This window comes from Leucoraja erinacea, chromosome 8 (assembly GCF_028641065.1).
Source record: "Leucoraja erinacea ecotype New England chromosome 8, Leri_hhj_1, whole genome shotgun sequence".
NCBI lineage: Eukaryota > Metazoa > Chordata > Chondrichthyes > Rajiformes > Rajidae > Leucoraja > Leucoraja erinaceus.
Window position 1 is genome coordinate 49,214,284 of NC_073384.1, and position 72,089 is coordinate 49,286,372.

The 72,089-nt window shown below is 43.0% G+C and overlaps 1 pseudogene; it reads left to right on the forward strand.

The window, feature by feature from the left end:
• The first annotated feature begins 16,279 nt into the window (after positions 1 to 16,279).
• LOC129699878 (U5 small nuclear ribonucleoprotein 40 kDa protein-like) lies at positions 16,280 to 54,059 on the forward strand (annotated as a pseudogene).
• The last annotated feature ends 18,030 nt before the right edge of the window (positions 54,060 to 72,089 follow it).

The window sequence follows — 72,089 nt, forward strand, 5'->3', positions numbered from 1 at the left end:
CATTAGCAACATGTTCCAGGCACCGACCACCATCTGCAGACTAAACTTTGCCCCATACATCTCTTTTAAACTTTGCCTTTCATGTTACCCATAACATGCGTCAAGAGCTTGAAATGCTCAGGATATTCATTGGACCTTGGAGGCCATACGCTGGGTAGGATCCAGGAGTATGATGTGTTCAGTCTAATTTAAACAATTAACCATATAACCATATAACCATATAACAATTACAGCACGGAAACAGGCCATCTCGGCCCTACAAGTCCATGCCGAACAAATTTTTTTCCCCTTAGTCCCACCTGCCTGCACTCGTACCATAACCCTCCATTCCCTTCTCATCCATATGCCTATCCAATTTATTTTTAAATTATACCAATGAACCTGCCTCCACCACTTCCACTGGGAGCTCATTCCACACCGCCACCACTCTCTGCGTAAAGAAGTTCCCCCTCATATTACCCCTAAACTTCTGTCCCTTAATTCTGAAGTCATGTCCAATTAAAATCTGAAAATTGATATTGAAGTTGGATGTGTCATTCCTTGTAAAATTTGTGCAATTTGAATGAAGGTTCCCATTTAATAATGGGTTTAGTTTAGTTTAGTTTCATTTAGGTTAGGTTAGATTAGAAATTCAGCATTGAAATAGGCCTTTCAGCCCACTGAGTCCCTGCTGAATAGCAATCACCCGTACACTAGTTCAATCCGACACTCACAGGTCATTTTACAGAGGCCAATTCACCTACAAACCCGCATACCTTTAGAATGTGGGAGGAAGTCGGAGCACTTGTGGAAAGTCACCTGGAGAATGTACAAACTTCGTACAGACAGCAATCGTAGTCAGGATCAAACCCGGGTTTCTGGCGCTGTAAGGCAGCATATTGGGATATGCTGCTGTTATAAATATTTAGACTGAATTGTCCCCCTTGTCCTAGTTCCTTCAGGTAAGAGCGAGAACTTGTCGAGGATTGGATTGCACTCTGTGTAGGCTGATTGTTGTTAAGCCCCAAGGAGCAGAACCACAGTACCAGTAGCTGAGGAGATCTCTCTCCCCCCCCCCCCCCCCCCCCCCCCCCCCCCACCACAGAACCAGGAAAATGTCACACAGTTATTTGACACCTTTCAGCTCAAATTTCAGACAGAGTTGATTGAGCCCTGAGCACTTATGTCCTTGGATTATTCCCAGTGGAATAGATGCCCAATCAGTCAATCAGCTGTTCGCTAACACACGGAGCAGATGACAGATGCATTGTCACCCAAACAAACTCTTTCATCAGTTCCACTTGCAAACCAGCACCTGCCTAAATCATTGCATTTCTTATTCTATGTGGCCAATTCACTGGATATAGATTGGACATATATGTCTAGTTTCATTGTTTGGAGAGACAGCATGAAATCAGGCCCTTCGGCCCACCGAGTCAATCCCCGCACACTAACACTAACGATTTACAATTTAATCGAAGCCAATTACCCTACAAACCTGTACGCCTTTGGAGTGTGGGAGGACACCGGAGCAGCCAGAGAAAACCCACGGGGAGAACGTATAAATTCCATACAGACGGCACCTGGATCGAACCTGGGTCTTTGGCGCTGTAAGGCAGCAACTCTACCGCTGTGCCACTGTGCCGCCCCAGAAATCATGTCCTACCCTGAAATCAATAGTCTTCATGGATATAGTAATAATGAACAATTTGGTTGGCAGCATATTAAAAAAATGAGGCGGGAGATCAGATTAAATTTCAACTCTGATATTTTAGGCAATTCATGGTTCCACCACCATTTGAAAATAAGGGAAAACTAATATATTGGCTCCCAGCTGATTGGGAAGATTGTTCACATCATTCCCAAACATTACAGTGAATGGGATGATCATGAGACACCCTTTTCCAACTTTCATCACCCCATCATCCTTTGGTCACTCTGAAGAAGAGTTTCGAACTGAAATGTCACCTATCCATGTTCTCCAGAGATGCTGCCTGACCTGTTGAGTTGCATCAGCAGTTTGTGTCCTTTTTTGATATCTCTGCCTTTAGCGACCTCTGGGATCATGCAGAAATATGCCATTGGTTCCAATTCTTGGACAAATCTTGGAACATTTCCAAAGCCCCACACTATCAAAAGCAGCAAAGATTCAAACAAGTTTATTGCAAGGGGAAAGAAACAATCACCTCTTTCACTAAGTCCATCACATTCACCAATGGTACAGCCTCACTCAGCAAATGTACAACATCAAACAGCAACCGTGCACTCTCATACACACTCACCCAATGCTTGTGAAAGGCAAGAAAGAAAGGTTTGGACAATTTTGCTCCATAAAGTGCAAGTGAAAAGAATTTGCCAGCAGCGATACAATGAAAAAGGAACACACAAAAACACAATATAAATTTAACACAAACATCCACCACAGCATTCATCACTGTGGTGGAAGGCACAAAATTTGGCCAGTCCTCCTCCATTTTTTGGGAAAGGCCGCACCAATCCTCGATGTTAGGCCACGGGGTTGGCGACATGGAAAAAGTCTCCTCTCCATGGAGGAGGTGACCAAAACGGTTTCCCCCTTACCCCCCCCACACAAGACACACAGAGAAACACCAAAAACACACATCAGGACAATTGAGCAGGCATGTCCAATGGGCCAGTTACAGTCATTAGCAGGTGAAACACTGCTGAACCCTGAAGTTTGACCCCGATTGCTATCAGAAAGAATCACTAAGCAAACAGAAATAAACAGCATATTCAACAAAATGCCAACCTCAATTTTCATGGAGTTTTAGCCACAATTCACAGTCCTTTGTGTCGATTCATCTTTGATCTTTAAACTTTAGAGAAACAGGCCATTTGGCCCACTGAGTCTGCGCCGCCCAGCAATCACCTCATACTCTGTCTAGAACTAGGGACAATTTATAATTTTACCAAAGCCAATTAACCTACAAACCTATTAGTCTTTGGTGGGAGGAAACCGGAGCACCCAGAGAAAACCTACATGGTCACAGGGAGAACGTACAAACTCCATACAGTCAGCACCCATTGTCAGGATGAAACCCGGGTCTCTGGGACTGTAAGGCAGCAACTGTACTGCTGTGCCACTGTGCCACTGTGCCACTGTGCCACTGTGCCACTGTGCAACTGTACTGCTGTGCCACTGTGCCACTGTGCCACTGTGCCGCCTACTGAAATAATTTGCATCATATTTTGACAGGCAAAATATGTCAGAATACAATGACATTAACCATGGTGTCCCTTCAACTTAGATTCACATCCTAAACACTAGGGACAATTTACTGAAGCCAATTAACCTACAAACCTGCACGTATTTGGAGTGTGGGAGGAAACCAGAGTTGCCGGAGAAAACCCATGCGGTCACAGGGAGAACGTGCAAACTCCGTACAGACAGCACTCCTAAGGATCAAACCAGGTTGCCCGAGTTGCGGGGTTGAAGAGCACCTGGAGCGGGGACACTTACCATCGCCCCGCGCGGCTTGGAATGGCTGCGGGACTTTGCGAGCGCTCGCCGGGGCTCCAACACCAAGACCCGGTGCGCGACCTTGCATCACCTGGCGTGGCTTTAATGGCCGCGGGACAATCACCATCGCCCGTCGGGGGCTTTGACTTTGACTCTGACATCGGGGGGGAGTGCAGGGGAGAGATAAGTTTTTTTGCCTTCCATCACAGCGCTGTGATGGATGTTTGTGTAAACTGTGTTGTGTCTCGGGTCTTTTTCGTTTTGTAATGTATGGCTGCAGAAACGACATTTCGTTTGGACCTCAACGGGGTCCAAATGACAAATAAATTGTATTGTATTGTATTGTATTGTAAGTTCTCTGGTCACCCCCTATCTCTTTAAGCTGAGTCATGAGCTGAATCTGCAACGGTATCATCTCATCTTGATCGTGTTTCTTACTTTCTGATGGATCTAAGTTCAGAGGGAATAGTTATTTAGCGCTTTAGAGATGCAGCGCAGAAACAAGCCCTTCGAGCCACCGTGTGCACACCGACCAGCGATCAATATGTACACTAGCGCTATCCTACACATTAGGAGCAATTTTATTAAAGCCAATTAATCTGCAAACCTATAGTCTTCGGAGTGTGGGAGGAAACCGGAGCACCGGGAAAAAACCCACGCGGTCACAGGATGAATGTACAAACTCTGTACAGACAGCACCCGGAGTCAGGATCGAACTCGGGTCTCTAATACTGTAAGGTAGCAACTGTACCCCTGCCCTACTGTGCAGCCCGCCCTTAATACCAGGGATTTCTTCAAATTGACACCCAGTTTATCTCTGTTTTTGCTTTATCTCTTCCACAGATAATGCCACTCAAAATACATTGGCTGATACGTGGTTGCACCATTAACAGTCTCGTGCCTGTTACTAGTGAAAATGCAAACCTTGGGGATATTGACAGATCCAGAGTGTAAACTATTTACCCTGATTATTCCATCCATGCAGACAGCAGCCTTATATGTGCTTGTCCTGCTAATAATCTTGTCTCTTACTAGCCATTTATATGAATGAGGGAACTATCTGATTAGTGATAGTCAGCAAAGGGCTGAATAATTGTGCTCTCTATCTGATCCCTTAACCAAAAGAGACCAATGCAGATTGCTAGAATCGGGAGTAAAACACAAAGTGCTGGAGTAACATAGCAGGACAGGCAGAAACTATAGGAATGGATAGGGTCATGTTTTGGGTCAGGATCCTCAGATGCAGATTGGCATCTCCAGAAACAAGTGTAGGAAGGAAGTGCAGATGCTGGTTTAAATCGAAGATAGACACAAAACGCTGGAGTAACTCAGCGGGACAGGTAGCATCTATGGAGAAAATTGATAAGTGATGTTTCTGGTCGAGACCCTTCTTCAGGCTGCCACCGAGATGGAAGTCATTGCTAACTTCATCTGCACGGCAGACTTCCCAATGAATCTGTGCTCCCTTATGTAACCTTCTACAGTAACATTCATGGCTAAACCGAGATGGAAGCAGTCTTTCAAAAGATGCTCCAAATGTCTCCGCCACGATGCTGTGACGCAAATGCAAAATATGAAAGTCTCCTCCATCTTCAGATCTTATCTTCAGTCTTTCTCATCCCATTATGCCAATCACAATTATTCAGATCATACCTCTTAAGATCACACCTACCCTAGCCAATAACTGGCCTTCAAGGGAACCACCCTGCCTGCGGTTAACTGTGCTGGTCCTGATTTGTCCTGGTCTTTTTCTCTCCTCTAGTCCCTCCCTCCCCCCCTCCCCCTCACTCCCACCCCATCTTCTTTCAGTCTGCAGAAGGGTCCTGACATGAAACGTCACCTATCCCTTTTCTCCAGAGATGCTGCCTGACCCGCTGAGTTACTCCAGCACTTTGTGTCTATCTTTGGTATAAACCAGCATCTTCATGTCCTTCCTATTACAATTTATTCCTACTCCATTATACCAAATGTTTCCTGATCAGACATATTGCCTTGATGCTCCAGGCATTTGCAACCGGAGAAGTAAGAGACTTAATTGCTGGCTTCATTGACAATGTTGGCTCTGGAATCATTGCTATGAACTGCTGCCTGCACAGATTACCTTTCAGTTGAGCTCACAGTGCAACAGTACAATGTATTGTATGTTGTGTTGCGCTGTTGCTGTGAGTAAGAAAACAAAAGAGAAGGTCAATAGCCCCGAGCTTGGGGCAGACTCCTGGCTTCAGCTTTCTTCTTCAGTCTTCACCCTTCCTCACCCCATCCCCGTAATTTGGTTCTTTCAATGGTTCTTTTTATTGTCACGTGTATCTAAGATACAGTGAAATACATTTTTTGCATATAGATCGGTGATTATGGTCATACATAAAGACAATCTCCAATCAAGCACTCCATGCATGGAAACAGCCCATTGAGTCCACATGCTTACTTATAGACATCATCGAGTAACTTTTAACAAACTGAAACTGAAGAAAATGTAGATGGAATTACCAATTCAAATCCAATACTAGAGTGATACGGACAAAGCATGGTTCAATGTAGAAACAAGGAAAGGTTTCCGATTTCATTTATAACTAAATATGATTTTGACCCATGGAATGACTTCATCTGCACATCAGACTTCCGAATGAATCTGTGCTCCCTTATGTAATCTTCTTCAGTAACATTCATGGAAAAACGTGCCAGAATGGTTTCATAAAGCAATTCAAGCCATTTACATGGTCATCTCCACCCACACTCCCAATGCCCTCCCCTCAGCTTCAATGCATTAGCAGCTTTGGCACCATTCCCTTGACCTTTAGGCGCAGCAGCTGATAGTTGACAAGAAATCGCCTCTTTGAACGAGTTTTAATGAGACTTTCTGAGCAGAAAATAACAAGCTGAGGGAATAAGTTGTTGAAGGTGGTTGCTTTTGTTCTACCCGATCTTCTCAACCATATTCAGACGGTCTTTGCTGGCGAGAACTGGTGAGAACGTTTAGAAAATTTGCCTCCCCCTTGTAATGAAAGTCAAATGTTTCCACGTACCAGTTTCCCAGACTTGATTTATCACCAAAAGATAAATCGAGTCTGCACATTGAGTCACAAACTACTTACAGCCAAGGTTATGATTTAATCCATAATGAGAATATTATGGGGCACAAATCATTATGAGAAAGATTCTTATTAATTAACTGTAGTATATTTTAATCAAGAAAATCTCTACAGAAATGCCTGTGCAGTGGCTAAACACACTGGGAAATACAAAGCATTTTGCATGCTTTCTAATGAGCCTGAATATGCACATGGCTTGTAAACAAATGGAGTTACAGCCAGTGCAAATATTTACCAAGGATTGGGGCAGCATAAGGAACAAAATCACATTTGTCTGATTAACCTGTGTATGTACTTCACTGAAAATGAACCCAAATGTTTGTAAGTAAGCACTTATCAAAATGTCCTTAGTGCCTGTTGTTTCTGTAATGCGGCAGAATGTGTTCCAATTAATGTTATCAGTTGCTAAATTTGGAATGAATCATTTCTCAAATACGAGAAAAATCCAAAGCACGGACTATTCTCTGGAACCAAAAGCAGCTACTTTACTGTTTTAACTCTGTTGCCTAAGATTATTAGCTCTGCACATAGAGAGAGTGCAGAGAAGATTTACCAGGATGTTGCCAGGATTTGAGGGTGTGAGCTATAGGGAGAGGTTGGGCAGGCTGGGACTCTACTCCTTGGGGTACAGGAGGTTGATCTTAAAGAGATATATAAAATCATAAGGGGAATAGATTAGGTGAATGCACAGAGTCCCTTTACCCATAGTAGAGGAAATCAAAAACAAGAGGACATATTTTTACGGTGAGAGGAGCTAGATTTAATAGGAACCTGAGGGACAACATCTTCATTCAGATGGTGCTGGGTGTATGGAATGAGTTGCCTGATGAGGTAGTTGAGGCAGATCCTCAAACAGCAATTTGAAAGACACTTGGACAGATACATGGATAGGATAGTTTTAGAGAGACAGGAGCAAATGGGACTAGCTTAGAAGGGGCATCTTGGTCAGCGAATTGGGCCAAAGGGCCTGTTTCCACGCTGTATGACTCATGACTCTTTATCATCATAACACCACGCCTCCATGTCTAGTTTTTTTAATGATTAAATATACATTAACTCATGTTGCAAAGCCTTCCACTTCTCATGGGCACTTTTGAGGAGGGTGATTTATTTGTACCCTGTATCCATCTCTACACAAGCTCAATGATTGTGTATTGTGTGAGAGTAGGGGGGAGAGGATATAGGAAGAAACCAGAATATTGAACCCTGATGAGTCAGCAATGGACCAGCATTTTGAACGAGCCCCTTTATTAAATTATAGCTGTGCTGAAGTCTGAAGAAGGGTCTCAATCTGAAATGTCAACCATTCCTTCTCTCCAGAGATGCTGCCTGACTCGCTGAGTTGACACTTTGTGTCTATTTTAGTTTAGTTTAATTTAGTTTAGTTTAGTTTAGTTCAGTTTAGAGATACAGCGTGGAAATAGGCCGTTCAGCTCACCGGGTCCACACCAACCAATGATCACCCATACACTACTTCTATCCTACCCACTAGGGACAATTTACAGAAGGCAATTAACCTACAAAGCTGCACATCTTTGGGATGTGGGAGGTAACATGAGCACCCAGAGAAATCCGACACTGTCACAGGGAGAACGTACAAACTCCACACAGACAGCACCCGTAGTTTGGGTCAAATCCAGGTCTCTGGTGCTGTAAGGCAGCAACTCTACTGCTACATCACAGTACTGTCCAAAATTGACTGGACAATCCAGATTTTTGTCTGGAACTGCGACACATCCATATGTTTCCATTGCTCCACTGCTATGTCTCCTGTTAACCAGAAGTAAAACAATAAAAGTGGGAATTAAAAAAAGAGAGAAGCAAACAAAGTAAAAATGAGCAGCAAGCTGCTATGGTCTGCTAGAGAGGCTGACACAAAATATTCAACAACAACTAAGGGAAAAATTAGGAAATGTTGTAGGCGGGGAAACACTGCTGCTATGGGAAAAAAAAATGTTTAGTCAATTGCTCTTTCAAGCAGGAACTGTCGTGTTGGGCTAAATAGCCTTATTCAATGGTCTGATATTTTACCCGAGCTCTCTGTTTCCACTATCATAATTCAATACAATACCAATACAGCATTTTATCTCCTGACATATAATTGAACTCTGGAAGGTATACGTAAGATGTAAAATTGGGAGGAAGCATTGTTCATGTTTAAGTTAGAATAAGTGGAATGAAATGTCATTATTCTGTCTATCACAGTGTGGAAACCTGAGAAGGCATCAATGAGTTAAATATGGAGTTGCTCCAGGTTCTTGTGACAGCAGTGCAGTTAAGAAAGAAACTTGAGGAAGGCAGTAAGAATACTGCAAAGAATGGATAACCACAGCCTGAGCATGTGAATGTGATGGAAAGGAATGCTGTTGAGAGCATTATAATCTGGGAGTAAATGCTTTGGTGGTTTCTAATTTAACAATTTTCATACAAATGCTGGTCAGAACGGTCAGAATGTGGGTGTTCAATTTGTTAATTTGGATAATGGATTTTATCTTGGCCTTTAGACACAAAATGCTGGAGTAACTCAGACGGACAGGCAGCTTCTCTGGAGAGAAGGAATGGGTGACATTTCGGGTCAAAACCCTTCTTCAGACTTATCTTGGCCTTTATTCCTTGCAGGGACATCTGCTTACTTATATTGATATCTGCATATGTAACAATCCAAGTTAAACCCTCGATTAATATTCTCATTATTTTCTCACGTTGAATATGCAACTTGTAGCATGGAACATTACCAGGCCTGTCATTTCTCATTTGTTTGCTATGAACTACTTATATATATATATATATATATATATATATGTATATATATATTTTTTTTAAATAAACACAGTTCTGGATAGGTTTATGAGCTGTCCCACTCCTTTTGATCATAAATCTCATCCTTACTATTTCCCTCATGTCAGCAGCTTTGCAAACGTTGCATTTTGTCATCAAAAGTTGAGTTATAACTGCTCTGATGGGAGTGAAATTCTATATTTATCTGTGCTTGCAAGCAGAGCAATGGAATTTATAACAAAAATGAAAACCAGATTTGGTGAAGACAATCTTGTGGCCTTGGGATTTGCAAAATGTGTTGACTGCACTCCATGGTACGATGAGCAGTTACCTAATACCTTCTTTCAAAATTTACTCATTTTAGATGGAATGCCATTTTAAGTTGTCTGCGGGTGAAACAAACTGCAAAGTTTAGGCTAATGAATGAGTTCTAAACCAGTGGGCTGCTGCTGATAGTCACACAATGTTCTGTGTTTATCATCAGTAACCACATCAGAGTCAGTGGAGAGCAGTCTTTGCTCAATAGTTCTCAGACACAGTGCCAGGTTATTAATAAAAGAGAAGTCTTCATATTTAAGTTGGACAAAAAAAACAATGTCCTGGCTCTCGATCATATGAAAAAAATAGGAAGATCAGCTCAATCCACTACTGCTTAAGCACCCACCACTGCTTAAGAATTTGGAAACGCAATTGAAAATGTTTGTTTATATTTAGAAATGTTTTGACAGTTTTATCATACTGGAAACATTCTGCAGAGTTAAAATTAATCCAAAGTGATCAATGTGACTAACATTCAATTTTATGTGCCAATAATTCATGACAACTAAATCTGGATATGCAACAATATTTGTTTAATGTTGCACAGTTCACTTGTTATAATAGTTCAAAAGGTACATGCAATACCAAGTCAAATAGACCAAATTCCTGGGTTGATTGCTACTATTCTGGGCTAACTGATCCGCTGAGCCAGCACACATGATACTAGGACTGCCCATCGGTGTATGTGGTTAAAGAATGAAGAAATGAACAATTCAGCCTTCGTTGCGGCTCTGGGTTGCAAATTAGAGACTTGGATGAAGTGAGATACTGACCAAGCTGTATCCACTCATTGTGTAGGAAGGAAGAACAGATGCTGGTTTATATCGAAGAAAGACACAAAATGCTGGTGTAATTCAGCGGGTCAGGCAGCAACTCTGGAGAAAAAGAACAGGTGACATTTCGGGTTAGAACGCTTCCTCAGATTGAAATTACTGATGGGTGGTGGGTGGGGGGTGGGAGGTGGAGGGCGGAAAGCCCGCACAAATCAGGGCCGGCAACAGATGACCTCAGGAAGGGTGGAGTCCACAATGGACCGTTGTTGGCTCATTGTTATATGCACAAGAACACAAAGAAATAGGAGCAGAAATAGATCAGCCCCTTAAGTCTGCCCCACCATTCAGTATGAAAGTGGTTGATCTATGGTGGCTTCAACTCCTCTTAATTGGAACTTTTTAAAAATTTCAAAATAGTCTTTATTCGAGAAATAAATATATACAGTACATGATCCTTGCAAAACTCCATCCGACATTCTCGGAGGCTATACTTACATACTATACAGTTTCCCCAAATCACAAATTTATCCCCCCACCCTTGCCACTCATGTGGCCCTCTGGCGTGGAATCCCTTCCCTTATTTTGAGGGGCGTCTCCACCATACCGTGCCCCCCCATGTCCAGCAGCGGAAGGACTCTAGACTGTGGTCCTCCCCCACTGAGCCTTGGCGTTGGCTGCACCGAGCTTCAGTGCTTCCCTCAGCACATACTCCTGCAGTCTGCAGCGGGCCAGTCGGCAACATTCACCGACAGACATCTCGCTCTGCTGGGTGGTCAACAACGCTCGGGCAGACCAAAGGGCGTCTTTCACCGAGTTGATGACCTTCCAGCAGCACTCGATGTCAGTCTCTGAATGCGTCCCTGGGAACAGTCCGTAGATCACAGAGTTCTCTGTGATGGAGCTGTTCGGAATAAACCGTGACAGGGACCCTTGCAAACCTCTCCAGACTCTCTTTGCGAATCCAAACTCTGCAAAGAGGTGTGCGACCGTCTCCTCTCCATAGCAGCCATCCCGAGGGCAGCATGAGCTCGCATGGACTTGGCAGTGAGGTTCCAATGGTGCAGGAAGGATCTGACTGGGAGGGATCCCCTCACTGCCAGCCAAGCCAGGTCTAGGTGCTTGTTGGTGAGTTCTGGCGATGAGGCATTTTGCCAGACAAGCTGGGCAGTCTGCTCTGGGAACCACACCACAGGATCCATGGAGTCATTTCCCTGCAGTGCCTGCAGGACATTCCGTGCTGACCACTGCCCGATGGACTTGTGCTCAAAGGTGTTGGCCCAGAAGAACCTTTCATGAACGACACCGGGGACAGGTAGGACCTCAGCAGGTAGTGACACTTGGTGCCCACGTGCCTTGGCTCTACGCCCCGCCTGATGCAGCCACACACAAAGGTGACCATCAGGGTGAGGGCGACGTTGGGAACGCTTTTACCCCCGTTGTGTGCAGACTTGTGCATTGTGACCGGCCGCACCCAGTCTATCCTCGACCCCCAGATGAACTGGAAGACGGCCCGGGTGATCCCTGTGGCGTAGGAGGGAGGGACAGGCCACACTTGCGCCAAGTACAGCAGCCCCGAGAGCACCTCAACCTAATAATCAACATTTTCCCCGTTGCTTCCACAGCTCCAGTTTCTTCCCCACCTTGGCTATCCGCTCCAGCCAATTCGTGTCACATGCCTCAGCAGTATGATCCAGATCCCCAGCACCTACAAGAAGTCAGGCTTGATGGTGAAGGGGACAGAAGGTCAGTCGGGCCAGTTGCCAAAGAGCATGGCCTCGCTCTTCCTGCGGTTCACCCTGGCTCCCGTGGCTGACTCAAACTGGTCGCAGATGCTGATCAATCTGCGGACCGACCCTGGATCCGAGCAGAAGACGGCGACATCGTCCATGTACAGGGAGGTTTTGACCCGAGTGCCCCCACTGCCCGGCAATGTCACTCCTCTTATGCTCGCGTCCTTCCTGATGGACTCGGCAAAAAGTTCAATACAGCAGATGAACAAGGCGATGGTATGTCTCAGCAGCGCTAGGCTGTCTGAGATTTTCCTGCCAGGTACAGCACAGGTTTGGTCTGGGTGGATCACCTGTCCCAGAGCAGACTTGACCAGGTTGGCGATGGCCTGAGACAGGATCTTGTAATCAACATTCAACAATGTGATGGGTCTCCATTTCCTTATATCCTTCATCTCCCCCTTCGGCTTGTAGATTAGTGTGATGCTGCCATTTCTCATGGAGTCTCACATGCTGCCGGCTAGAAGCATGTCGTTGTACACTTCCAGCAGGTCTGGGCCCACCCAGTCCCACAGAGCCGAGTACAACTCGGCCGGTAAGCCATCGCTTCCTGGACTTTTACTCGAGTCAATGGAACAGATGGTGCCAGTCAGCTCCTCTAGGGTCAGTGGTTGATCTGGACTCTCCCGCTTGCTGTCCTCCAAGACCTCCGTGATAGAGGACAGGAAGTTCTGGGAGGCGGTGCTGTCTGTGGCCTTTCTGTCATAAAAATCCATGTAAAAGGATTTGCAGATCCTCAGCATGTCCGTCTGCAAGGATGTTACCGAGTCGTCCTCCACCCTAAGGCTGTCCATCACAGAGCTCCCCCTGTGAACCTTATGGAAGAAGAGGCGTGAGCACGTCTCATCCTGCTCCACATGGCGGATCTGGATCGGACGATGATCTTGGAGGATTCAGAGGTAAAGAGCTGAGCTTGCCGGCCCTTCAACTCTCTAAGTTCCTCCCTCACATCCACCCCTCTCGACTGCAGAAGGAGCAGTTGCTGCAAATCTGTCTGGAGTTGACACAATTCCCTTTGACTGTCTTGTTCTCTGAACCCCTTTAAATATGAAGAACTTCTTAATGTTCTCCTTGGCTACTTCCCACCAGTGTGTCGGGGAGTCAAAGAGTGGCTTCACCGTTCTCCAACATGCGTAGTCCCTCTTTAGCTCCTCAATGTTCTCTGGGGTCAACAGCTTCGCATTTAACTTCCACGTCCCTCTGCCTGCCTTCCGGTCCCCCTGTAGGTGACAGGAAGCCTGAAAGAGGCAGTGGTCAGAGAAGAACACAGGCGTGAGGTCGGTGTGTCTGACCGTGACGGCTTTCGACGTGAAGAGGAAGTCTACCCGGGACCGGACTGAACCGTCCGATCTCGACCATGTGAAACGCGGCTGGGATCCGCCTGCAGAGTCGCTGAAGGTGTAGCACAGCTTTGCGTGTTTTACCGTCTCCATCAGGAGTTTGGACATGCTGTCCAGTCTGTTGTTGGCACTGCCGGATCGTTCAGCCACATCGATGATGCAGATGAAGTCACCGGCCAGAACGAGTGGCCGGGACATGGGCAGCAGTGGTGGCAGCTACTGGAGAACGGCCAGCCGCTCGCTCCGCACGGGTGTGGCGTACACATTAATCAGCCGGAGCGGAGAACCACGGTACATTACATCCACCACGATGAGATGCCCCGCAACCACCTCCCTGACCTCAGTGATGGCGAAGTTCCCTCCCCGCAGCAAGATCCCCAGACCGGAAGCACGACAGTCATTGCCACCCGACCACACCGACAGTACGCGGGGCCACCATCGCGACCACCTCTGATAGCAGCTGAGGTGTGGCAGCCCGCACTCCTGCAGAAAAGTCACGTCCTCCTTGACCTTGGCCAGGTACTGCAAGGCTTTCACAAATCGAGCAATGTTCTTCACAATGCGCATATTTAATGATGCCAGTTTTAGCTCCATTGTCCATCTTGTCCCCTCATTCCTACCGCTTTGGTGAACTGCAGCACCGTTTTGGTGCTCAGGTACTGGGTGCCGGCATCCTCAAGGAGGGGGGGGTTTCTCTGGCATAACCGGAGTTGTTGTCGTAGGGACTCTCCTTGTTCCACCCTCTTCTGGGCGCACCGCCCCCTCCGTCTCCTGTAGCTGGGGTACGGTGCCTGGTTCAGTGCTCCCGGTTTCCCGGACCTGGGGCCCATAGGCCGCTGCACTGCTCCCTGTCTCCTAGAGCTGGGGGACAATAGGCGTGACCTTTCCCATTTCCTCACCCGTTTTCTTCCTCTGCCTCCGTCGATAGCAAACACCAAGGGAGGGTGGATGATGGCTCCCTTCCTGTCCACCCTCAGCTTCACCTTCACTTGCCGCTTGCTTGTCCAGATCTCAAACAGGTCCTTCACATCCACACAGTTCCCTGCCCCCTCGACATAACCAGCAAGGAAGGTGAGAACATCCACGACGGGCACATGTGGGTTGACCATGTGCACTGTGATCATCCGTTCCTTCGGGGTGGGGAGGGTAAAGAGCGGCTGCACCTTCAGCAGCAACAGCGTAGCTTCATTCCCCTTCTCCCGGATGTCTTGCATCAACTTCTGCCTTCCTGTTGGATACTTGAAGGTAACATCACAGTATCCATTACCCAGGAAGTCCTGGAGACAGTAGATGTCCTTGGCCTCGAATTTACAGGCCTCCAGCCAGACCTTCCTCATGAACAGGTCCCGTGAGAAGGGAGTCCCCTCACTGAGGTCCTTCACACTGGCTCGCAGGGTATTGCGGATGCCCTGTCCTCACGCTCCAGTTGCTGCTGCCATTGTGACTGAATGAGGTGTTAGGTTGGTTACCCAACCAGAATGGATCCACCTCTAAGCCAACAACTGACAGACTCCTCATCACCGACTTGACCTCCAACTTTGATCTGTCCGAGATCCGTAATCCATGGTCTTGTCCTGGGAGAACCGTCAGAACTGTTCTGATAAGAACAGACAGTTTCTCTTACTCAAGTAGCAATAGATCCAACACTTAATCTTGGCCAAAAGGCTGAGAAGCGTGCCTTTTTGATCACGGTCTCTCCCCTGCCAGTTTGCATTAACGAACCCGATCTCCCGGTGGCTCAGCACTTCTTTTTTGGAACTGGTGGAAATGAGACCAATACATTTTTTTACCGCAGTCCAAGATTCTGGCAACTGTTCCTCGATGGTTTCCCCTCTCCACTTTCCACCAAGGATGACAGAGTTCATCAAAACAAGTTTAATATCCCCATTGCACAACAGATGGCATATAGACCAGAAAGAGAACACCCAACAAAATAATTACGAACTGGTGCTAAACACTCGGCCATGTTAGTACAGGCACTGATTAAATTAGCATTAAGATACATTATTGAGAACTGGGCCTAAAGCCCAGTTATTGAGCTTGGTGTAAATTAGCACAGGCACTCGACGTGAATGGGAAAATCTAATCAGAAAGGACACATGGGAATAGGTGGGAAATATAAATATGTAAAGATAACTTAACTAAAAGGAAAGCAGACAGAAGGGTGAAGGAAGTAATGGAGGGTGATTAAAATTAGCAATAACAAGCACTTAAGGTATATTAGTATCGTGATGATGTCACTGGGAAAAGTGATCTGTAGACATTAACTCATATCCTGCAACATCAGCTGCATAAGGTAAATTCAGTTAATTAACAAGTTAGTATCAGTGATTGTGACCATGAAGTATTGTATTGTGGTAAAAACCCATGTGATTCATTGTTGTCCTTGAGTTTCAGCTGCCTTTGAATTGGTCTAGTATGTCACATAGTTTAAGGACAATTAGGGATGTACAATATATACCAGTCTTACCAGCAACACCCAAAAACCTACAGAATAAATATAACAAAAGCAGATGTAAAGTTGTGATGAAATAAATTAAAAGATTGGCTAAAATAATCAAGGGCAGAGATGAAATATTAAATTCATACAGGGAAAAGCCTGCTGAGGCTCAGACTGTCTTCAAACCCGTTCCATAGAAACATAGAAAATAGGTGAGGAGGAGGCTAATTCCACAAATTCATAACTCTCTGGGTGTTCCCTTGTAACATTTGGCATAGTCGGCAGGATCTGAAGAAAAGAATAGAAAATGTTTGGTAAAAGAAATATTCAAACGAGATGGTGCTGGTGCAGGCCAAGCACCCCCACAACAAGCTGCTGCCCTTGGTGCAGGGGTGTCCGCAGCAGCCCAGGCTGCAGGTTGGACCAAGAACCTCGAGTCTTCAAGCTCCTCTAATGCTTTTAATGGGTCACGAAGGATAATTTTATTGTTGTAAATTTCACTCGAATGGAGCAACAATGGCATCTGCAGGATTTGGTCAACTCGTATTGTTTTGGAAAGTATACGGCGTCTGCAATAATTATGCTTCATTGGAAGGTCACAGTGGAGCAGTGATGGAATTGCATTATAACACAGATGGCAACATGTTTTTTTCAGCATCAACAGACAAAACTGCAGTAATGTAGGACAGTGAAACGGGTGAAAGAATCAAGAGGCTTAAAGGTTGCACATCCTTTGTGAATTCATGTTATCCAGCCTGACGGGGACCACAGTTGGTCTGTACAGGGAGCGACGACAAAACAGTGAAGCTATGGACATTCGGAAGAAGGCTGCAATCCACACGTTTCAAAACACGTGCCAAGTACTGGCAGCAACGTTTAATGACACATGCGATCAGATTATCTCTGATGGTATTGATGGTGCAGGAGTAGGCCATTCGGCCCTTCGATCCAGCACTGTCATTCAATGTGATCAGGCCGATCATCCCCAAGGCCTTCTCCCCATATTCCCTGACCGCTATTTTTAAGAGTCCTATCTAGCTCTCTCTTGAAAGCATCCAGAGAATCTGCCTCCACCGCCGTCTGAGGCAGAGAATTCCACAGGCTCACCACTCTCTGTGCGAAAAAGTGTTTCCTTGTCTCCGTTCTAAATGGCTTACTCCTTATTCTCAAACTGTGGCCTTCTGGACTCCCCCAACATCGGGAACATGTTTCCTGCCTCTAGCGTGTCCAAGCCCTTAACAATCTTATGTGTTTCAATGAGATCTCCTCTCATCCCTCAGATTCAGATTCAGATTCAATTTTAATTGTCATTGTCAGTGTACAGTACAGAGACAACGAAATGCATTTAGCATCTCCCTTGAAGAGCGACATAGCAAATGATTTGAATAAAAAATAAATAATAAGTGTCCGGGGGGGGGGTGATTGGCAGTCACCGAGGTACGTTGTTTAGTAGAGTGACAGCCGCCGGAAAGAAGCTGTTCCTCGACCTGCTGGTTCGGCAACGGAGAGACCTGTAGCGCCTCCCGGATGGTAGGAGGGTAAACAGTCCATGGTTGGGGTGAGAGCAGGCCTTGGCGATGCTGAGCGCCCTCCGCAGACAGCGCTTGCTTTGGACAGACTCAATGGAGGGGAGCGTGGAACCGGTGATGCGTTGGGCAATTTTCACCACCCTCTGCAGTGCCTTCCGGTCGGAGACAGAGCAGTTGCCATACCATACTGTGATGCAGTTGGTAAGGATGCTCTCGATGGTGCAGCGGTAGAAGTTCACCAGGATCTGAGGAGACAGATGGACCTTCTTCAGTCTCCTCAGGAAGAAGAGACGCTGATGAGCCTTCTTGATCAGAGTAGAGGTATTGTGGGTCCAAGAGAGGTCATCGGAGATGTTGACTCCCAGGAACCTGAAGCTAGAAACACGTTCCACCTCTGTCCCGTAAATGTGGATGGGGGTGTGCGTGCCACCTCTGGACTTCCTGAAGTCTACAATGAGCTCCTTGGTCTTCTTGGAGTTAAGGGCCAGGTTGTTGTCAGCGCACCATGCTGCTAAGTGCTGGACCTCCTCCCTGTAGGCCAGCTCATCGTTGTTGCTGATGAGGCCAATCACCGTTGTATCATCTGCATACTTGATGATGGTGTTAGTACCATGTACAGGTGTGCAGTCATATCCTTCTAAACTCCAGAGTGTACAAGCCCGGCCGCTCCATTCTCTCAGCATACGACAGTCCCGCCATCCCTGGAATTAACCTTGTAAACCTATGCTGCACTCCCTCAATAGCAAGAATGTCCTTCTTCAAATTAGGAGACCAAAACTGCACACAATACTCCAGGTGTGGTCTCACTAGGGCTCTGTACAACTGCAGAAGGACCTCTTTGCTGCTATATTCGATTCCTCTTGTTATAAAAGCCAACATGCCATTCGCTTTCTTCTCTGCCTGCTGTACCTGCATGGCTGTACCTACATCATAGACTGATGTACAAGGACCCCCAGATCCTGTTGTGCTTTCCCTTTTCCCAGCTTGACGCCATTTAGATTGTAATCTGCCTTCCTGTTTTTGCTACCAAAGTGGATAACCTCACATTTATCCGCATTAAACTTAATCTGCATGTATCTGCCCATTCCCCCAACCTGTTCAAGTCGCCCTGCATTCTCATAGCATCCTTTTCACAGTTCACATCGCCACCCAGCTTTGTGTCACCTGCAAATTTGCTAATGTTACTTTGAATCCCCTTATCCAAATCATTGATGTATATTGTAAATAGTTGCGGTTCCAGCACCGAGCCTTGCGGTACCCCACTAGTCACTGCCTGCCATTCTGAAAGGGACCCGTTAATCTCTACTCTTTGTTTCCTGTCTGCCAACCACTTCTCTATCCATGTCAGCACTCTACCCCCAATACCATGTGCCCTAATTTTGCCCACTAATCTCCTATGTGGGACCTTACCAAATGCTTTCTGAACATCCAGGTACACTACATCCAATGGCTCTCCCTTGTCCATTTTCCTAGTTACATCTTCAAAAAATTCTGTTTGTCAGGATGAACTTGTAATTTACATCTTGGTGCACACCTTCACTCTGCTTTGAAGGCCGACTTTGCCCATTGAGGTCCATTCTGTTTCTTCAGTGAGGGTGAACTTGTTATTGCACCAGCATGAACCATGCAATGCACGACAATCATTGTCACTGCTGCTCACCCAGTGGTCTACCTGATTATCCACATCACACGCAAGGATGTCTGTTTAGATCTTGGACAGGTACATGGAAAGGATGGGTTTAGAAGGGTATGGGCCAAGTGCAGGCAGGTGGGACCAGTGTAGATGGTGCATGTTGGTCAGTGTGGATGTTGGGCTGAAGGACCTGTTTCCCCGCTGTATGACGGAATTTTCTACACAATCAATCATGTAAGAATCAAAAACAATGTGATTAACTTTCCAGTGCAATATCTCTATCTGTAAAACACAAATCCTAACATGTTGAAGGATCTGTGTATCCGGTTAGCAAGCCTGGATATGATATGCATTTATGCCAACCAAAGGATGAAACCCTCGTTTAACCATTAACTATTCCATCAGTTCACATCCTCCAGAATTGCAATCATATCTGATCATCTGATCCATGCCGAATCCGACCTTTCTGTCCTGGGCCTCCTCCATGGCCAGAGTGAGGCCCATCGCAAATTTGAGGAACAGCACCTCATATTTTGCTTGGGTAGTTTACACCCCAGCGGTATGAACATTGATTTCTCCAATTTCAGGTAGTCCTTGCTTTCCCTCTCCTTCCCCTCCCCTTGCCGGCTCTCCCACAGCCTACTGTCTCCGCCTCTTCCTTTCTTTTTCTCACCCCCTCCCTCCCGACATCAGTCTGAAGAAGGGTCTCGACCCGAAACATCGCCTATTCCTTCGCTCAGTAGGTGCTGTCTCAATGCCGAGTTTCTCCAGCTTTTTTGTCTACCTTCCTAAAGTTTACAGATGCCTTTATCCTTCTCCCATGTGTCCATATATAACAAATCACTTGCAAATTTGAGCATGCTAATCCCTATACCCGAGTCAATTAAAAACAAAAAATAAGGCGTAAACTCAAAGCTGACCCTTGGAGAATACAATTTAGGCTGAAAAACATACACCCACTGTGCAGTGGTTGCTTCCAACCCCCAGATCCAGCACCACTTCCTTTCTTATTTATTTACAGAGAGTCCATTAACTAGAAACATTAATTGAATTTCTCTCTTCAGGGACTGAATTCCCTTCAATGTTGCCAGTTTTTAGCTCAGGTTTCCATGATCTGCTGTTTTTTAAACAAATTCTGAACTACTTTCTCTTTAGTAATACAGCAACCTGGGTTCGATCCTGACTACAGGTGCTGTCTGTACAGAGTTTGTACGTTCTCCTCGTGGCCGAGCGAGTTCTCTCCGGGTGCTCCGGTTTCCTTCCACATTCCAAAGATGTAGAGGTTTGCAGGTTAATTGGCTTTGATAAAGATTGTAAATTGTTCCTTGTGTGTGGGATAGTGCTAGTGTGCGGGGATCATTGGTCAGCGCGGACTCGGGCTGTTCCTGCACTTTAACTCTAAAACTAAAAAACTAAAAAAAAAATATATATATAAATCAAATAACTTGCAATTAAAGACTGTCCCTCTTTTCTTTCATTCAAGCACCCTAAACCATCTGGTACATCCTTTTGACCTTAGATTATAAAATGATTTTTTCTGCCCAGCTAGCCCAGCATCTGAAAGACTGACTCAATGGTTCTTTTTCTCCTCTATCGTTTCTGAATAATACAAAACCACAAATATTAAACACCATTCCTGAACTTGTTTATGTCAAACCTCCATTAATATAACTCTGTCAGAGCTCCATGTGATATGTTGTGCTGTTGCACACCAGCCTCATTAGTTACACTTCTGACATTGACACATGAGCAGCTTAATACTTCTTTTGTTAGTTTAGCAATTTTGTTCAATCTGGTTTTGGTAATTTTTGAGGTAATTCCAATTTTGTTTCCATTTATATCTCTTTGGCCTACAAGTCCCTTGACAGAAAGCGCTTAACCCAGAGTGGATGAATATTGTGCTTATTATTGGTAGCACTCTTTGGGAAATATGACCTCAGACTTCTTGGCAGGATTTTTGTTTAACCCAGCACCGTTTCATCTGGCAAAAGTCCCCCAAATGATGTCAACATGTGAAAATTATTTGAAGCGCGATTTTCAACCTCATTTGTCTGAAAGATGAATGTCTTCATTTGACGTAGAACAACCTCTGTAGCACATGGAACTACAGATGATGTTTAGTTTAATGATTCTGTGAGCAAACAGGCCATTCGGCCCACTGAGTCCACACCAGCCACGATCACCCATACCCTATCCTATACACAAGGGGCAATTTATAGAAGCTGATTAGCCTACAAATCTGCAGATCTTTGCAATGTAAGAGGAAACCAGAGCCCTCGGAGAAAACCCACATGGTCACAGGGAGAATGCACAAACATAGTCACCATGTAGTCAGGATCACACCCAGGTCTCTGGCGCTATAAGGCAGAAAGTCTATCACTGCACCACTGTGCTGCCCTAATGCTGGTAACTCAGTGGATCGAACAGCACCTCTAGACAACATGGAAAGTTGATGATTCGAGTCAGCACCCTTCTTCAAACTGATTGTAGTAGTGGCGACAAAGCCAGAAGAGGAGTAGGGACGGGACAAAGACTGATAAGTGATAAGTGGAACATGGTTGTTTAAAGCTCTCAAACTTAAACAGTATGTTTTGTCACCCCTAAGATTTTGTGCAACTAGACTGTCTTGCCCACAGAGGTCAGCACCCAATTTCTCAGCCTCAGGACCATTCCAGTGTTTTGCTGCTGATCTGTGCTGCACACCAGAGTGTCGCCTGTTGGTCGATTACCCAAGAGGAACTGTTCCCTACTGCTTCTTTAGTGCCCACAGGAGCAGAGAGAATGGAGACTAGGATTTGCTCATGTGGTGCAAAACGCTTCCGACTGGTAGCAAATTTATAAACTTGGAAATCAACGTTGCCTTTTCCCTTTTCCCTTTTCCCATCTCGTCCTTCTGCTGCTAATCACTTATTGCTATGTACTGTAGCTGTGTCCTAATGCTGCTGAGCTTGCAAAGCATTCAACAGGGCACCACATGGTACCCATCCTAGATGCCAGGGCTCCCCAGACTCCCCCAAGACAAGGTCATAAGTCGTATGATATGATACAACTTTATTTAACCCTGAAGGAAATTGGTCTGCCAACAGTCAAAAGATACAGTTACAAGGCATTGAAAGTGTCATGTGCATTATAATAGTAATGACATTTAAGATAAATTTCGATCCACTGATCAAATACATCAACTCTGACAACAAGTACCCAAACATCGAAAATCAAACATCGACTCTGACAAATAAACCCAAACCAAGCAAGCAAAACTATACCCAAGCAAGAAACTATTATTAGTAAACAGAAACACACTCCAATATAAACTACAATATTCACTTATTATCGCAAGTAAATCATACACTATTTTAATTCTTCCTCGTGGTGTGCTCGGTCAACGGAACAACCCCTCCCCTGAAACAATCGATCGGAAGGATACAAACCCTAATCGAACAATCACGAATCGGACTCCAATGATAATACGATCCCAACCAAACCAAATTCTGATCTATTCACTTGAACCCATTTTTACCCCAGCTTTTTGATACCCAAAATCCTTAAAGAATACACAATCAGTACAATGAAACAATTCACGATCTTAACACACTCTCAAATGTATCTTACAAGAAACAAAGTATTTATACACAATTTAAATCTGAAAGAAATATGTACACTTGAAATTTACTAAATCCTATCACCGGCAATGCAATACACGATAAAAACAATACAATAAGAGCAATTTTTAATTTTCAGTTCCAAAAGCAAATCACAATATTTCAATCCTGCATCGCACTGCTATCAACCAGTAAACCTCTCCCTCCGATACAGAAGACTTTCCCCTTCCTAGGGTACTCTTTGCTGAGGGGTACTTTTTCTTAATTAGCTACTATTCACCATCAGATACTTTTTCCTCACACTAAATGCGTAGAGTTAGGCGTACCTTTCCCGTCAGGTTACTCTTCACTAAAAATTACTTTCCCTCTCTCAGTTACTCTTCGCTATCAGGTGCTAATCGATAATCAAACAGAGGGGGTACGAACTCCTGGCTGATCAGCCACGATTCGGAATCGATCTTACGCAAACTTTATACACATTTTGATGTTTTATTATAATACACAGATTAATCTGATAAAGAATGTGCACACGTTATAGTCCAGCACCTCAATGTGAGATTCTGAATATTAGTACTTCAAACCAAAGAATTTCAACTCGTTCTGATCTGACCAATTAGCTTTTTGGTGCGTAACTCGACGTAAGCAAATTCGATTTCAAATTTGTTTGGATATGGAAATCTCGAATAGATTAGAGTATTTTCAACCAATCTATACTCTAACCACCCAGTGCCCGATACCTTTATGAGGCTCCTCCCCCCATCCTTTCAGAAATCTAGATACCTCAAACAGGCGTGGACTTTAACCAACATAGGCTCACCCTGTCAAAAAGGCTGTTTCCTTTCCACCTGCTTGGCACCTCTTCACATTGGCAGTTGATTCCGATTTTTGGAGCGCACTTCCAATCTGCATCCCCAGCAATGATGCATTGCTTAGCCACTTAGCACTGTTACACCCAGGTCGTCTTGAAATATCCACTCAATTGGATGCCCGATCTGGGCAGGGCCTCGAACCTCTAGTTTTCATTTTTTTATGGAATAGTTTTTCCGTTTTTATCAGCAGCTGCAGCTACTAACTACAACCAAGTTTCTAAATGCAAACACAATTGTACTGATTGCGGATGATCAGCCATGATCACATTGAATGGCAGTGCTGGCTTGAAGGGCCGAATGGCCTACTCCTGCACATATTGTTCATTGTCTAAAATCCGGCCTCTCAGTACCCCTTCCTGTAACCTTCCCACCACTGATATGGCTCATCAGCCTGAGCTGCTCTGATGTATCCGTACACATGTGTGGTTAGGTCAGAGCTGTAGAGTTTACATCAGTCCCTGAAATGAAAAGTAAAAAACAGCCTTGGCACCCATTCCTACTTGTTACCTACTTACAACTGTTGAAAAAGATGAACACTTCTCTTAAGTAAAAGATTACTTAACTGGCAATCTAATTCCTTTTTGAGAGAATGTCATATGAAGCAGGAATTTGTTTGTTGGCAGAGTGGTTCATAATTAAAATTGCTTGCCACCACTTATTTCCTTGGCCCATGTGTTATTAATAGCTAACTGGACAAGGGGCACATGTGGTTGGAGCCGATGAAAGTGTATCATAGCAAATATACTGTGTTGATCCCAGGAAACGAGAAGATTAAACGGAACAGAATTATAGTAAACTCACATTTATATCTGCAACAAACTAAGTGGATATGGGATTGGAGAATGATTCTGATTCATAATTGACGAACATAAATCTGGCATCTCAAGATTCCTAAAACAGTCTTAGCATAGAGACATATTTCCGGGCACTCTGAACATTTGGCAACCAGACTACATGGAGCAAAAATAAGAGTAAATAAAGATTAGCGGTAGTTTGTATCATTTGCATTTTGCAAGTTTCTACATGAATCACCCTGAGTAAACAACGATTGCTCTACAAATGGTAACAGTCATTATCTATTACCTCAGCAGAGCAGTACAAATGAGAAACTTTATTAACGTCTAACACACATTGGTACAGTAATGGTCTGGAGATTATAAAGTTTTGGGAATGTTCACATATCATGAGAAATGTTTTTGTTACAGCAGATTAATCATTGCTTCAAGCCTCTTGAAGCATAACATGGCATGCCACAACTAAAGGTCCATCAACTCCTGTCAAGAAAGAAGAGGCTATTGTACTGAAGTAACCCTAGGCGATTTATGTTGAAGGGTGGGAAAGGAAGCTTCTGCTGACTCAGGTATGAGGTCATCAAAGCCTGGATGTTTTTTTGCTCAAAATCGCTTAACATTGATCCACCGGCCTTCCACAAAAACCACAGTTTGAACTCTTAGTTATGAGGGTTTTTTCAGTTTCCTAATGCAAATATCTGAAATGAAAATATGCTCAATGGAGAGAAATTCTCCCAATATTCTTGCCATATTTCCCGGCAATGAAGACGCTATTTTTTACCCTAAAATAAGGCCCGAAAATTTATCTGCGTCTTGGAGGCCGAACGTTAGATTGTTAGCCAAGAAAGAAAGATTTGGCTATCCCTCAGTACAGCGGCTGTTTAAGGACAGCACCGCTGGGGGGGGGGGGGGGGGGGGGGGGGGGGGGGGGGGGGGGGGGAAGAGTTCCTTCCACAGCGTTGCTTCCACAGTCTGGCCCGGGTCAGCACGACTGGGCTGCCAGGGGTAAAGTTGCGGGAAGGGCAGGAGCGTTGAGAAGGAGGGGGAAGGGGATCATGTCAGCATCTCACTCAGTAGCTCGGGTGGCTGTGAGCAGCCGCCGGGACAGGAGAGCGGAACTGCAGCTAGACCCGGGGCTCGCAAGTGACCTGGGAACTGCAGAAAACTAATTGAAAAACATGTGAAAACTATGTATTATTGGTATATATTATTACTATTTACTAATTTAGTTAGTATGTATTAATACCTCCATTTATTAACTATGGCGATAGATGTGGCCCACCATCCGCTCACAAACATGGCCCCTATGCAATAAAGGTTGTCGACCACTGGACTAAACTAAACCCTTGATCCTGTCCCGCCAGCCTTTTTTCAAAATTTAGCAACTCAAAATAGGGTTGCATCTTTGACGCAGGTGCGTCTTCATTGCCGGGAAATACGGTATATGAAAAACATGTTAGCTTTATACCACCAGTGCTCACCCCATACACCAGCACTGTCCTAATTTACAATCTTTACCAAAGCCAAATAAAGTACAAACCTGGACGTCTTTGGAGGTAACCAGAGCACTCGGAGGAAACCCAGGCGGCCACAAAGAGAATGTGCAAACTCCATGCAGACAGCACCCGAGGTCAGGATCAGACCCGGGTTTATTGTGCTGTGAGGTAGCAATTCTACCAGTTGTGCCACTGTGCTTCCACAGTACTGGCCAAATGTGTCAAGATAAGAATTATTTAACAAAATAGATATCTTGGTTTAATTCTCTGCCCCTCTCCTATTCTGACTTCTCAGTTTTTGATCACTTACCTTGGTTCAGTAATGCCATTGCAAGCTTAAAGAACAGCTTTTGTTCGAGTACATTGTGGCCCTTACGACCTAATATTGAACTTTCCAATTTGAAGCCACCCTGTATTTATCCCCAACTATGTGCTGCACCTTTTCTCAATGTGTTTTGTTTTTCATCACTGTCTCCCACGGTGGATTTCTAAGCTTGGAAGATTTTGGATGGCACTTTGTCACAGATATTTTCCCTGTTCTATCACCCCTCTCCTTCCCTAACGTTAAAATACATTCCCAGCCCCGATTAAGGGTCTTTGCGCTGAAACATTAACTCGGTTTCTCTCTCCACTGAAGCTACGTGACTGCCGAGCGATAATGCATTTTCTGCATTTTTGTCTGGATTATTCTAGTGATCATTTCCTGGTTATGTCATACCATTTGCAATGATGTTTTGTGTGCTATTTACAAGAACGTGTCTAACATTCTTCTGTCAGATGAGGGCGTAGTGGCGTAGAGTGTTGACTTACAGCGCCAGAGACGCTGGTTCGATCCTGACTAAGGGGTGTATGGACTTTGTACGTTCTCCCTGTGACCATGTGGTTTTTCTCCGGATGCTCCAGTTTCCTCCCACACTCCAAAGACGTACAAGTTTGTAGCTTAATTGGCTTCAGTAATAACTGTAAATGGTCCCTAGTGTGTAGAATAGTGCTAGTGTACGGGATGATTGCTGGCCGCTAGGGCCAAAGGGCTGTATCTTTAAAGTCTAAAGTCTTAAAGTCTAAAGACATATGACAATAAAGCATTCGTGACAGTTGATTTCTGAAGTTCCATTCTGATGGTCCCAACACATTTTTGCCTCTTTCCCTTTACAACAGTCAGATTCATCACCTTCAATGCCTTTTAATCTAAACCTTAGTATCTTGCTCTACTGATATAGTTCACTCCTTCACCTTTGACTCTTCCACTGTCCAAACAATCTGTTCCTATGAAACACTCTTGACATGTGTTGACACTAACATTTTATAAAGAAATTCAATGTCTTTTAAATATAATTTCTTAAATTTAATTGACATATTCACTTCCTATTGAAACAATACTGTGATTCCAGAAATTGTAATGAGGACTGCATTTCCATGTCACTAAATAACAAATTCAAAGCCAATATTATCAAATAGCTATGAACAATTCAATAGAGACACAGATGCTGGAATTTGAAGCAAAAAAACAAATTGTTGGTGAACTCAGTAGGTCAAGCAACCTCTGTGGAGCAAAATGGACAGTTGATGTACAGATGAAGGGTCGTAACCTGATACGTTGACTGTTCATTTCCCTCCACTTATGCTATCAGGCCAACTGAGTTGCTCCAAATATTTGTTTTGCACTGCAGTGGATGACACATCATGCCTACTAACCTCCAGCAACAGACTCTCTCCACCTATCCCCTATCCCAGCTGGCTCTATCTGCTCCTTTTACTTTTCTTTTTTTCTCTTTGTCTGCTTCCTCCAATCACCCACCAGTCTCTGTCTCCTAACTCCACTCCATCCCCTCTCCCGTTCATGTCCATCAGTCCTTCATCAATCATCGACTGACCGCTCTCTCACCCTCCTGCCCCCTCTGCACTCTCAGTCCTGATGCAGGGCCTTGACCCAACATATCAACAATTCCATTCCTGCTACAAATGCTGCTCGAACTGAGTTTCTCCAGCACTTCGTTTTTTGCTCCTGATTCCCAGGGCAGCACTCCCTTGTGTAATGAGTTCTAATGGATGATAATGCAACCTCACCCATTTGGGTCATAAGCTCAAGTTCTAGGAGCACAAGTAGGCCATTTGGCCCATCAAGTCCACTCTGCCATTCAATGGCTGATCTACCCTTCCCTCTCAACCCCATTAATCTGCCTTTTCCCAATAAATCCTGACACTTTTACGAATCAAGAATCTGCCAAACTGTGCCTTAAAAAAAACTATTGACAAAAATAACTATTGACTTGGCCTCCACAGCCATCTTTTAGCCTGCATGTGATCAAGATCATTCCTAGGAGCCATGGCAATATTGAATGCTTGCCAATGCCCTCTTTTCCTCTCAGAAATTTACCTTATCAGTAGTTTGCAGATCACCTGATTATTCCAATGTCTATTTGTTTATACTTTTGTTAAAGTGAAATAATCATAAATTTAGGTTTATCCTTCAGCAATGCATTGAAGTTACTCAATTTCATTAGGAAGGAATTAAATAAAGTTCTCAGTGTTAAAGAGAATAAGGGATAAAAGGGAGAAAGTTCATTCCCTCGTGTGTCAGATGACGTTCTGCCATTGCTTTGCCACAGCCAGTGCCACATCTGTGCCTCTGCAGAGATCATTCGCATTGCATGCCTCTCTTGCAAAATGGAGAAAGTAAGACAAGGGTACTCATAAGGTCATAGGTCATAAATGATAGGAGTAGAATTAGGCCATTCAGCCCATCAAGTCTACTTCACCATTCAATCATGGCTGATCTATCTCTCCCCCCTAACCCCATTCTCCTGCCTTCTCCCCATACCTTCTGACACCTGTACTAATCTTGAAGGGTCCCGACCCGAAACATCGCCTATTCCTTCGCTCCATAGATGCTGCCTCACCCGCTGAGTTTCTCCAGCTTTTTTGTCTACCTTCGATTTTTCCAGCATCTGCAGTTCTTTCTTAAACATATTTACACTATCTCCTTTTCCCCTGCACATGTCTGCATCTTACAACTCCAAATGTTTGTAATTCTGAAAGGTATTTAACATGTTTCACAGATGCTACCTGATCTGAGTATTTTCAGAATTTTCTAAATTTCTTTAAAATAAGCGTAAGAAATTATTTACAGCAAACATTTTCTGAAGAAGGGTTTCGGCCCGAAAATTTCTTTCCATAATGCTGCTACCCGCGTCCAAGTAACCTTCATTCTCAGCAAACTGCAGTTCCCTCTTTAACAAACATTATTTAGACTTTATTTCAGATTTTAGAGATACAGCATGGAACCAAGCCCTTCGGCCGACCGATTGTGCGCTGATCGGTGATCACCCAGTATACTAACATTATCTTATAGACTAAGAACAATTTATAATTTTTACTGAAGCCATTTACCAAAGCCTACAAACTGCACATTGTTGTAGTGTGGGAGAAATCCGGAATACCTGGAGAAAAACCACGCAGTCACAGGGAGAACATACAAACTCTGAACTCACAGCACCCATAGCCAGGATTGAACCGTCTCTGGTGCTTAAGGCAGCAGCTCTACTGCTGTGCCACTGTGCCACTGAAGCTGGAATTAGAACATGGAACATAAAACATAGAACAGTAGACTCTCAGTGTCTGAGCCGAACATGATGCCACACCAAATGTCATCTGCCTGCGTATAATCCATATCCCTCCATTCCCAATTTATCCACGCGCCTATCAAAAAGTCTATAAATGGCAGTATTGTATCTGCATCCACAACCACCTCTGGACAAGTTTGGCTAATGAACAATTGTCTTCTTTTGTGATAGCATGTTCAAAATAAATATATAGTGGGACAGTGTGTTCACTTCGGCAACAAAGATGTTCACATCAATAAACGCATTGTGGTGGTAATTTCCAAGATTAGAGGTCCATTTGAGAATCTGTGGAGGATTTGAATGCCTGCTCCCTTGTACGTTCAGTAAGTTTAAGGATGAAGTTAACCCTCTTCTTTAGCTTTTTCCTGTAATTATGGAGATGCTGTCTATTTGATGGCTGTGAATGAATGCAGCCCCTGTATTGGACAGCCTTGAGCATAATCCACCATTGTGTTGCAAATGAAACATTTCAGGGCTCTGTTTGTTTTGTGGATATTGAGAATCATTTTCAGCTTTGCAGAAGTTATTAAAAAAAAGAAGTATGGAGATTGAGTTAAAACCTCTGATGTCATAAGAAAGAATTACTGCCTTGGTAACAAATTGGTAACATAAAGATTAAACCCATGTTTTTCACCCGTAGCTCCATTGCATATTGGTGTACTCATCGAGTTAGTCCAGATTTCCTAAACTATTTTCAATAAAAACATTTCAACATTTATGAATGAATGATACTTTTGTTGTCACATGGCAGCAGAGTGGCATTCCACTAGAGCTGCTGCCTTACAGCGCCAGACACCTGGGTACGATCCTGACTGCAGGTGCTGTCTGGACATCCTTCCTGTGATTGCATGGGTTTTCCCCGGGTGCTCCGGTTTCCTCCCATACTCCAAAGGAGTATGTTAATTGGCTTTGGTAAAATGGTAAATTGTCTCTAGTGTGTAGGTTAGCACACGGGGTGATCGCTGGTCGGCGTGGACTTGGTGGGCCGAAGGACATGTATCCGCGCTGTATCTCTAAAGTCTAAACTCTGTTAGCCTGTTTCAATCAGTGGGGAATGAATTGTATCAGCCCCTAGTTACATTATCTCCTGTTCATTGACTTTTTGTGGGAGGTTGCACTGGAAGTTGTTGCCAGTGAAAGAGGCAAGATTACAACATCCTCCTCAAATTTATGAGTTTGGTGCAACACACAGCAAGCAACTGTGTCTCTCCTTAATACATCTGATTAAAGAATCATTAATCAATTAGAAGAATGAATTTGGTGTCAAATCAGATTAAAAAAAGAAGAAAAAATAAATCACTGAATTAATTAAATGTTTTAGAATTCTTTTAAATGCACATTGATAAGGAAATTCTGATATTAGTTTAAATGTGAAGGAATGAGACTATACACTTTTTTAATTTAATTTACAGGTGCCAGAGTGGACATTGAATAGTAAATAAAGATAATACACTATTAAAATAAAGAGAACTGGAAAGACCAAGCACTAACTTGCCAGAGACCCGGGTTCGACCCTGACTCCAGGTGCTGTCTGTACAGAGTTTATACGTTCTCCCTGTGACTACATGGGTTTAATCTGGGTGCTCCAGTTTGCTCCCATACTCCCAAAGGATTACAGATTCATAGGATTATTGGATTTGGCAAAAATTGTAAATTTGTCCTTAGTGTATCAGACAATGCTAGTGTTGAGGGGTGATTGCTGGTTGGTGTGGACTGTGGGCCAAAGGGCCAGTTTCCATGCTGCATCTCGAAAGTCCATAAAGACATGGTTACTAAGTGTATAGGAATGAACTGCTAAGTGTATATCAGGTAGGTATAGAATCATGCAGCTTAGTTTGTTTATTATTGCCCCGTGTACTGAGGTTCAGTGAAAAGGTTTTTTTTTTCACACAACCTCATGGATTTCAGTGAAGGTGCCATGGTGAGATAGTACTATCAAACAGACTCTGTGGGAATAAATTATTTTAGACAGCAGATTTCTACAGCTGCTGTAACTTTGCACGTTAATAACTATGCATCGTCAACCTCAGAATTATTTTAACCAGCTAAGTATCAAAGCTAATTCATTACATCTCAAAGGTGTGGTACTCTTTGTGGTACCACTCTATGTGGTATCCTACTGTAACATGTGAGGGCTTCAGTACTGAGATAACAGTGTGAAGAAATTAAACCAGCTTGGCAGGATTATAATGTTGAGTTTTCTCCCATTTACCATGAAGTTATGTAAATCAAATGAACCTAATAAACCACTGATGATATTGAACAAATGTGTGTTTTTGATAGAAACAATGATTTACAGATGCTGGTTTACACAAAAATACTGAAAGTGTTGGAGTAACTCAGCACGTCGGGCAGCATCTCTGGAGAACGTGGGTGAGTGACGTTTTGGATCAGAACCCTTCTTCAGACATATTTTGATATCTTGGAAATATGCAATTTCATTAGAAAGTTATTAATTTCAGCAGTTGTTCTGCAACCCATTATTTATAATTAGGAAGAATTCTTCCATTATCTTACCCACTATTAAACATAGAATATATATCAATACAGCACAGGAATTGCCATTTCAGCCCACAATATCTATGCTGAACAAGAGGCTAATTTAAGCGGCTGCCTTCTGTCTGCATCTGATTCATATACCTACATTCCCTGCATATTCATGTGCCTATCTAAAAGTCACATAAATGCCACGATCATGCTTCCACCACTACCCTTGACCTACCACACTCCATATAAAATCACTTGCCCAGGACATCTCCATTAAACTTGTTATGGGTTAATTCTATGCATTCTAGTATTGGACATTTTCAGCCTGAGAGGAAGATTCTGACTGTCCAATGTATGCTTCTCAGAATTTTGTGAATTTTTATCAGGTCTCCCCTCAGCCTCCAGAGAAAACAAGACAACTTTGTTCTATCACTCCTTATAGCTAATATTGTATAATCTAGGAAGCATCCTGATAAACCTTTTCTTCACCCTCTCCAAAGCCCTCTCATTCTTCCTGTAATGGGGTGACCAGAACGACACACAATGCACAAAATACGACCTCCTAGGTTTTATGAAGCTGGAACAATTATTTCCTGACTTTAGTACCCAGTACCCTGACCAGCATACTACACACCTTCTTTACCACTCTGTCTGTCTGTGCTGTTGCTATGAACTTACACCCCAATATCCCTCTGTGTATCAAATCAGCTAAGGGTCATGTGTACTTTCTCCTTACATTTGACCTCCCAAAGTACCTCACCTCACACTTGCTCAGATTAAACTCCATTTCCCACTTCTCTGCTCATACCCAGAACTGATCTACTGTATATCCTATTGTATTCTTATTGCCTCTGATACAAACTTCTTCATTGTCCACAATGAACATGGGAGCACTCCAGTACTTCCAGCATGTGGACCAGACAGACTTTGGACTTTTTCTTTGCAAACGGTGCCGGAATATGGCGACTGTGCATTTGTGGGTTGTACAACAATAATTTCACTGTGCTGTACAGTAAAGATCCATTGAATTGTACCCCACAGATTTCCATGTCATCTGCAAACTTACCAACCAACCCATCTGTTAGGGATTATTCAGGGGAAGAATCCGTGGAAGCCATTCATTCAAACCAAGAACCAGTCTGCAGAATATCTGTTTTAATGTACACTGAAACCAGTAATCTGATTTAAATTAAAAGGACAGCTTTGCAAACAGTCTGTCTACACACATGACCACGACTTATTCTCGTATGAAACAGCTGAATGTAAGACAATTGGCCTCCATCAACTAAAATATTTTAGCTTGAATTAGTTCATTCCATTGTGTTAGAAATGATGGAAGCTTCCAGACCAGACTTACTTTGTCATTTGACACATCAAGCATGGTCATGGCATATTTGTCTGTCTATCAATAATTGGGGTAGTTGTGTAAAAGTTACCTATCACAACACTGATTTTGGGCGTCTGAAATCTATTTCCTCAAAAGTATTTAGACCATCCATATGAATTGCTGTGTGCCATCAAAAGGTGTTTGAGTATTCAGAAGTGTCTTGTCTGGTACATTGTGAACATGTAATTCAATGGAATCACTTGTCAGACTCAAACTATTGAAGGACACAATATAATTGTAGCACTACCAGTCCCTAATCAGTCTGAAGAAGGATCTCGACCTGAAACGTCGCCCAATCTTTCTCTCCAGAGATGCTGCATGTCCTGCTGAGTTACCCAGCTTTTTGTGTGTTTCTTTGGTTCAATCCAGCATCTGCAGCTCCTTCCTCCTCTTACCCAAATATTATTGTAGCTATTGAAATTGTATAGAAACATCTGCTGTTGTCTTTGACCTTAAGAATATTTAGACCATCCATATGGTCTACTGTTCTACGCACGGTTTGAGGTTAAAAACAGCACCCAGACACGTGCACTACTGCCATCTCCCAGTGACCAGTCGCTCAGGCTGTCCGCAGCCGGAGTTAAAAAGGCCTTTGCCAGCGTCAATCCACGCAAAGCTGCAGGACCGGACAACATTCCTGGATGCGTTCTAAGAGACTGTGCCGAGCAACTGAAAGATGTCTTCACAGACATTTTTAACATCTCACTGAGCCAGGCAGTAGTGCCCAACTGTCTTAAGAGTGCCACCATCGTCCCTGTCCCGATGAAACCAAACCTAGCCTGCCATAATGACTTTCGACCAGTGGCCCTAACACCCATTGTAATGAAGTGTTTTGAGCGACTGGTTATGCAGCACATCAAAAATAGTCTACCTGCCGACCTAGACCCACTGCAGTTCGCCTACAGAGCCAACCGATCCACAGAGGACGCAGTCTCAACAACACTGAACCTCGTATTGTCACATCTCGATCGGAAAAATACCTATGCCAGGATCCTTTTCATAGACTTCAGCTCTGCTTTCAATACAATCATTCCGCAGCAGCTGGTGGAGAAGTTGGAGCTATTGGGGGTTGATGCTGGCACATGCAACTGGGTCCTGAACTTTCTGTCGCAACGGCAGCAGACAGTCAGGGTGGGCAGTAGGACATCAAAAACCATAGCCGTGAGCACTGGCTCACCCCAAGGCTGTGTCCTAAGCCCCCTTCTGTTTAATCTGCTGACACACGACTGTACTGCCAGACTCAATAACAACTTCATCAACAAGTTCGCTGATGACACAACAGTGGTGGGTCTCATCAGTGACAATGATGAATCGGCGTACAGGATGGAGGTGGAGCTGCTCACAGGTTGGTGCAAATCCCACAACCTCATTCTTAACGTGGGAAAAACTAAGGAGATGGTGGTTGACTTCAGGAGGGCGGGGAAACAACACCATACACCTCTGCACATCGACGGAGCTGATGTGGAAAGGGTCAGCAGCATGAAGTTCCTCGGACTACATCTGTCTGATGACCTGACGTCCACGGCCAACACCACAGCTCTGGTCAAGAGAGCCCAGCAGCGACTTCACCCTCTCCGAAGACTACGTAAAGCAGGCCTCCCCACTACACACCTATGGACTTTTTATAGGGGGACTGTCGAGAGCACATTGACCTACGGCATCACTTCCTGGTTCGGGAGCTGCAAGGCGTACGAACGGCACCAACTAGACAGGATAGTGAAGACCGCCAGCAGGATTATTGGTGCTCCACTCCCCTTCCTGCTGGACATATACAGGAAGAGATGTATCAACAGAGCCATCTCCATCATCAAAGACCCTTACCACCCATCGCATGACATTTTCTCCATCCTGCCATCTGGGAAGAGGTACAGGAGCATTAGCTGCAAAACCAGCAGGATGCTCCTCAGCTTCTTCCCACAGGCTATAAGACTGTTAAATGGACTTTGCCCCCTGCCAAGTATCGCGCACAAACCCCCACACTGCAGCAGAGCCACTGTTGTGCCGCTGCCGGTCGGAACGGCTGTTGAATGTTTAGTAGAGTGTTAAATTTGTTCATGATACATGTATTTTTTTTTACTTCTATTTATTTTTCATGCACACTGAATGGACACTGGTTGAGCAACGTTTTTTTGTTTCCTCTGGGTATGCGAATACTCAGGAAATGACAATAAAGATATACAATACAATACAATATCAAAACTTTATACATTTTGAGTTTGGGAGATTCAACCAAGAGATGTCTCCAGGAGAATGGTTGTTTCTCTTGCCAAATAAAGACTTTTATATCAGGCTGCTTCAGCAACCAGTGACCCAGTTCAAAAGTCACAACACCATCTACGTTTGCGCCCAAGTCATTTATATATATTGCAAACAACAGATATCCCAGCAATGATCCATGTGGAACGCCACCAGTTGTAGAGTTCCGGACAGAATCACACTTCCACCACTTCCCTCCGTCTTCCCTGGGTGAGCAGTTCAGAATCCAAGCTACCAAATCACCATAGATTCCATGAGTCTTAATCTTCTGGATTAGTTTACCGTGAGGAACATTGCCAAGTGCCTCTTTGAAGTCTGTGTAGCCAACATCCACTGCCTTACCCTCATCAATCACCTTTGTCACCTCCTCAAAAAACTCATTCAGGTTTATAATATATGATCCACCACCCACAATGCTATGCTGACTGCTCCTAATTAGCACATTCTGTTCCAAATACGAGTAAATCCCATCCTTATGATTCCTCTCCAATAACTTCCCTGCCACTGAAGTGAGGTTTACCGGCCTATTATATTCTGGATTATCCCTACTTCACTTCTTAAAGAAAGATAAAGCTTTGGCTATTCTGCAGTCCTTTGGGACCTCGCCTGCGGCTAGAAATGATACAATGATCTTTATTAAAAGTTTAAAGAGATTAGGCATGTCACCGAATACTCTAACAAACATCCACAGATGTACTGTAGAAAGTGTCCTGACTGGTTGAATCATGTGTTGATACAGCAATGCCAATGCACAGGAACACAGGAGGCTGCAGAGAGAGGGAAAGTCCAACATGGACACAACCTTCCTTACCTTTGAAAACACCAACGTCAGATGCTTATTCAGGAAGACAGCATCTACCATGAAGGATTCCTCACCATCCAGGCCATGCCATCTTCTCACTACAACACTGGGGCAGGAGGTACAGAAGTCTGAAGTCCCGTACCATAAGTTTTAGGAACAGCTTCTATTTGGAATAAGAAAATGTTATTTAGCAATGTAAGCATGGCGAAGGAATGCAAAAACATTTTGTCTCCTTTTGACCAACATCAAACCACATGAAGAAACAAGGAACTACAGATGCTGGTTTACACTAAAGGAAGGCACAAAGTGCAGGAGTAACTCAATGGGTCTGGTAGCATCTCTGGAGAACATGGATAGGTGACGTAATAACAACTGCAGAAGCTGGTTTACCAAAGGAAAGCACAAAATGCTGGAGTAACTCAGCAGGACAAGCAGCGTCTCTGGAGAACATGGATAGGTGAAGTTTGGGGTCAGAACCTTTCTTCATACTGAAGAAGAGTCCAGACCCGAAACATGACCTATTCATGTTCTCCAATGATGCTGCCTGACCCACTGAATTACTTCAGCATTTGGCGTCTATCTGTGGATTGTGTGTTGGATCTGGACCTTTCTTCAGACCCAGGCAAATAAACTCAACATAGACCAGGGATCATATCTGAGATTTTCAACAATCACTGCTCAAAACTGCTTTCTTTAAATTATAGAGGCATTTCTGAGCTGTTATTTCTTATATGGGTGATCGTTGTAATAACTTGTATTCTATGTCCGGGTTAAGAAAGTATTGGCTTACTTCCAGTCGTGCTGGTCTGTCTTAATTTGAAATTACTTCCTTCACAGAAATGTTCTTGCCAGCAGCCGTAATTTGGGGGTAATTATCGTAAACCCTTTTCATCTGTTGCAAAACACTTTCCCACTGAGTTGCTTGGAACATTTTGGGGAAAACACATAAGGGGCTGACTGGCAGCCTAATATTAGGTCCTTTTCCAAACCATGTAATTAAATATTTCTGAAGCATTTTTTATCAGACTTCAACATGTAAAAGGAACTGTCATGCCGACCAAGAAGAGTGTAGTGATTGAACCTGATGAATAGGCATTGGGTGTAGGCAGTATATGTAGCAGGATGTAGTTATCTGGCTACCTGATACATATATTCCTTTACATTGTGCCTGAGAAACCAACAAAACAACCTCCTTCAGTTCCAGTAATCAGGTGATGAATTCTACATTTGATCTGAAGTGCAGTAACCAGACAACATCGTTAGGATAAAAAAACGAAGCAGCATTCAGTCCTTGACACAAACATGGAGCACCACTAAAGAAATGTGCAGGAAGGAACTGCAGATGCTGGTTTGAACTGATGATAGACACTAGAGATGCTGCCTGTCCCGCTGAGTTACCCCAGCATTTTGTGCCGCTAAACAAGTTGCTTTTGTGGGCTCTCAATGCCAAAAACATCACTTGCTAATAGTGTGCACTGGCACTTTAACTGAGGTCTGGGCAGGCTGATGTTTTCTAAACAAGTCTGCAGGCGCAATAGTTTGGGTGTTGCTGCTTGCACTCTGAAATTTCCCATGCAATATCGAAGGTTAGAAGGTGCCCGATGTGGAAGATTGACAATTATTTTGTTTACGACAAAGATCTTAAAGGTTGAATGCCATTTACCTGTTGATAATGTCTCTGTAAACATTAATTTCCCTTAATTGCTTCCACATGAATCAGAGACATGAGTCCAGGAACTTCCAGGAACTCAGGGCTGGGTGACAGCAGAAGTGTTTTAAATGGTTTCCTTTTTATGATGTGTCTGGCATGGCTGCCTGGAGCTTCGTTTTGATCACACATTTCACCAAGTGTCAAATATTAACAGAGGTTTTGTAATTTTTTTTCACATTAACTGCTAAAAAGCACATTTTCAAAAATGTGAAATGTGACCTGTTTTCCACCATTTGTTCTCCGTTTCATAGAAACACAGAAAATAGGTGCAGGAGGAGGCTATTTGGCCCTTTGAGCCTGCACTGCAATTCATTGTGATCATGGCTGATCATCCACCATCAGTAACCCGTGCCTGCCTATCGCATGATTCCGTGAGCCTTCAGAGCTCTATCAAACTCTCTTATAAATTCATCCAGTGAATTGGCCTCTACTGCCTTCTGCAGCAGAGAATTCCACAAATTCACAACTCTCTGGGTGAAAAACTTTTTTCTCATCTCAGTTTTAAATGGCCTCCCTTTATTCTTAGACTGTGGCTCCTAATTCTGGACTCCCCCAACATTGTGAACATTTTTCCTGCATCTAGCTTGTCCACTCCTTTTATAATTTTATATGTCTCTATAAGATCCTCTCTCATCCTTCTAAATTCCAGTGAATACGAGCTCAGTCTTTCCAATCTTTCCTCATATGATATGACATTTCCTTCCTTGTCTTCGGGTGGGTCACTGTTAATTCCCCACAGACCCAATAGCCCAGTAGACAAATGCACCCCAAACATAGATAATGCCCATGTTGAAGTCTCAATGACAAATGACTTGGACACACTCCCTTACTCCTCAATCTAATGTGAGTTAATGGATCTCAGCCATTGATCCGTTTAAGAACCCTACAAATGTCTCAGCTTGCCTGTGTTATGGAGAACACAACCAGGCATAGATTTCATCCTCCGTGGCTTTTTATGGGCTTCCACTGAAGAGTACAACTCAGACTAAGATGATGTTGAGTTTGGCATAATAACCCCACATAACTCAAACTACAAATCTTTAGCCAAAGTTATTTCATACCATTGTGATAGAGATGAAGGAAGCTTCCAGACCAGACTCGTTTTATTACATGGCACATCAAGCATGGTCTAGTTTAGTTTAGATACAGCAAGGAAACAGGCCCTTCGGCCCACCGGGTCCCCGCCAACCAGTGATCCCCGCACATTAACACTATCCTACATACACTAGGGACAATTTATAATTGCCGCACATTCTCACCCCTTTTACAGACACAACCAATTGCACCTCACATCTATGCATGAGGACAGACAACTCATATATTGACAATTCATAGTGCAAATGATAGTTTTGAAGTTTTGAAGTTGGATCAGAATGTTTAGTTTAGTTTAGTTTGGATATACAGTGTGGAAAGAAGCCCTTTGGCCCACTGTGTCGGTACAAACCAATGACCAACTTTACTGGACTTTACCTTGCACTAAACGTTATTCCCTTCATCCCATATCTGTATACTTTGGATATCTTAATTGTATTCATGTATAATCTTTCCGCTGACTGGATAGCACGCAACCAAAAAGCCTTTTACTGTCCTTTGGTACACGTGACAATAAACTAAACTAAGGGGAATGCTGAGCTGTATATTAACAATGCAAGCACCTTGTTTCATGTTTTACACATTCTCCAATTTGTACACCTGTTGGTCTGGTTATTCACAATGGGATGTTTTCAAGTTTAATCCAAAGAAAAGCATCTCCTGGAAATCTGATCACAACATTATTATTTACAGTGAAATGATTGTTTGGCAACTCCAAGATAAACCTATATTTTCCGCTGTAAGTACAGCACTAATGTACAACCCACAATGACTAACACATCAATTAAAGGAATAATTACAATGCAGACTGGCAATGTTTTAGATACTAAATATGTGGGTCATATGTCACATTTCAAAAAGGATTTATTTCCTCACATCTCTAAAGGAAATGGTTAGTCACACATCTGCCACATGCACAGTGCTGAGACAGTAAATGACAAGGCTAAGAGAAGATCTGTTTTATACAGTAAGCTACAGGGACATAGCTGTTATCCAGAAACAATTGTTCTTAACACGAGGATGGCAAATACTTGAAAAAAAATTCAGAAGACATGGGGAGCAGAGTAGGAGAACAGGAATAGTGGGTTTGATGGATTACGTTAATAAAGAGCTTGGATTGATATTCAAATTGCCGACACATATATAAATCTATGGAGATAGATGAAAGAACGATGTTGGGCCTATGTTGCACTAGTATTGGAATGTTTAAAAAATGAATGAAAATCATTGAATCATAGTCATAGAATCATTTTCACATAACATGGAAACAGGCCCTTCGGCTCAACTTGCCCACACCGACCAACATGCCCTATCTACAATCTGTCCTATCTACAATAGTCCAACCCGCCTGCATTTGGGCTATATCCCGCTAAATCTATCCTTTGCATGTACCTCTCTAAATCTTTCTAAAATGTTGTGATAGCACCTGCCTCAACTACCTTGTTCCATGCACCCTTTGTGATAAAAAGATGCCCCTCAGCTTCTTATTAAATATTTCACCTCCTCACCTTGAACCCTCTAGTTCTTGAATCCCCAAATTTTATTTTCAGATTCCCTCCATGCCCTCTCCTTTCATGCTGAGGGCATGGAGCTCTGCAACATTCACCATCTCTCTTAAGCTCCCAGATACTTGTACTCATCAAATATTAGCCTTCTGTGAAACAATAATAATTACTCCACTATTGATAATTATGCTTTCACTCATCTGGAGTCTAAACTCAGACATTAACCTTGCCACCTCTGTAATCCTTTCTTTCTTTTCACTTAAATCTTTTCAATCTGGTCAATGTTCGGGTCATCTGGACTAATCTCTCCTCACATGATTTGGTTTCATATTGTCTTTGATAATGTCCATGTGACATACCTTGGAAGGATTTTACAGTGATAAAAAAACAATATACATTTGTGCCCAAAATGGACAAACTGGCCACTCGTAAGGTGCAAGATTTGGTGTAGTTTTCAAACTAAGCCATGTTGGACAAATACAGCAGGGTCATTTCTTGATTTGTATTGAAGTTATTAATCTCAGCAAAACACAAAGAGCTGGGAGAACTCAATGATTTAGTAGGTATGTTACAAAACCTACCTGAATCATGGCTGGGCATCTGCCCCCACCCCGTGTGTGTGATTTTAGCGCTGTTTAGAGGGGGCGGGTTTAAAACGCGATTTTTACTAGGCTGTTCCAATCGAAAATGTTCAGCCTAGTAAATCATTAACGGAAAATCGCTGAAAGACCCCGTCGCAAAAGGTATTATTAGTTTTATGGCCTTGTATAATATTTATAGTAGTTTAAAAATCACTCTCTCACTCCGCAACCTCTCGCAGCCCCAGGGTTTTATAAAGCAAACAATTAAAGGTATGTACCTTATTTTTACATTAAATGGGGCTTGTTTATAACCCTGTTATTAAAGTTTACTATAGCGAGTAGTTCATTTTGGGCTCTTTATATCCCGCAGTATTTTTCTGGGCACTTGAGGGCACAAATCCAGTGCAATGTGAACGTTCTAAACCAGCGCGTTCACAGGAACCCACTAGAAAGCCGATTTAAATTGACTTTAATTTACAGCAAATGAACACTAAATTCCTTCCATTTGGCCTATAAATTGATGTAAATGAGATTTAAAAATCATGTTTTATTGTGAATTATTTGTGAATATTATTTGGACACTTGGGCTATTTAAAAATGTTAATCATTTATTAAGAAATGGATAGATGTTTAGATTCAGTAATTGAAGTTTGAAATTAGCTACAATTGGGTAACTAACTAATTATATGCTTTAATTTCAGGTCATCCAAGTAAGATTATTTTATATTTGTTTCAGAATGCTTCAATCTATGATAACTGAAAATTTCATTCAGTTCTCTTAATTTTTAAGAAAGTTATGGGCTTTTGACTGTCCTCGATCACAGCTTTTTTGTTATGTCCATAGAAAATCAATAGGGAACAAGATGCTAATTTCTGAGTATGAAAATGGCCATAACCTTTTTATTACTTGAGATATGAAAGTGAATTAGGTGTCAAATTAAACTTATTGTTATGCTTTATCTGATGGGATAAATTGCAGACTTGATTTTTTTAATCTCAAAATTTTGTAACATTGCTAGATTTAGGCAACATCTGTGGAGGGAATGGACAGGCGATGTTTCAGGTCAGGACACTTATTGATTGTAGCCATGGGTCATAGTAACTTTACCAGAGTGCCAGTCAGCTATGTTTCTTAGTTGACATCTCCCTCTAAAAGCCCTTTCTGTGTTTGAGTGAGGTGAAGCCTGTGCTACATGCCACATACAGGTAAATAATATTGCCTGACGCATATGAAGAATAATTCAGCAATACTTGTAATGTACCCGTGCAAGAAGTTACAGGGCAGAAATCCCTCCGTGGCCACTGGAACAAAATGGAGGTCTGAGTATTGGCCATCAGTTGTACTCCCCTCTGTGCTTGCAGTTAAGATACCATCCTCTGCCCCATCCCACCGCCTTTCGAACCTGATGTGCTCAATGGCAGGAGGAGAAAGAGAGAAGAAAGAGAAATGTTGCATACTATGGACATGGATTAGCAGCTCATTGTTACAGTAGGTCAAGTGGCTACAGTGACTACAGACATACAGAGAGTGGGTACAATAGGTATCAAGGCTACAATGAGAACACTTGGGATAGTGGCTTCAGCAGTACAAGTGAACAGTGCATCCAGCGGTACAGAGGTGGGTACAAGGGTACAATGGTTCACGGACTACAATGGATGTAAAGGTACAAGAGTGCAGTGAATATTGGGAGTACAAAGGGCACAGGGGTGCAATGGTCCATGGATACAGTAGGTACATAGGATACGGGGGTACAATGGTTCAGCAGCCACAATTGATATAGAGGTACAGGGTTTCAGTGAATATAGGGGAAAGTGTGGGCATAGCCTGTACAGAGGGTGCAGTGGTCCAGGGGATGTGGGTACAGGGGATTCAGGGGGTACAGTGGTATAGGGGTGCAGTGGTTCAGGGGATACAGTGGCTACAGAGGTAGAGGGAGTTGGAGTTGGAGTTGAGTTCAGTTTATTGGCATGTGAACCGAGGTACAGTGAAAAGATTTTGTTACGTGCTAGCCAGTCAGCAGAAAGACAAACATGATTAAAATTAAGCCGTCCACAGTGTACGGATGCATGATAAACTTTAGTGCACAATAAAGTCCAGCAAAGTCTAATTAAAGACTCCAGTGAGGTTGATAGTAGCTCAGAACTACTATCTGGTTGATAGGATGGTCAGTTGCCTGATAACAGCTGGGTGTAATGGGCACAATGGCTCCAGGGGGTGCAGAGGTTCAGGGGATACATTGGGTACAGAGGTTACTGTAGTTCTGGAGGAGGTAGAATGGATACAGTGTGTGCAGCATGTTAACACCTGGATTATTTCTTGCTGAATCCCTAAGCTTTCCGTGGCTATCTCCAGTGTACCTGCCCAAGGGCAAAGAAAGAGGTGAGCGGCTTCAGGCCCCATCCTGTGGTTGCCTAGCAACAGTTCCAGCAGTGCCTGAGAGAAGAGGGTTAGTCCCCTCCACTTTCAACACAGGGAGTGATATGTGGACTGAAATAGAAAAAAATATATATAATTCACAAAATGGAGACGAATTTACAAAAATAGAATTGAGGCCAAGTATGAAATCACAGCAAAAAATGCATCTATTGTGAGCTGAAATATCAAAAACATATGATCCCCATTGTCTGCAATGTTTCCACCGAAGAACAGTATCTTTTCACAGTGTGATCTATTTCCTCTTTAGTCCTGCCAATAAGTAAATGGAATTTCCCCTGAAGGATTTGCATTCTGCTCTGAAAAACTGACCAGACATCTGATTCATAAAAGTAGTAGGTAGTTACAATAAAGTTTGCTGTGTGCATCACTATTAGTTTAAAAAAAAAGACCAAACCTACTGTAAAGTATCAGAATTTGTAGAAATCTTCTGGGCCTTAAATTTTAGTCTGAGAAGGGTCTCGTCCAGAAACATCACCCATTCTTTCTCTCCAGAGATGCTGCCTGTCCCGCTGAGTTACTCCAGCATTTTGTGTCTATCTTTAATTTTTAACCCTTTGTGTTATGCATCATGATTCTCCAAATGTGTGCGAGTCTGGCTGGCTGAAGAAGGGTCCAGATATGAAACGCTGCATGCCCATTGCCTCCACAGATGCTGCCTGACACACTGAGTCAGTCCAGCACTTTCTTTAGTTTAGCTTAGTTTAGAGATACAGCGCGGAATCAGGCCCTTCAGCCCACCGAGTCCGCGCCGAAAAGCGATCCCGCAAACTCTATGTTTTGCTTATGATTCCAATATCTTGTGCCTCCACTTGAGCTGTTTCATTGAACTAAACCATGGAAGAAAGTCCTGAGGGAAAATAACCTGATCATCCATGGTGAAGATTGTAGTGAGGCCAAGGAGGTAGACTGGTCACTGTAACAAAAGAAATAAGCCTTGGGATTAAGGGTAGGCTCCAGGAAAACCAACATGCCATGAACACAGTCACCGACATGATGGGATGAATGGCCTCCTTTTATGTCACAAATTTTCCACACCAATTATACAGCCTCCTTTAATAGGCATGCACTAGGCTTGCTCTTCTGGCACACAAATGTAGCAACATTTCTCCTAACACCACCAGCTTTAACAAGTCCACTTCATAGGTACTCTAAATTGCTGCTTCCAGTGGATTCTACGCATTTAGCTCTTTTGCTTCCTTGATCTTGTTTTTGATAATTTATGCATACTACTAATAATTTGTTCAGATCATTCTGAAATCCCCACCCTGCTCGCAACATGTAGTTCCTCTCTGAAGATTAAAGTGGAAGTTCTTGAGTGGGTGAGGGTGGGGACATAAGGCACTGGTGGTGGTGATTGTGGGTGGTTCTTGATATCCCCAGTACTTACTTTGGCTGAAAGTGCATGGAATTCCTGGAGAAATGCCATAAACTATTTAGGGACTTTACACGTAGAGATTGAGCAACTTCATAACAGTTCTAGCCCACAACTGCTTTCAGGAAGTTTGTACTGAGTCCTGATGTTTTTTTTAGTCTTTTCAGATTTGTTTTCAGTTTATTATTGTCGCATACACTGATGTACAGTGAAACGTTTGGTTTGCATGCTATCAGAACAAATACTACTATACATAATTACAATCAAGCTGAACTCAAGTACAACTGGTAGAGCAAAGAGGAATATACAAAGTGCAGAATATCGTTCTCAGTATTGCAGCGCACCAGTTCCATTGACAAAGTCCAATGTCTGCAATGGGGTATCTGAGAATTGGACAGTGTTCTAGCTTATAGTGAGAATGAGTACTGGAGCACTGCCTACTTGTATGGGGGAAACAAGGAACTGCAGATGCTGGTTTACACAAAAGGACATCAAGTGCTGTTTTAACTAAGTAGGTCAGGCAGTGGCTCCGGGTCGGGACACTTTTTGAGACCCATCACCTTCTTGGGTGTTTAGAAAGATCCTGATCCGAAACTTCACCTGTCCATGTTCACCAGAGAGGCTGCCCAACCCGTTGAGTTACTCTGGTGCTTTGCTTTGTGCCCTTAGTTGTATGGGATGCCTGCTTCATGAAATGGGTCAGGACGAAATACGAGTCCTTCTCTGCCATGATACCATCAAGCCCATAATATCAGATGACCAATCCTCCTGTGAACGGTGATCATTTTCGGCGAGTTCCCAGCATCTGACGAGATGCTTTGTAGAACGTACAGAACATGTTGAACTCAACCAGTGTGAATATTTACTCAAGGGCTCTCTGGAAATTTTCTGCAAACCACCGTTGCATCCAGGGAGCAGTTAGCCACATGACATAATCCTTAAAGAGATAACATCCTGAAAGTAGCAAACATTGCTTGCAATCAATAAGGCAAATGTTCTTCCTCTCAAACCAAAATTGGCTCATAAAGTTTATCCTGCAGTGTCTGATCCAGTCTGAAGCTGCCTATAGTGTCTGTCCAATCTTGATAAACCCGATAAACCCATCAAAAGACATCTGCTGTTTTCTGCATGCAGTATTAATAATATTTGAAGTCTCACCCAAACAAGATATTCCTCAGCAAACAAATATAGTATTGATCATAATTTTACTATATTTAAATACACACACTGTAAATGGAATTCCTGTTGCCTTGAGCAATCGTGGTACTTTTAAGAATGTGCCCAGTGCTACCTAATGTTTAATGTCCCATGGGAAATAAATGGGAACATTGAGCCTACAACATGGTGGGATGGTAAAGATTGGAACCACATGTCTTCACATTACACGTTTGGTTTGTGTGTATTACCCGTAAGTAAATACAGCTAGCAAGTCCAAGACTTTAATGTTCTTTTACACAAATATTGCCATTTCAAGGCGTGCCAAGTGAAACATTATTGCCTCCCTCAATAAAAGCGTAAGAGCTGTTTTACAAATGGATTTTTGATATGTTAAAACAAATTAGCTATTGCATTTCCATTACACTCAAAGGAAAAAAAATGCTTAAATAGTTCAGAGAAATTTGACATTCAGATTATTGCGTTGCAAACAGATGGAGCAGCAAACACAACATTGATAATAAATACTGCTTCTTGCTGATGCAAGATTTGTACAACATTAATATAGTGACATGAGTTTCCAAGTTGAAAGGTTTTGCAAAAATAAATTGCTTGCCCTGGTCATTTATGATGTTGCTTTTGATGTTTGAAATGCGTATTACAGATTAAACTACAATGAACTGGAGCAGATGTGGATTTCAATTCCTTTTAGTCTAGTGTCACATTGTTAATATGATTTGTTGTCAATATTAAAGAATGACAACTGTAAGATAATGTCCAGCTACAGCTTGAAATTATCAGCCTCAAGAAATGATAAGGTGATACGTGCACCAGTCTTTCCTTGACTCATCTAACCAACCATCGGGTGTATGACAGCCTGATGAAGGGTCTCAACCCGAAACGTCACCTATTCCTTTTCCCCAGAGATGCTGCCTGACCCACTGAGTTACTCCAGCATTTTGTGTCTAACTTCAGTGTAAACTAGTATCTGCAGTTCCTTCCTACACATTAGGTGTGTGGCTTAGTATATCATTATTCCCAGATCACAGTCACAGTCTTTTAATACCATATCAATCCAGTTCATGTACAACCCAATGTGTCTCCTATGTTGGTCCCTTCAAGTAATCAAGCATTTCTGTGTGGAAGGCATTTTGTAGATAATGACACGTGTGCCCACGCTTTGATGCTGTTGGGACTTGGAAAATAGGGTGCAAAAGTATAGACACAACACAGATTAGATACTGAGTGCCGATCACCTTACTCACATCCTTTTAGCATTGCCTTTTGGTCTTTACATCAGAGTGGAATAAATCTGCTGGGATCAAACGAGACTGTGATTTATCACAAATGCATACATTGAGTTTAAAACAAGTTAAAACTCTAATTATACTTGAAAACTTCAAGCCCCATGAATTCTTGCATAGATGACACTGCAAATGAAAATCTTATTGCCCCAGGGCAACTCCTGTGCTGGTGGATTTGCAGCATAACGTGTTCCCTGCCTTGAAGTTGGTCCATTCTGAACAAAACTATGGTGGTGCAACGATAGAGTTGCTGCCTTACAGCGTCAGAGACCGAGGTTTGATCCTGACCACGGTTGCTGTCTGTGTGAAGTGTGTACATTCACCCCGTGGACGGATAAGTTTTCCCGGGATGATCCGGTTTCCTCCCACACTCCAAAGACGTACAGGTTTATAGGTTAATTTGCTTCGGTAAAGATTGTAAATTGTCCCTAGTATGTGCAGGATAGTGTTAATGTACAGGGTTCACTGGTCAGTGCAGACTCAGTGGACAGAAGGGCCTGTTTCTACCCTGTATCTCGCAACTAAAGTAAATTAAACAAAGAGAGTGTCTCATGTTTAAGAAGGAACTGCAGATGCTGGAAAATCGAGCCAAAAGGTAGACAAAAATACCGTAGAAGGGTCTCGACCCGAAACGTTGCCTATTTCTTTCGCTCCATAGATGCTGCCTCACCCGCTGAGTTTCTCCAGCAGTTTTGTCTACCAAAGAGAATGTCTCAAGTACTTGAGATGGACACAGATGAGATGAGAACCAGACAGTCAGATTCAGATTCAGATTCAGATTCAATTTTAATTGTCATTGTCAGTGTACAGTACAGAGACAACAAAATGCATTTAGCATCTCCCTTGAAGAGCGGCATAGCAAACGATTTGAATAGACAGTATGATTAAAGATATACAAAGAAAATTAAATTGAACACATAAATAGACAAACATGACTTTCCTGTCAGCTAAGTGAAACCTCCCTTCCACTACCAAAACCCTTTCTATAACCAAAGGCCATCTCAATGAAATCAATACCTGAACGCTGAGAACATATTGGACTCTGAAAACTGATATGATAAGAAAGGGTACAAACTCACATCAGACGAGGGAATTTGCTCAAACTTAGTTTATGATGCATCATTCAAAATGCAGGGTGGGAGTGAAGAGTGGAACAATGCAATGATGCATACCATCCACACTACTTCTACAGTTTCCCAAAGGCAGTGATTTGTGTGTGTGGCACTAATGATTACATATCCTTGCCTAAATCTCACCTCACAGTATTCTGTTTCTCAGAATATTCATCAGAGTATAACAAAGCTTGTGTTACTGTTTGGCGTTTCTCACTCTAATCAATGGTCCAATTGAGTCCAGTGGGATGAAGTCTAATTGATGTTACATCACTGAAAGTGTGTGTGAAACAATGAAACCAAATGGAGAAACTGGCTTCAAAATAAAATGCAAGCGTGGACATTGCTTACAAGAATGGTGTCAGGAAAGACAGTAGTTATTTATATCCAGACAATATTATTGCTATGAAAATGGCTCACAACTATTTTTTTGCCTGTGTAAGAAGGAACTACAGATGATGGTTTACATCGAAGAGAGACACAAAATGCTGGAGTAACTCAACTTTCCTGCTGAGACTCCAACATTTTGTCTATATCCTTTCTGCTTATCAGGTGTGGAGGCGGTTCAGTGGTTCAGTGGCAGAGCACTAGGGAACCGGGTTCGATCCTGACTACGGGTGCTGTCCATCCAGAGTTTGTACATTCTCCCTGTGACCGCTTGGGTTTTCGCTGGGTGCTCTGGTTTCCTCCCACATTCCAAAGATGTACAGGTTTGTAGCTTAATTGGCTTTGGTAAAATTGTAAATCGTCCCTAGTGCATCGTATAATGCTAGTGTATGGGTGAATAAAAAATAGCATTGATTGAGGGAGGATTAGTGATGATGGTCACTACTGATTCAATAGGACTTGTTGCCATATGAAGGAAGGAACTGCAGATGCTGGTTTATACTAAAGATAGACACAAAATTGTGGAGGTACTCAGTGTGGAGTCAGGCAGCATCCCTGGAGAAAATTAAAAGTTGATGTTTCGGAATGGAAACCTTCTTCAGACTGAAAGATATAGAAGGCCAGTGCAAAACAGGCCAGTAACAGATGACCTCAGGAAGAGTGGAGTCAATAATGGCCCATTGTTGGCTGTGGAAGATGTGTTAACAACAGAGATACAAGAATAGGGACAGTAGAACTAGTAGGATGTCAAGAGTGGAGGTGGAGAGAATGCAGGAGTTACCTGAAATTAGGGATATCAACATTCATACCGCTGGGTTCTACAACTCAAATATTGTTAGCACATCTACCCAACCAACAGTGGGCCATTATGGACTCCGCCCTTCCTGAGGTCATCTATTGCTGGCCCTGTTTTGTTCTGGGCTTCTCCATCTTTGTTTGAATAAGGGTTCCAACCTGAAACGTCACCTTTTCCTTTTCTCCAGGACTCGTTTCTATAATGTGCCTCTATGATCATGACTCTGTGACAACTTGCACATATAACATATTTAATCAGTGGCAAAAATGTGTCCGAAAGCACTTCACACTTCATACGAGGGCTTTCAAACAAAAGCTGACTTCAATTTGTACAAGGATCCATTTGCAAAAGTAAGTTGTTGGATAATTTGCAGGATTTAGCACCCAGGCAATGAAAGTGGCAGGCACCAACAGAAAGGAAAAAAGAGAAGCAAGGGAATAAAGTACAAAAGCGGAATTTGAGGTGTTGTGCCTCCCGTTTGCATGTGATTCATGCTGGTAATGGAGGAGGCCAAGGACAGAACAATTGGTAAGGAAATGGGAAAGGGAGTTGAAATGGTTAGCAATGGGGAGATCCAGCAGTCTTTGGTGGCCAGAGGACTTGGTCTCGCTGATGTAAAAGAGGCCACCTTGGGAACACCAGATTCTGTAGTTGAGGTTTGAAGAGGTGCACGGGAACCTCTGTCTCACCTGGAAGGGCTGATGTACGGGTCCCTGTATGGAGATGACAGAAGAGCTGTGGGGACAGGTGTAGGGATATGCATTACATCTGCTGCGATTGCAGGGGAAAATACTGTGGAGGGAAGGTGTTGCGTGGGAAGGGATGAGTGAAGTAAGGCATGTGGAGGGACTGGTCTCCATGGAAAGAAGAAAGGAGTGGGGTTGGAAGAAGTGACGAGCAAACTGGGAGAACAGCATCTCATATTCCGCTTGGGTAGCTTACAACCCAAAGGTATGAACAGTGAATTCTCCAATTTAAGTAATACTTCCTTCCCCCCAAAGTCTCTCTTTCCTGTACCCCCACACACACCCATGTACACCCATTTCTCCCACCATCTCCCTCCCCTCTTCCCTTCCCCGATCCCTTTCCACCTATATCCCTCCCTCAGGCTTTATATTTCACTTTTCATTTTATCTGACACCCTTTTGTCTCCTTATCATCTCTTGCATTTGTCACTTACTCCACCCATCTCCCAATCAAATCCTCCTCACCCGTATCCATCTATCTCTCGCCATGCTTTGTCCCGTCCCCGGCTCTCTTTTCCAGCTTTACCCCCCCACTCTCCCTCCCCCTCCCACCACTACCATCAATCTGAAGATGGGTTACAGCCCAAAACAGCGCCTATCCATGCTCTCCGCAGATGCTGTCTGATCTGCTGAGTTATTCCAGGGCTTTGAGCTTGGCTTGAGAAAGGAAATTGAAATTTGGTTTGCTGCAAATGCCAGAATTAGAGGAATACAATGTTCTTGGAAGGTTTTAGGTCTGGAGAATGTTAAAGGGTTGGGATCCTCGGGTGGGATTTAAACCAAGGATACAATTTCCAAAATTGACCATATGATAAAAGTAGCAGAATTTTGTGCTACTTGAAAGATGGAAAGAAACATCCTGCACAAGTGGCAAAAATATACGTGGTGATGCAATATCATTACATCAACACATCTGCAAACACTTAATTTGTCCTTAAGGAAGTCATAGTGCAGCATTGTGGCACCAAAATTGCCAGAATTTTTATGGCTTGTCTGCACACATGCACGATACTGAACCAGTCCATAGGGAGACATTTTGCATTATCTGCTGGTAAATGTGGGAAAGAATGCAATTAAGATGTTTTCACAAAATTCAGTCTGGATTATGCAAACACTTTATGAAACATGGCTCAATAACCTGACCCTGAAAGTAAAGGCATGCTCTACATTGGTTTCTGTGTGTACTTTAAGCCTCTTATTAACACACGGCAGCAAATTTATCTTCACGGCTGACTCATTATGTAACTGATGTATACTTTATCCTGACCTTGGCAGAAAAGTAGGCAAACCACCATTCTATGCTCCTTCCTTACCTAGGAGTGACACGGTAACACAATGGTAGAGTTGCTGCCTTACAGTGCAAGATACCCGATTTTGTTCCTGAGTAGGGGGGGTTGTCTGTGTTGAGTTTGCACGTTCTCCCTGTGATCACGTGGGTTTTCTCTGGATACTCCGGTTTTCTCCCACACTGCAAAGAAGCACCGGTTTGTAGATTAATTGGCTTCAGTAAAAATTGTAAATTGTCAATAGTTTGTGAGATAGTACCAGCGCACAGGAATCGTTGGTCAACGCGGACTCAGTGGGCCGAAGGAAATGCTTCCGCGCTGCACCTCTAAACTAAACTAAACTTACAAAAAAAATGCATAAACTGTATCAACCTTCTCCTTTTAGGATTGGCATTTAAGTCACAGATATAATAGTAAGTCTTAGAAACAGGTCGAAAATCCTCTCAACATCCTCACAAATATGAAATAGGCCCTGGGAGAAGGTTTAAAAAAATGTCAAGATAAAATAATATCCTGTAGAGCCGTTCAACATATATAAAATAAAAATGTAGGTAAATGCTTGAAGAGATTGTAGCAAGTAAGTTGTGAGCAGAATATTAATACCTTTCAGCTGCTTTGCGATCCTTTGTCCAAGAGATGGACTGAGTCTGTAAGCATGTGGAAAACCATTCAGATGCAATCTGACCTTACTTCAGTTTGCAGATTTGCAGGAAATGGTTCATTCCTCATGGGAGTATTTGTAACCTTGGCCTTTGGAAATATAAATCACATGGCTTGTGAACCAATATTACTACAGTGCTAATTTTAACCCAGCTGACTGCAATGTCAAACATCATAATCAACTGACAATGCTCCATCTGTGAGGAGGATAATCACTAGTCAGTGTACGGAATATCAAGCATTTTTGTGCTTGCGGGGGATGACATTGGGGAGCGAGGCTGGGAATGGGAGTCTAAGGGTTATGGAAAAGGAGAATGAAGAAGTGGAACCACGCCCAGCTGGGAGAACATTATAATGCTGGCAGTTTGGTCATTTTAAAACACAAACAACTAAGCTGTAATTATCTTTCTTTTCTATTTCCAGGCAGTCATTGGGCTTATGGTTTTGTGTGAAATACGGTGTGATTATGCAAACAAATGTTATGGTCTAAGGATAGACATAAAGTGCTGGAGTAACTCAGCGGGCCAGGTTGCATCTCTAGTGAAAAAGGATGGGCGATGTTTCAGGTCGGAACCCTTCTTCAGACTCCCTGAAACACCACCCATCCTTTTTCTCCAGAGATGCTGTCTACCTAAGTCACTGAGTTATTTCATCACTTTGTGTCTATCTTCGGTATAATCCAGTATCTGCAGTTCCTTCCTACACAAATGTTACGGTCTTGGCCTCGGCAGAGAGGGGGGGAGTTGAGGGGGGAGAGAGGGGGAGCAAAAAGGGGGAGCAGGGAGGGAGGGGGGAGGGGGGCAAAAAGGGAGGGGAGGGGCAGAGAGGAGGGAGGGGGGGGGGTCAGAGAGGGGGGGGGGGGGGTTGAGAGGGGGGGAGGGGGGGGGCAGGGGGGGGGGATGGGGCAGAGAGGGATGGGGAGGGGGCAGAGAGGAATAGGGGGGATGGGGCAGAGAGGGATGGGGAGGGGTAAGAGGGGGGGGGGGGGGGTAGAGGGGGAGGAGGGGGTAGAGGGGGGGGGGGGGGTAGAGGGGATGGGGAGGGGGGGAGGGGGATGGGGGAGGGGGTAGAGGGGGATGGGGAGGGGGTAGAGGGGGATGGGGAGGGGGGTAGAGGGGGATGGGGAGGGGGGAGGGGGGAGGGGGGGGGGTGGGGAGGGAGGGTGGGGGGATGGGGAGGGGTAGAGGGGGAGGGTGTAAAGGCAGTGTCTACCCAGGTCATAGATATAGCTTTGGAGAACAGAAGGCAGTGAAAGGAAAGAACAATTTAAAGACAATTGATTTACATCAGAAACAGGTGTGGGATAAATGGATACTATTCTAGACCAGCCATGTCTCCACACAGGTGGATGAGTATCACTATGGCTCAGTAAACCATAAGCTTGATGCCAGCACTTTGGAGGCAGCGACTTCAATATTTGTCTTCACTGAAAAGTGGCTCCTCAGATACGAGGAGTGACCCACATCAACCTGGGCTTCAGAGGACCTTGTTATGGTTGGGATATTGTTATGTGGGAGATCAGTATCTTTGCCTTCTAGATTTTTCATTGGCAACTCCCGTATGATTTGATGAAGGGAACTGCAGTAACCAGGATCTCAGCCTCCCAGTGTATACAAATGCCACGGTTAGCAGTGTACTGTACGCAGTTTGGGCCGCAGTTTACATCATTTGGTGACCAAGATTGGAGAGGCTTTGAGGCCTTGGTTCGGGAATGGATATGGTGAAATTTGCAACTCTTCCAGCAGAGTAATTCCCACCACCAATTAACTTCCGAAGAAGGATCTCGACCTGAAACGTCACCCAGTCCTTCTATCCAGAGTTGCTGCCTATCCCACTGAGTTACTCCAGCTTTTTGTGTCTATCTTCCTGAAGGCAAGTTGCAGTAGCGTAGTAGAATCAATTGAGGTGCAACCCACTCATCGAGTCATAGCATCGGAGAGAGTTGCTGAACACAGAAATAGGCCCTTCAGCCCAATTTCAAATCAAATCAAATCAAATTTATTTATAAAGCACATTTAAAAAACAACCCATGTAGACCAAAGTGCTGTACAGACCAGGGCAGGTAGCTAAAATCACAAAACAAATAGACATACACAGGAATGCGCACAGTACATAGGTACAAATAATCAGCTCAATAATCTGTTTTTTGTTTTTTCTGTTTCTTGTTTTTTGTGCTAAATTGTATGTATGCACTGAGTACGAGCAGCTTTCAGTTTCACTGTACATGTATAGTGACAATAAATGGCATATCTATATCTATATCTCAAAGACACAAAACAAAGATCAGCCACATCAGGGGGATTCAAATGCTAGTGAATAAAAATAAGTTTTGAGCCTGGACTTAAAAGAATCGATGGAGGGGGCAGATCTGATAGGGAGGGAGATGCTGTTCCACAGTTTAGGGGCCACAACAGCAAAGGCACGGTCACCCCCGAGTTTAATTTTAGATCACGGGACAGCCAGGAGCCTCAAGTCAGCCGACCTGAGGGACATGGAGGTAGAGTAAGGGGTAAGGAGGTCTGTGATATAGGGGGCAGCAAGCCCGTTTAGGGCTTTATAGACAAACAGGAGAACCTTAAAATCAACTCTGAACCGTACTGGCAGCCAGTGGAGAGAGGCCAGAATGGGAATAATATGGTCCCTCTTCCCGGTATCTGTCAGGAGCCTGGCTGCAGCATTCTGGACCAGTTGCATGCGGGACAGGGATGACTGACTGATCCCAGTATGCAGGGAGTTGCAGTTTAAACTAGCATCTGCAGTTCCTTCTTACACTTATGTTCCCTGATCTTTGATTTCCCTATTCTGAGTTTTTTTTTTTTAAACTTTGCGCATTTACACTATCTGTTTCCCTCATTAACATATACACCTCTACAAGATCATTCCTTGTCCTCCTGTGCTCCAAGAAGTAAAGTCCTCGTCTGCCCAACCATTCCCTGCAGCTCAGGACCTCAAGTGCCGGCAACATTCCTGTATATGGTCTCTGCACTTTTCCCAGCTTAACAATATTTTTCCTATAACATGGTGACCAAAACCGAACACAATTTTCTAAATACAGCCTCACCAAAGTCTTGTACAATTGTAACAAAACATCCCAACTTCCAAATTCTGTACCCTAATTAATGAAGGCCAATGTACCCAAAGCCTTCTTCTGGCCACAATTCACCACTTATAATGAAGGCTGTGCCTGTCAAATACAAAACAAAAGTACTGATTTAACATCAGGAAAGAGGCATTGGTACAAAACTCTCACAGGTATATCATTTTTCTCTCTACAAATGTTTGTAGGTTGAATTATACAAATCTGGCAATATCACAATTATGTATGGAGTTTGTACATTCCCCCCGTGACCTTGGGTTTTATTTGGGTATCAGGTTTCTTCCCACATTCGTGCAGACTTGTTGGCTTCGATAAAATTGTCCCTCGTGTGTAGGATAATGATAGTGTTCGGGGATCGCTGGTCGGCATGGACTCGGTGGGCTGAAAGGCCTGTTTCCGCACTGTATCTCTAAACTAAACCAAAACTCAATTTCACATGTCGCATTAGCAAAGTGAACTGCAGTTGAAATGTTTTTTGTTGTCGACAAATACAACAATGTAGAGGGAATACAGGGATTGTACAAGCTAGAAGCTGGAGGCACCAAGAACCTGCAGCATCCAATTTCAAGTTTAATTTTACATTTAGTGGAAACTTATAACTTCAGCCCTGCTTTATGTTGTAAAACTTTGCCCAGCCCATTTCAATTGCATCAGTTTTATGGGGCAAAAAAACCAAACTTTTCATTCATAATACTAAAACACACAATTTATTTAAACAATATATACATTTTATTTTTACTGATAGCAAAAAGCACATTTCCGCTACCCATTCTCATCTCCATCTATATACTATGAATATTAGCTTGCCTACTTTGAAGTTGATAAATGAAGAGCTTAAAATCCTAAGGCCTTACGATTACATGTTGAAAGGCCTCTGATCACAAATTATAATAGATATTAGCTGTCTTAAATCTGTCTGCAGCAAATAGAGGGGACACTGTTAAGTTCTGTTTGTTGTCCCCAGTGGACAGGATGGTATTTAACAGCAACAAATGAAGCAGCAAATTCCTACTTCAATAATATGGAAGCTGTATTTCTGCAGTGACCAGGAGTTCCCAGCACAAGCTGACTCTTCTAAAGATTGAAAACACTGATTTCCAGATTGACCTCTGAGCCAAACTTTACAGCAATCATTCTTGACGAGCCCTAATTTAAGAGAAAATCTTCAATAATAACACTAAAGAATGTGCTAATCTGACATTCGCTTCAATGACTTAATTGAGGTCAGTCTTTGATCATGAAACAGAAACAATGACCAGTTAATTAAACTAATCAACAGCAATTAATTACAAGGACAATGGCGAGTGCAAGGGGCAAGCAGTTGGAGATGAAAGCTTGAAAAGATAGTTGGAGGGGGTATTTAGGAACATGTTGGTTTTGTTTTTGATGCCAAATTCATTAAGAGTTAACTCAGCTATGTAATGTTGGAGCAGAGCAAATGTAGCAGTATTATTCTTGACTATCCTTGCTACCCACAACAAGTGATCTTTGTTTTACATTAAGAAACCTGGTTGCTGGCCTAATCCTCTGTTTAGTTGGGCCGTTAAGAAAGCTGTGATAAATAAAGAGCAATGATCCAAGGTTCTTTTACTTAGTCATACAGTGTGGAAACATTCCTTCAACCCAACTTGCCCATGCCGGCCAACGTGCCCCATCAACATTAGGCCCACCCACAGTCATACAGTGTGGAAACAGGCCTTTCAGCTCAACTTGCCCATACCGATCAACATGTCCCACCTACACTAGTCCCACTTGACTGTGTTTGGCCCAAATCCCTCTAAACCTGTCCTATCCATTACCTTTCTAATTGCTTCTTCATCATTCTGATTGTACCTGCCTCGACTACCTCCTCCAGCAGCTGGTTCCATAAACCCACCACCCTTTGCGTGACAAACTTACCCAGTCGGGTTCCTATTAAATCTTTCTCCCCTAACCTTATGTCCTCTGGTTCTCGATTCCCCTACTCGGGGCAAGAGACTCTTTGCATCTACCCAATGTTACACAGAGAACCTGGTAAATTGTGGTTATGTCTTGCAACCTATGGACACGGTATCCCAGGGATCTTGAAAGATTCTACATTAGACATATGGAGATGGAGATATAGATTAAGCACTGGCAGGTACGAGTTGTTTGTGGCATCATATTCAGCATGGATATCGCGGGCCGAATGAACTCTTCCATGTTCTATATGTTATATTCTATGATAACATTTAGGCGAAAATGTAACTTTTAGATGTGAAAAGAGAAAGTGTACGAATAGCATTTTAACATCAACTACTTGATACTGGAATATCCTTGTTAGAATTTTATTGTCAATGGTGGGGATGGAATTGTGAGAGGTTATGGTGGGTTGTGTACCAGTTCAGACTATCTGCCATAGAGCAGCTTTCACCTTCAAACAAGTCATACAAATACACAAAAAGTAAAATAAAAGGCACCAAGTGCTGGAGTAACACAGTGGGTAAGGCAGCTACCCTGGAGAACATGGATAGGTGATGTATTCAAGAGATAGTTAGACATAGCTCTTGGGGCTAACGGAATTAAGGGGTATAGGGAGAAAGCAGGACCGGGTACTGATTTTGGATGATCAGCCATGATCATATTGAATGGCGATGTTGGCTCAAGGGGCCGAATGGCCTACTCATGCACCTATTTTCTTTGTTTTGTGTCCCTTGTGGATGTGCTCCCCCTCATACACACGTATACTCCCTTTATTGACTGAATGCTTAATTGAATGCTAAACAATTTAATTGAACGGGCGAGGAGAGGGAGGTCGGGTTGCTGGTCTGCCGCAGCCTGGGGCTTACCTGGGCTTACCTGGATCAGGGGCACTCCAGCACTTCCAATATGCGGACCGGACTTTAGACCTTTTTCTTTGTAAACGGTGGCAAAACTTGGCGACTGTGCATTTGTAGGTTGTGCAAAAGAATTTGACTGTGTTATCTGCATATGACAAGAAAGAACCATTGAACAATTGATTTCAGATCCTCACATAAATAGATGTTAAAACAAAGAATTAAAGTCATTCATGCCTGCGGCACTCATTCAACAGAATCTGAAAAGCTCCAGGACCTAAAGTAAAAGAAATTGCTGCTAGAATGGGTCAAAATGAGAACCAATTTCACTGCTCAAGAAGAGTTCGTAAAAGTAGCTAAACTAAAGATGTAGTGAAATTGCAACTATATTACAGTAGAATTTTTGTGGGTTTATGTCTCTTAGTTTATCTGATTTTTCAATCTCGTTCACCCTGCCTGGATCAGACAGGTACAAGCAATTTTCAATTGTTGTGCATTTGTTTCTCAACTGAAAATTAATCGGCAAGGCAGGCACTCGGGCCAGCAATTTATATCCAATTTGTTAGGCAACTTTATAAATAGATGAATTATATATTATTTTATTTTCCCCAGAGGTTAACACGCACAAGTTGGGTTTTTAAACTTGTTGTAGCGAGGACATGAAAGTTTCTCAATCTCCTCGTCAACTCCTTGAGTCCAAGTCAAAAGACATTATATTCCATGTGGCTGATTCTGGAACAGCTTAATTACAAGGAAATTGGAATTGAAATTTTAATATATTGACCTATGGTGTTATCCATCGGTGTACAAAAGTCCTGACTGGGAGCCATCAGCTGTATCAGAATGTAATCACCTCAAGCTGTGCTTTATAGAAGAGCAATAGCAATTTTTAACAATTTTTCTTTAAAAATTCTTGCTCTTTAATGGGAGGCACAGTGGCATAGCAATCGAACTACTGCCTTACAACACCAGAGACCCGGGTTCGATCCTGACTGCTGGAGCTGTGTGCACAGAATTTGTACCTTCTCCCCGTGACTGCATGGGTTTTCTCTGGGTGCTCTGGTTTCCTCCCACACGCCAAAGATGGACAGGTTTGTAGGTTAATTGGCTTTGGTAGATATAGTAAATTGGTCCCAGTGTGTAGGATAGTGCGAGTGTACGGAGTGACCAATGGTCGCTGTGGACTTGGTGGGCCGAAGGGTCTGTTTATGTGCTGTATCTCTAAAGTTTAAAGTCTACAGATAAACACAAAAAGCTGGAGTCACTCAGCGGGACAGGCAGCATCTCTGGAGAGAAGGAATGGGTGACGTTTCGGGTCGAGGCCTTTCTTCAGTCAGAAACGTCACCCATTCCTTCTCTCCAGAGATGCTGCCTGTCCTGTTGAGTTACTCCAGCTTTTTGTGTCTATCTTCAGTATCTGCAGTTTCTTCTCACACTTTAAAGTCTACAGTATGGATATGGAAACTCTTAAGTTATGTTTCCCTCCTTGCATGCTGCAAATATATTTTAATTCAAGGATTTACTCAGATTTCTAAAGCATCGAGGAAATTATCAATCTAATTATCACTTACTCTTGTACAAAGTTTTATATAAAATATGCCATCTTAATTTTACAATCCATTTGAAAGTGTTAGGTTTGAAAACTCATTAAATAAAAGCCTCTGAATTCATGCAGAATTTAAATATTAAATCAATTGTTTTCATCAATAGCATTTTCTAATGAAGGACAATTAAGACCAAATCTGTTTACCATCTGCTTCAGCCAGTTTGCTTTTAACTTTTATAAACAGGCTTTGATAACTAAAATGTTATTGCCATTTGATATCATTTATTGAAATGAAGGAGTGTGTGGATATAAAATAGTTATTACAAGCTGAATGCAAGTGATTCAGGACTGCCATCCACATAACCTTTGGAAGATGTTCTTATTGGAAAAACTGAATTAATGCTTTCATTTGGGTCCATTTTAACCCCAGTCCCAGGAGCAAGTTTCATTTAGAATTGATAGCCGGGACATTTAGCCAGTTTAACTGATGGGGATCACTCGTGGGCCATTTCCCAACTTCCTGACGAATTCCCATGAGAAGACGAGGCTGTCTGACTGAGAGGAGTTGCCACTGGCAACCTAAAGGAGAAATGTTGTCCAACACTGAGCAAAATGTATATGATGGCATCAGGAAATGGTTGTATGTAGGAGAGGGATGCTCTATGGTGTGGTAATTGAAAATAGACACAAGATGCTGGAATAACTCGGCAGGTCAGGCAGCATCTCTGGATAAAAGGAAAAGGTGACGTTTCGGGTCGAGACTCTTTATCAGACTGTGGTAATTGAAATATGGGAACGATAAACTCCAAGCACATCACCTGTGCGGATTCTGAGGAAGGCTCATCAACCTGAATCATTGACTCTGTTTTCCTCCCCACAGACACTGACAGAGTTTGGGCATTTTCAGCATTTTAATAAAGTATTAGACTGAGCTTGCCAAGGAAAACCTATTGTTGTGGTCTCATGTGAATATATATATATATATATATATATATATATATATATCTATATATATATATATATATATATATATATATATATATCAGAATAAACAACAAGTAGTCTTAGACTAAATAGTTGACAGTAGTCCAAATGTTTCCATTTAAGACAAGAATCTCTCTCAGGATGCGATGTAGTTACCACATTTGATATCTATTGGCTATAGTCCACTAAAATAACAAAGGAATGGAGATTATTGGATCACATGTCTAGGAAGGGTTCATATCTTCCTGCTATCTGTCAAATATTTTACTTGTAGTTTGACAATCAGAACTCGTGTTTCATTTCCTCACTGATGAATATTCTTAGCCTTAGCCTTGGCAAACAACAAAGGCATTATTCTTATCACATCACTTCCATTGCCTGAAGTAACCTTACAAGAAAAAGTGCCTCAACATCATTTGCTATTTAGGTTTGGGGCCAAATATGACATCCATCTTGGACAGACATGCACTTGCCTCGGAGAGGAAGGTACTTACCCATTGCAGGATGACCGTCCATAAATCAATGGAAGCGCAAAGATCCGGCCCAGTATGAACAGCAGTAATGGGCGGCAGTGGCAGTCTGAAGAATGGACTCGGCCTGAAACGTCACCCATTCCTTCTATCCACAGATGGTTAAGATATAAATCTTGACCACGGGTGGTGCAGTGGTCAAGAGTTGCTGCCTCGCAGCGCCGGAGACCCGGGTTCGATCCCGACTATGGGTGCTGTCTATATGGAGTTTGTACGTTCTCCCCGTGATCACGTGGGATTTCTCCGAGATCTTCTGTTTCCTTCCACACTCCAATGATGTACAGGTATGTAGGCTAATTGGCTTGGTGTATGTGTACATTGTCCCTAGTGTTTGTAGGATAGTGTTAATGTGTGGGAATTGCTGGTCGGTGTGGACTCGGTGGGCCGAGGGGCCTGTTACCATGCTGTATCTCTAAATAAATGTGTTTGGCTGCCTTATCATCACTTCAATCAAAACCAGCCGGTATCCTAGATGAGCCAAACTGTCCCAGCAAACCACAACATCAACTGAGGTCAATGGTAACAAGAACTGCACCACAAGCAACAGTAGCCTTTCCCCACTGAGGGAGCACCTGGCAGAAACTGTGTTTTGATCAATGAGCTTACAAAAGAAAGAGGGAAATGCAGGTGATGGAATCCTGAACAGAACAAAATGGAGGAACTCTGCATGTCAAGTGGCATCTGCAGATGGAATGGACAGGTGAGATTTCAGCTCAGAACCCTTCATGAAACTATAGGAAGTTGTCCTCACCTGAAACGTCATCAGTCCATTCCCTCCTCAGATGCTTAGGAAGGAACTGCAGATGCTAGTTTACACCGAGGATAGACACAAAATGCTGGAGTAACTCAGAGGGCCAGGCAGCATTTCTGGAGAAAAGGAATAGGTCATGTTTTGGGTCGACACCCTTCTTCAGACCGAAACATCACCTATTCCTTTTCTCCAGTGATGCTGACTGACCAGTTGAGTTACTCCAGCATTTTGTGTCTATCCCACCACAGATCCTGCCTGGCTTGCTGAGTTATTCCTCCAAACTTACATAAGAATTGGTTCCACTCCAGTTTTGTGGGGTCTAAGCCTATGTGGGAACGGCAGACATTTCCACAATTGGGGCAGAAGCTGCCTGGTAGAGCAGGCAGGTTTCTGCAGTGCTGAACTCCCTCCACTGCTTATGCCTGTTTGCTGTTGAGCATGAGAATGATGTGGCCCACCCTACGAGGCTAACTAACAGTAACTATAAGAGAGGATACAGATGCAGGTTTGCACTACATTTCCTTCCCTTTGCAACATCTTACTTTGCACAACTGGAATGTCATTGTAACATGTGTGGCTTGTATACCATTGACTATGTACTCCCTATGAAATGTAGCAGGTGACCTGCACGCATGCTCTCTGTGGATAGGAGTGGTCTGAATTGATTTGACTGTCTGCTAGAGGCTGCATAGCAGAGAAATGTTGCCTTTCTCTCTGCAAGTTTTTTTAATTAACAGTCATAGTCATACAATCATACAGCATGAAAACAAGCCCTTCGGCCCAACTAGCCCAGACCAACCAAGGTGCCCCACTACACTAGTCCTACATGCTTGCATTTTGGCCCACATCTTTCTAAACCTATCCTATCCATGTACCTGTCCAAATAAAAAATGAGTTCACTGACTATTTTCTATTTTCTTAGGGAGATAATCTGAGATCTGATTTCAAAGGGAGTTTCAATGTTCTCCAAAGAATGAAAAGAATCATTCAACAATTCCTCTCAGCACAGATGGGGATTTCTGAGTTTTCAGACTAAGAGATAACTGAAAATATTATTGTATCTTTAGACTTTAGACTTTAGAGACACAGCATAGAAACAGGACCTACAGCCCATCGAGTCCATGCCAGCCAGCAATCCCCATACACAAGCACTATCCTACACTCTAGGGGCAATTTACAATTTGACCAAAGCTGATTAACCTACAAACCTGAACGACTTTGAAGTATGGGAGGAAAAACCCCCCGGAGAAAACCCACGTGGTCACATGGAGAACGTACAAACTCCATACAGACAGCACCAGTAGTCAGGATCGAACCCAGGTCTCTGGCGCTGTTAGGCTGTAACTCTACCAATGTGCCACTGTGCTGCCCCTATTGCTCATTGGGCACTTTGGCTGCAATACCTTCTGCTGAATCTCCCTCTTCATGTTTCTCATTTGTTTTCAGATAATTCTTCCTCGACTTGTTTCTCTGCTTACTCCAGTCTTCCCTGCATTGTTAGGGCATTTTATTCCTGGACTTTTACTCTGATGACGTGCATTACATTGTAGTTATTACTACATAGGTCCACGGATGACACCAGTTGTTATTGGCTAAGTCCACAGATGATATGTGGGAGTTATTGAAAGGCCAGCTGATCACACTGCAGGATCAGCATGTTCCAGTAAGGAGGAGGGAAAAGCACAGGAAGGTGACGGGACAGTGGATGACCATGGAGATTGTAAATTTGGTCAGGAATAAAAAGGAAGCATATGTCAGGTTTAAGAAGATGGCATCAGATGGCACTTCTGAGGAATATAAAGCAAGTAGGAAAGAACTAAAGTGAGCGATTAAAAAGGACAAAAGGTTGCAGGAAATGTCATTGGTGGAGTCGGGTTAAGGAAAATCCCAAGGATTTTTATATTTACGTTAAATATAAGAGGGTGACCAGGGAGAAGATAGGGCTGGTCAATGATAAACAATGGAATCTATGCTTGGAGTCAGAGGATGTATGCGAGGTACTAAACAAGGACTTTGCATCTATATTCATCAAGAGAAGGTCCTGTAGGACAGTGAGCTCAGTGTGGAGAATACAAATATGCTCGGGCAGTTTCAGATTGGAAAGGAGATTGTGCTGAGGCTCTTGAAGAACATTAAGGTGGATAAGTCCCCAGGGCCTGATGGGATCTATTTCAGGGTATTGAGGGAAGCAAGAGAGGAGATTGCGGGGGGCTTGACAGGCATTTTTGTTTCTTCTCCAGCCACAGGCGAGGTCTTGGAAGATTGGAGAGTGGTCAGTGTTGTTCCTTTGTTTAAGAAAGGAACTAAAGAGAATACAGCAAACTATAAGTCGACAAACCTCATGTCAACAGTAGGGAAACTATCGGAGATCATTCTTTGAGATAGGATTTCCTCCCATTTGGAAGAGAATGGACTAATTAAGAATAGCCAGCATGGCTGTGTACATGACAGGTCATGTCTCACTAACTTGATTGAGTTTTTTGAGGTGGTGACGAAGGAGATTGATGAATAGATGAGATTGATGATGGATGTTGCAGACATGGATGTTAGTAAGGCTTTTGATAAAGTCTTTCATGGTTTGCTGATCCAGAAGATTAAGATGTATGGGATTCACGATGACTTGGTCATATGGATTCAGATTTGGTTCATTCATAGAAGACAGAGGTTGTCATGGAAGGTGGATATTCTGGCTGGAGGTCTGTGAGCAGTGTAGTTCCACAGATATCTGTGCTGGGAACGCATGGACTGACCTGCTGAGTTACGCCAGCACTTTGTGTCCATTTGAGTACTGCATTGTTATAGGTACCATGTTTCAAAGGAGAAGTGAATCGAATGTTAGGGCACTATCTCATGTGATCGTGCAAGAGCCCAGGGCACTTTGAAACAAAGATGGACATAAAGTGCTGGAGTAACTCAACAGGTCCGGCAACATAGCTGGAGAAAAAGGATGGGTGGCATTTCGGGTCGGGTCCCTTCTACGGTCTGAAGAAGGGTTCCAACCCAAAACGTCACCCATTTTCTTCAGAGATGCTCTCTAACACGCTAAGTTACTCCAGCACTTATAAACCAGCACACACTTTGTACACTTGTAAACAAGCTTAACCCCGATACTTTACAGATCCAAATGATCAAAGTGCCTGTGAGGGATTTCTTGTTTCAATCCAGCTTTCAGTTAAACCGATCAGATTCAGAGTCTGTTATGCTTGCTGCAGCTTGGCATGTTACACAGTGGTAATAATAGCAGGGCAGCACTGTGGCGCAGCTGGTAGAGCTGTGTCTCACAGCACCAGAGATTTGTTCTGTTTAGAACTCGGTTGTTGGCTGTAAGGAGTTTGCACATTCTCCTGGTGATCTCGTGGGTTTCCTCCGGGTGCTCCTGTTTCCTCCCACATCCCAAAGACGTGCGAGTTTGTCGGATAATTGGCCTCTGCAAATTGCTCCACCCCCTTCCCTTGTGTGTTGGTCAGTCGTTGCAAAAGTGGGATAACATAGAACTAGTGTGAATGGGTGATTGACGGTTGGCATGGACTCAGTGGTCTGAAGGACCTGTTTCCATGCTTTTCTTTGAATCAATCAACCAAGAAGTAGGAGGAAGTAGCCCGACCTGGAACGTCACCTGTCTTAGATTCTCCAGAGATGCTGCCTGACCCACTGAGTTACTCCAGGGCTTTGTGTTATTTTTTTGTGAACCAGCATCTGCAGTTCCTTGTTTCTATAATTTGTTGCTCCAATGCAGAATCTCCTCAAGGTATCCCAACTTTGAAGAAGTTCTCCACCTCTCTCTGAACGGAGTTCTGGGTGACCCTCTCTCACTGATCCCCCTCTGTGATTTTCACTGGTCTACAACTTTGTGACCATGTTCTGACCCGAACTCACTACCACACCGACGCTTGTTTCCTCAACACTTGCCTCCGCCACCACAGACTGAAGTAAGGTCCCAACCCGAAACATCACCTATCCATGTTCTTCAGAGATACTGCCTGACCCACTGAGTAACTCCAGCACTTTGTGTCTTTTTTAGTTTAGTTTAGTTGATTTTTGTAATCGCGTACACCAAGACACAGTGAAAAGCGTTATTGTTTATACACTTAAATTACAATCAAGCTTTCCACAGTGTGCAGCTACAGGATAAAGGGAATAATGTTTAGTGCAAGATTAATTCCAGTAAAGACCGATTAAAGATAGTCCGAGAGTCTCCATTGTGGTAAATGGGAAGTCATGACTATTCTCTAGTTGGTGAGAGTATAATCCAGTTGCCTAATCACAGCTGGGAAGAAACCGTCCCTGAATCTGGAGGGAAGGGTTTTCAAATTTCTGTACCTCTTCCCTGATGGGAGAGGGGAGAAGAGGGGGTGACCATGGATGAGACTGGTCAATGATTATGCTGGTGGCTTTGACGAAGCAATGTGAGCAGTGTTTTTTTGTGAACCAGCAACTACAGTTCCCAGCTACTACAATCAGTCAACGATATTGGGATCCAAATACATCTTAAGAACATTGTACACATTTATACACAATGTACTTGCCTTTTTCTGAGGGGCACATTTTGCCCCTGGTTCACAATGGCAGTGATCAGCTTGCTGGCAGGAACTCACCTAATGAGTTTTTGTGATTTTTTACCATTCGCCCACTCTGATCCCACCAGGCGGGTTGAGTTAAAGTAAGGGCCAAAAATCTTTGATCTGCTAATTACAGCTTGCATTAAAACCAGCTGTGGGAGTTCTGAGTCCATAGCAATTGATGGCAACCAGAGAATTACGCCTTGAATAGCCTGCCTGTGCTAAATTAGCTGATCTCAGCTTGGGTGGCAGTGGGGTCAGAGCCACTGGCCTTTTCTTGCCCCCCCAGGCTAGAGGAAGGAAAAGTCAGCCAAGGTTCCTAATCACGATAACAATCCCAATAGTTCATACTGAAGGACAGGACTCAGCTGGAAAGGGTTGACCAGCTTACTGACATTTGCCATCTCAGCTCACACTTGAACACAGCTGCATAGTTAGAGCCCAGCAACAGTTAGCATCTTCATAAAGGAAGAGGGGAGAGAGACGGGAGACAGAAGATGACATTTTGCAATTTACATAACTTCATAAATCACTGTGGCATTCATGACCAATTGGGACTGTAGTTACTTGATGCAAAGAAGATGCTGTAAACTTGATACTGACAGTCATGGTACGTAAACACTCAAATTGAGTACATCTGTTTCCATTGGAGCTCTTGTCTGTTTCCAGCATTCCTAAAAATAAATCTTTTTTTTTCCTTATAAATCATTGTGATTCTTGCCTCCTGTTTTTGTTTAATGTTGGAGTAATTTATGTACACAATGATGCACACATCTGGATGGAGAGCAGACACACTCATTGCCTCTGCCTTCCCAGAATTGATAATGCAACATGGGATTGGCTTGTTTAAAGTTCTGTCAAGGCAAAAGATAAATGACTAACCGATTCCATGCATTGATATCCTGAACGGTGTTAACCCCTGTCTGGGTTTGAAGCAGGTATAGGCACGGTGAGAAAGTAAAGAGCTTGTTTGCTTAAGATTGAGCATAGCACGGTGGCGCAGCGGTATAGTTGCTGCCTTACAGCGCCAGAGACCCGGGTTCGATCCTGACGATCGGTGCTCTCTATATGGAGTTCTCCCCATGATCTGTGTGGGTTTTCTCTGGGATTTCCAGTTTCCTCCCACACTCTGAAGACGTGCAGGTTTGTAGGTTAATTGGCTTGGAAAAATTGTAAATTGTTCCTGGTGTGCGTAAGATGGGGTTAGTGTGCGGGGATCGCTGGTCGGCGCCGACTCGGTGGGCCAAAAGACCTGTTTCCATGCTGAATCTCTAAACTAAGCTAAACTAAAATGGAGGTGATAGACATCAGACAGTTAGAGAGTCATAGAGTGTGGAAACACGGCCTTCGGCCCAACCTGCCTACATCAACCAACATATCCCATCTACCCTAATCCCACCTGCCTTTGTTTGGCCCATATCCATCTAAACCTGTCCTATCCATGTACCTGTCCAAATGTTTCTGCACCCTTTCCAGTTGCCTGAGAAAGGCAGGAAGCATTAGCGACGGGGAGTTTGTGATCAATAGAATGCTGGCCAGCAGTCAGGAGGGAATAGCGTTTTGTTGTGTTTGCAGAGGAAGCAGAATGTTGAAGAGGGGAAATCCCAATATTCGTGATGAGGTCTGGAGGCAAACTGCTGCTCGTCCTGGCCTTACTAGGAAAGTTTCTTGCTTGCTTTGGAGGCCCTTTCATCCTTCCCAACAGCTGCTGACGTGCCCTCTCTCGATAGGAAAAAAACCCTGCGTAAACGAGATGTTTGTCAGGGAATGTTGCCCATTGACCCACTCCAGACTGCAGTAGTTCATGCTGAGGAACTCGCCGAAGCTTGGTACAGCCAAAGCCAAGGCTCTGTGGGGGTTACAGGAGTGGCAAGGATGCTTGGATTAAGGATATTTGCGAACGCCACCGAATATGAACACTAATGAATGTATATGTCCAAAGGGTTTTTGGTTTGTATGTCTCTTTTATTTTGAATTAAGTGTTTTTTAGGAAATTAAAATATTTGTGTGCTCAAACCACAAAGTCCTTCTGCTGCTGGATATTGATGGGCAGAGATTGATGGGGACAGCCCTCAAACAAGGGAAGGGCTTTCACCCCAACAGGCCACTTGAGTGGCAAGGGCATTTTTTAGTCTTTTAGTTTAGTTTAGTTTAGAGATACAATGCGGAAACAGGCCCTTCGGCCCACCGGGTCTGCGCCGACCAGCGATCCCCGCATATTAACTCTATCCTACACACACTAAGTAGCAATGTTACAAAATTTTGAGATTTAAAAAATCAAGTCTGCAATTTATCCCATCAGATAAAGCATAACAATAAGTTTAATTTGACACCTAATTCACTTTCATATCTCAAGTAATAAAAAAGTTATGGCCATTTTCATACTCGGAAATTAGCATCTTGTTCCCTATTGATTTTCTATGGACATAACAAAAAAGCTGTGATAGTGGACAGTCAAAAGCACATAACCTTCTTAAAAATTAAGAGAACTGAATTAAATTTTCAGTTATCATAGATTGAACTATTCTGAAACAAATATAAAATAATCTAACTTGGATGACCTGAAATTAAAGCATATAATTAGTTAGTTACCCAATTGTAGCTAATTTCAAACTTCAATTTACTAGATCTAAACATCTATCCATTTCTTAATAAATGATTAACATTTTTAAATAGCCCAAGTGTCCAAATAATATTCACGAATAATTCACAATAAAACATGAATTTTAAACTCAATTAATCAATTTATAGGCCAAATGGAAGGAATTTAGTGTTTTGCTGTTTAAAGTCAATTTATCGGCTTTCTAGTGGGTTTGTGGAACGCGCTGGTTTAGAACGTTCACATTTCGCTTTTATGGAAATAAAAATACTGCGGGATATCAAACCACAAATGAGCTACTCGCTATGCTTTATATACAGGGTTATATACATGCCCCATTTAATGTAAAAATAAGGTACATACCTTTAATTGTTTGCTTTATAAAACCCTGGGGCTGCGAGAGGTTGCGAGTTTAGAGAGTGATTTTTAAACTACTCTAACTATTTTACAAGGCCATAAAAACTAATAATACCTTTTGCGACGGGGTCTTTCAGCGATTTTCCGTTAATGATTTACTAGGCTGAACATTTTCGATTGCAACAGCCTATTAAAATTGCGTTTTAAACCCGCCCCCTCTAAACAGCGCCAAAATCACACACAAGGGGTGGGGCAGATGCTCAGCCACGATTCAGGTAGGTTTTGTAACATACCTACACTAAGGACAATTTTTACAGGCCAATTTACCTACATACCTCTACGTATTTGGAGTGTGGGAGGAAACCGAAGATCTCAGAGAAAACTCACACGGTCACGGGGAGAACATGCACACTCCATACAGACAGCACCCATAGTCGGGATCGAACCCGGATGTCCGGCGCTGCAAGCGCTGTAAGGCAGCAACTCTACCGCTGCGCCACCGTACCGCCCCATCTTTGTTTAAAGATAGATGCGAACACTACTGAATATAACACCATTGAACATATAGACATTAGGAATTGTAAGGTTTTTGTACTGTTTTTGTTTTGCATACATTTGTTTTTGGAAACAATTCCTTTGTTCAGGCTTGTCCTCGCATTAACTAATTTCTTCCTCACATCAACCAATTCCCTATCATGAATACTGGCACAGCTTTTTTCAAGCCCAGTATTTAGTAACATTATTTACCTAGGATTTATTTTTATCCTTGTGATAATTGCAGCAATAGATAAAAAAAAATTTGCACAGCGCCAGGCATTTTCTTTCAATAGTTTAGCATCAGAAAATATTTAAGGAAATTGAGCAATTTTAGGTGGGTATTCTGGTCCCTGGGCAGTTGAAGACAGGGCTAATAATAGTGTTTGGAAATTATATGAAAATGCACATGGGGCCAGTCAGGGAAACAAAACTTTCAAGGAGACCAAAATGGTACTGTGGTACGCAGAGATGGGAAGAGAGAAAATATTTTAATTTTAAACTTGAAGGTTTTGGAGTAGAAGGTGAGGCTTGATACTTGGATGAGATGTGGTCCACTATAGAATACAAGCACAAACATTTTGGATGAGATGATGAGTGAGATTTTATACATGATAATGTGGGAATATTTGAATTATTAACAGACAACATGGCTAAAGACTTAGAGTGTTTGTGTATATGCAATGTTTTATGGCCAGAGAACTAGATTAGGATCAATCACAAATTATATTTATGTATAGTATTATCTGATCAGATTAGATAGCATACAAAACAAAGCTTTTCACTGTACCTTGGTACACGTGAAAATAATAAAACCAAATCTAAAGAGACTTAATCACAACTCAATCGCTGTTAGAGCAAAATTAGAAGCCCAAATATATTGAAAATAAGAATTCGGATTTCACCGGATACTACAGGTGCATAAATGTTCGATCAACGTACGACATACGCTCATCCAATTCAAAACATTACATAGATTATATTATTCAAAAACTAAATTAAATAAAATCTTCCCTAATGTTTCACCAATCTGTGATAAATGTCTGTGTCAAGAAGCTACCATAGCGCATTCTTTTGTTTTTTGTACAAAAATCCAAAAATTCTGGTATGAAATATTTGATATTTTTTCAAAATTAATCAAAATAAAACTGGTACCAAAACCAGAATGGATTATTTTTGGAATATCGGAAGGTAACCCTGAACTAAACGTGTTTCAGAAGAATTTATTCAATTACGGGCTAATAATGGGAAAAAAGCTTATACTTAAATTCTGGAAAAATGCGCCCACACCAACAATAAAAATGTGGATATCAAATATGTTTGAAACATTACATCTGGAAGAGATGAGATTCCTCTTAGCAGGTAAAGCAGACCAATTCCAAAAGACGTGGTCTACGTTTCTGGACCTATTACAAGCATGAGGTGCAATAGTAATTTAAATAAATAAATAAATAAATAGCATCAGGACCTGGTAACGGGAGGTAAAACAACAAAAACAGACTTGGTTGGTAGTCCCCTTTCTGCGGAGTTTAATGTTATAATAGAGCGATTGTTCCTACTTTCTTTTTCTTTCTTTTCTAGGGTCTACTTTCTTACTTTACTTCCTTCTCTAACTTCTTTTCTAAGGGGCTTTCTTTTCCCAACACTCTTGCACTTCACGACTCTTGCGCACTTTCTTTACTTTCCTTACTTCTATCTTTTTCTTAAAGCTAAAAAAAAATGAAGCGGTACATAAA